This window comes from Morus notabilis, unplaced genomic scaffold (assembly GCF_000414095.1).
Source record: "Morus notabilis unplaced genomic scaffold, ASM41409v2 Scaffold191, whole genome shotgun sequence".
Classification (NCBI taxonomy): domain Eukaryota; kingdom Viridiplantae; phylum Streptophyta; class Magnoliopsida; order Rosales; family Moraceae; genus Morus; species Morus notabilis.
The window spans coordinates 281,925-351,993 of record NW_010366216.1 but is presented as its reverse complement, the minus strand read 5'-3'; the positions used below and the strand labels follow the sequence as shown (position 1 = coordinate 351,993).

General features: G+C 36.9%; 9 protein-coding genes and 1 non-coding gene across 12 annotated transcripts in view; 5 read left to right on the top strand and 5 right to left on the bottom strand.

Annotated features, from left to right (window-relative positions):
* The window catches only part of LOC21397659 (protein LOL2), a 3,615-nt gene extending 2,054 nt beyond the window's left edge, over positions 1–1,561 (bottom strand). Inside the window, exons 1-2 of the mRNA XM_010109896.2 lie at positions 1,138–1,561; positions 589–696 (exon numbers count right to left, since the gene is read on the bottom strand). Of these exons, the coding sequence (XP_010108198.1) occupies positions 589–696; positions 1,138–1,393 (364 nt within the window). The 5' untranslated portion in view covers positions 1,394–1,561. The remainder of the gene's footprint in view (positions 1–588; positions 697–1,137) is intronic.
* Positions 1,562–3,878: 2,317 nt separating this feature from the next.
* Positions 3,879–11,758, bottom strand: LOC21397658 (DNA-directed RNA polymerase II subunit RPB2). Its single transcript, XM_010109895.2, has 24 exons — positions 11,271–11,758; positions 10,658–11,170; positions 10,345–10,542; positions 10,154–10,218; positions 9,975–10,061; positions 9,761–9,881; positions 9,614–9,658; positions 9,386–9,523; positions 9,058–9,130; positions 8,822–8,898; positions 8,622–8,729; positions 8,407–8,523; positions 7,307–7,462; positions 7,108–7,212; positions 6,875–7,000; positions 6,710–6,787; positions 6,498–6,593; positions 6,302–6,417; positions 6,136–6,205; positions 6,000–6,053; positions 5,726–5,872; positions 5,176–5,475; positions 4,288–4,710; positions 3,879–4,207 (listed from the first exon to the last, which is right to left on the bottom strand). Exons 1-24 carry the CDS (start codon positions 11,517–11,519, stop codon positions 4,088–4,090), a joined length of 3,582 nt encoding a protein of 1,193 aa, XP_010108197.1. The 5' UTR covers positions 11,520–11,758; the 3' UTR covers positions 3,879–4,087.
* Positions 11,759–31,577: 19,819 nt separating this feature from the next.
* Positions 31,578–34,734, top strand: LOC112093882. The gene is made up of 4 exons (XM_024173355.1): positions 31,578–31,914; positions 33,255–33,798; positions 33,879–34,110; positions 34,226–34,734. Exons 2-4 carry the CDS (start codon positions 33,274–33,276, stop codon positions 34,732–34,734), a joined length of 1,266 nt encoding a protein of 421 aa, XP_024029123.1. The 5' UTR covers positions 31,578–31,914; positions 33,255–33,273.
* A 2,228-nt stretch (positions 34,735–36,962) lies between these two features.
* On the top strand, positions 36,963–40,746 carry LOC21397653 (probable 2-carboxy-D-arabinitol-1-phosphatase). The gene is made up of 7 exons (XM_010109890.2): positions 36,963–37,364; positions 38,439–38,590; positions 39,230–39,349; positions 39,465–39,564; positions 39,731–39,870; positions 40,004–40,083; positions 40,340–40,746. Exons 1-7 carry the CDS (start codon positions 37,202–37,204, stop codon positions 40,464–40,466), a joined length of 882 nt encoding a protein of 293 aa, XP_010108192.1. The 5' UTR covers positions 36,963–37,201; the 3' UTR covers positions 40,467–40,746.
* Positions 40,747–40,848: 102 nt separating this feature from the next.
* On the bottom strand, positions 40,849–43,971 carry LOC21397652 (3-deoxy-manno-octulosonate cytidylyltransferase, mitochondrial). Its single transcript, XM_024173358.1, has 8 exons — positions 43,730–43,971; positions 42,887–42,932; positions 42,591–42,677; positions 42,368–42,492; positions 42,085–42,224; positions 41,935–41,986; positions 41,748–41,858; positions 40,849–40,982 (listed from the first exon to the last, which is right to left on the bottom strand). The coding sequence occupies exons 1-8, from the start codon at positions 43,967–43,969 to the stop codon at positions 40,890–40,892; spliced, it is 894 nt and encodes a 297-aa protein (XP_024029126.1). The 5' UTR covers positions 43,970–43,971; the 3' UTR covers positions 40,849–40,889.
* Positions 43,972–44,111: 140 nt separating this feature from the next.
* On the top strand, positions 44,112–46,317 carry LOC21397651 (pentatricopeptide repeat-containing protein At2g33760). The gene has a single exon (XM_010109888.2). The coding sequence runs from the start codon at positions 44,112–44,114 to the stop codon at positions 45,870–45,872; it is 1,761 nt and encodes a 586-aa protein (XP_010108190.1). The 3' UTR covers positions 45,873–46,317.
* A 5,879-nt stretch (positions 46,318–52,196) lies between these two features.
* On the top strand, positions 52,197–58,607 carry LOC21397649 (callose synthase 11). The gene is made up of 2 exons (XM_024173361.1): positions 52,197–57,824; positions 58,034–58,607. The coding sequence occupies exon 1, from the start codon at positions 52,457–52,459 to the stop codon at positions 57,809–57,811; it is 5,355 nt and encodes a 1,784-aa protein (XP_024029129.1). The 5' UTR covers positions 52,197–52,456; the 3' UTR covers positions 57,812–57,824; positions 58,034–58,607.
* LOC112093886 lies at positions 55,464–55,544 on the top strand. Its single transcript, XR_002903256.1, has one exon. It is a non-coding gene; the product is annotated as a small nucleolar RNA J33 (small nucleolar RNA).
* A 3,473-nt stretch (positions 58,608–62,080) lies between the features above and the next one.
* LOC21397648 lies at positions 62,081–65,302 on the bottom strand. Its single transcript, XM_010109885.2, has one exon. It carries the CDS (start codon positions 65,125–65,127, stop codon positions 62,263–62,265), a length of 2,865 nt encoding a protein of 954 aa, XP_010108187.1. The 5' UTR covers positions 65,128–65,302; the 3' UTR covers positions 62,081–62,262.
* A 3,455-nt stretch (positions 65,303–68,757) lies between these two features.
* The window catches only part of LOC21397647 (probable ubiquitin-conjugating enzyme E2 24), a 7,526-nt gene continuing 6,214 nt past the window's right edge, over positions 68,758–70,069 (bottom strand). For all 3 annotated transcript variants that reach the window (XM_024173342.1, XM_024173343.1, XM_010109884.2), the window contains 2 exons: positions 69,776–70,069; positions 68,758–69,371 (listed from right to left, as the gene is read on the bottom strand). The exon at positions 69,776–70,069 is cut by the window's right edge and continues 18 nt beyond it. In XM_024173342.1, coding sequence (XP_024029110.1) covers positions 69,117–69,371; positions 69,776–70,069 — 549 coding nt within the window. In that variant the 3' untranslated portion in view covers positions 68,758–69,116. The remainder of the gene's footprint in view (positions 69,372–69,775) is intronic.

The window sequence follows — 70,069 nt, the reverse complement described above, 5'->3', positions numbered from 1 at the left end:
AGTGTGAGCTTAAGTGTTTTACTTGTCAAATATCTTGTAATCCTTATTTAAATCTTCTATTACTTTGGGAATTGGGAATTGTTTGGTTGGTCTATCTCTGTGAAAAATTGACGTCTTGTAAGAGGTACGATAAGCCTCGGGTAGGAAGATTCGTCATTTTGTAAGAGGAGTGATTGGAGCTGAAAAGTCGATCGAATAATAGAAGAGGTCGGGAGGCGGTATATCTCAGTAACAGTGGATATAGGCATATTAATTTGTCGAACCACTATAAAATTTCGTTTGCATTCACTTGACCCTAACTCTTTAATTTTCTTAATTTAATTTTTGGGATTGATATATCTTGGTTAATTTGACTCTTGATATTTGATTTGTTGAGCTTGTTGTGTTCCATTAACACGTATCTTTTTGTGCATACTAAGTGTTCGACAAAATTACCGTGTTAAGTTAACTTTCATTATTTGCTCTAATTTCTCAATAATTGTCAAAATTTTCAAAAATATTTTGAAACCCAATTCACCTCCCTCTTGTAGTTTTACTTGGTACAACAAACACAACCCATGAGTTACTAGGAAAGCAAGAGAGGAGAACCTTCTAGCACAAAGTTCACAGTCTGACAGCATGAACACTGAACCTGCTGAGACCCCGGCGGATACTTGAGCAGACGGCGGCAAGAACCGCACACAATTTGAGCTATTTCTGCATTACAATCACAAAGCTCACTTGATGAATACATGTTCCAGCATATTTTGCAGCAATATCGTGCATTCTTGGTATGTAATGATTCATCCAATTCCAAATCTTCACAGAAACACATAAAATCGACCGTGTGTATGCCTAAATGCCTATCTTATACTACAAAAAGCTCCCTTTTTGATCAATCCACTTATTAATGTTTATGTAGTTAGCCGTGATTGAGAGTCCTGCATTTTGCTTTTTTGGGTAAACTCAAAAGTATTTTCAATTCCTTTTCTTTTCTTTTATGAAACTAAGAACTTTCCTTAGAAAAGGCCATGGAAAAAGAGGAAACAACAAATTCGAGAAAACCCAAAAGGCATATAATTTTGAAAATTTAGGAGAAGCCATAGCGGCTAACCAACTCATCAGGACTGTTGAGAATAGAGAAAAAGGGGGACCCACCGGAAAGAGTTGATTTTGGTGTTGGTGTGGGTGTATGCGTTGGTGTTAACGTTGGAGTTGAATCTGTCGATGGTGTTAGCATTGGCTCTGGAGCTTCTTTCGGCGGAGACGATGATGGTTGTGGTGGTGGTGGTGATGGTGGTTGCAGCGGAGGAAGAATGGTTTGGTAGCCAGGCGGTGGCCCTTCGTCTTCTTCAACTTCTTCCACTTTCACTTCCACTTCCACTTCTTCCTTGGCCTTGCTTTCCAGTTCCATTCTCTCTCTCTCTCTCGGCGAGATTCTGTAGTTGCAGGATGCAAGCGATCAAACATGGGACATGTTATTAAACGATGTCGTATTACGTGTGTGGAGTGTGGACTGACCCTGAACTAGACAGGCGTCCTGGACTTGTTCCGTGTTAAGAAACATGAAGATTGGGTTCCGATAGATCCAAATCCTAGCCGTGTGAGGAAAGAAAGGGAAAAAAACTAAAAATGTGATTGTAAAAAATATTATTTATATACCACTCAATTAAAAAATAAACAATTATAATTTAATTAATAAAAAAATAAAAGGTAATTATGACGCTCAATTATTTAAGATGACATAAATACTATGTCTATACAAAATTATGATAAATTATATACTAAACCGGTAATCCCCAAATATATTTATCGGAGTGAAATAATCGGTAAATATTATGTTGACAATGTTTATAAACAATGTGTTTACTAGGTAAATAAATTGATAATCTAGGGAAATAAGGTATCTACAAGATATAAAAATTAATAATATAGGGAAATAAATTGGTAAGAGTCCAGGTTTCTTCTTAAAGGCCTTTGTGGTTTTGGCTTGTGTTGTGCTTGTGTTTTATATAAAAAAAAAGTAAATAATGAATTTTCTAAATTTATTTCTTAGTAAATATTAGAAAAATGATGTAGGGAGTGAAATAATTGGTAAATATTGTGTTTACTAGGAAAATAAATTGGTAATCTATGGAAATAAGGTATCTACAAGATATAAAAATTGATAATACTAGGAAAAATAAATTGGTAACAGTCAAGGTTTCTTCTTGAAGGCCTTTGTGTGGTTTTTTGGCTTATGCTCTGTTTCTGTGTTTTATAAAAAAAAAATTTTAATAATTTAATTTTTAAAATTTATTTCTCAGTAAATATTAGAAAAATGATGTATTTACTATGTATCAAAATTGACAAATAATTCATTTACTAAGTAAATAAATTAGTAAAAAGAAAATTTATTTAACAAGTAAATAGTAAATTTGTAAATAATGTATTCATTTATTCAAGGGTGGTTCTATTCACACACATTTTTTTTTCTCTCTGCACCCCTTTTTACCTAAACTTTCTTATGACAAAAAGATTCTCACATACAATGACAAAAAGACCAATTATGACATATTTAATTATGAACTTAAATTTAATTTAAAAAAATTAATTTTATAGTTTTTATCTTTCTCTACACACCCCACATGTTATATTCTAAATTATAAACTATTGCTATTTTAAAATTTATAAATCACCTCTAATTTTCACCTTTCAATGACTATTTTGAAAAGTTACATTGGTATAATGTTAAAATTGGTTGTAGGGCGATTTTTATTTTGTCTTTCTTTTTTCATTACATGTTTATAATTTTTCTGATTTTTTTTAAAAGACTAATCATTTTATTTGTTTTTTATTTCGTTTTTTATAAAGCTGCTTTGATTTTTTTTTTTTTTCACGTTTCATCCTCAATTTGTTTTTGTTTTTTTGTTTTTTTGTTTTTTTTGTGAAAAAAGGCTTCACACCCAAAACTTCAACAAAAAGAACAAAAAAATATATGAAGGGATAGAGAAATAATACTATTTAAATAAAAAACTAAAAAAAATGGTAGGTGTGAAGAAAATTGAAGTGGATAAGAATTAGTTCTTTTATAAAAATTGTTAAGGGTAATCTTGGAATGATGGGGTGTATAAAAAATATATTTTGTTCTTTTAAAATTATGTGGAGTATGTATTTAGAATAAGGGTGTGGAGAGCAAAAAAAAGGGGTGTGAATAGAACTACCCTTCAAGTAAATAGTATTATGTTGTTTATTTCTTTGAAAAATTCTTTCTAATTAAAGTTAGCGTGGGTCTTTTTTTTATTTCTTTTAAAAAGAATATTATTTCTGTTTATAATTGATGTAGGGATATATTAGTAAGTTTCAATGTAATTCAATAGAGGATAACTAAAAATAAACATAAACTATAGTTTGATGGGCACATTAATGAATTTAATGAGTGTAAATATAATCATTCTTTACAAATTATTAACATGAATCTAATTCTGATTTGGGACCCAAGTGGATCTCCAGGCCGAAACTATAGTCAAAATAGATATTTGGACCGCGGTTGGGGCCGCAAAATATTGGGAGGAAAATAAGTTAAAAAAAAACGTGTAAAATTTCTTAAATTGAAATTTAAAAGGTCATTTTTGGCATCGTGTTCTCCGTAATTGTTGTGAACATATCACTCGTTTGTATTATTAAAAAAAAAAAAATTGCTCACTTGTAAAAGATTTTCTAAAATATAAAATGTCGTTTATACTCCTCTGTTTTAAAATTTAGAAAAATAAAACCAAAAATACTAATCACAAATATTTGAACACAAGAAATATAATTTCTATTATTTTTTTCCTAAAAAGGCAAAAATACATCTATTTAAAGGAAAACAGGAATCAAACAAAATTTCAAACAGTCGGGGGGGGGTTTTTTTTTTTTTTTTTTTTTTTTTTTTTTTAAAAGAGCGGAATAGGGAAGTGGGTCGCGGCAGTTTTTGCCAATGCTCCGCTCCATGGGGGAATTCCTGCCCTCCCCGGTCCACTTTACATCCCTAATTTCCGTTATCTGATAAACGAGGTATTGTTCCCGAATTAGCTGCAGCTTTTCACAACGATGAAAGGAAAATAAAGCTGAGTCAAGCCGGTTATTCTTAGGCTCCTTTCTTCTTTTGGTCATTCAATGGTTTGACATCCTTGGTCAGCATTCTTGGTGCTATAGCCATGGCCATAAGCTCCTGGAAGAGCAGCTTACAGGCATATGGTATGTGAACCTGCATGTGGAAGTACTATCGTAAAATGCTCACAGGAGAGGAGGCAAATTAAGGAAAAATAAAATGAAACAAAGTTTCACCTGTACAATGTCGGTTTTGTTCTTGCAACCTCGGCACTCGAAAGAATTCTTCTTAAGATTTGCAATCGCTATCAGTCCACAACGCTCACAGACGTGAACTCTATACGCATCACTCTGATCAAACAATCTCTCTTTCAGAAAGTGAGCAGCACCGTGAGCAATCATACAATCGCGTTCCATTTCTCCAAAGCGAAGACCTCCATCACGAGACCGTCCCTCGGCTGGCTGCCTTGTCAGGATCTGCACAGGACCTCTCCCACGTGAATGGATCTTGTCGTCCACCATGTGCTTCAATCTTTGGTAATAAGTTGGTCCAAGGAATATCATAGCAGTAAGCCGCCGGCCAGTATGGCCATTGTACATGGTCTCAAATCCACGCATTTGATAGCCACATTTATGAAGTGCTTTGCTAATATTATCCACCTGTGAGAGAGAGAGAGAGAGAGAGTTCAGACTCATATAAGTGAACTAAAAAAAAGAAAAAAAGAAAACATAATTCAGTATCACGTCATAAATAAAAGAAAAGAGAAACTTAAATCCTATTAGGCTCTGTATGCCACGGGAAAGATGAGCAACAATAACTTACCATTGAAAAAAAAAATGTACAATTCAAATTGCATTTACCACTTTCTATATGATTTAAGACCCAGAAAAGAAGGTTAATGCTGCTCTAATAGACCAGATTGTCATTTCAAAACATTTTAAATAAATTTGATCAATATATGTTGTTTGGCAGTTGAAAAAACGTTTAATCAGGTGGCATGCGTATATAAGCAAGCTTCTTTGTTTTTCCTTCAGAATCAATAAGTATATAAATCTAGCAAAACGTAATTGGAATCTCGAAAACAATGCTTCAGCATACAAGTTTTAAAGAGAACATTAACTCACAGTAACATCCGTGAAAGGAGTTGCATCTCCTTCCTTTCCCATATGAGCAGCAACTTTGCCCATGATACACTCAATAAGCTGACCGATTGTCATTCGAGAAGGAATAGCATGTGGGTTGACGATAATATCAGGAGTAATTCCTTCTACAGTCCATGGCATGTCTTCTTGAGTGTAAGTCATCCCAACTGTTCCCTTCTGACCATGTCGACTACTGAACTTATCCCCAATTTGAGGTATTCTAATGGATCTCACTCGCACTTTTACAAACCTCAACCCATCAGCATTTGTTGTCAGCAGAACCTAAAAGGAATCTGAGATTATCAGAAGAACAATACACAGGTGCACAACAATTAAGTTTTAAGCATGGGGAGAGGTTTCAATAAATTAATAAAGAACCAAATTTTGCAATTACAAGGAAAAATCCATTGACATAATTTAATGACTACAACTCTACAAGAACAGATCATACAAGCATTTAGCGCTTCACTGCTCGACATAAATCAAGACAAATCCAAAAACATAACGTAGAATTATTTTGATTAAAGCTTACTTGATCCACAATCCCATTTTCACTGTGGCGTAAGCTTATGCTATGATCACGTCGGGTGTAACGTGAAGCAGCTTGCCCTTGAGCTTCGTCCTGAGCAATGGGAGTAGTCTTTCCAATGATAACATCCTCCCCTGAAACCCTAGTTCCCTGTCATACAATTTAATAAAAAAAACAGGTCAGACTGACAATTCTTTTAAGACTGGTAATACAAGGAAAAAAAAGGAAAAAAAGAAAAGAAAAGGAAAAAGAAGTTCCAGAGATCAGGAATACTTACAGGAGGTGCAAGACCATCGTCGTCCAATTTATCATAAGAACCATGCCGCATACCCTGTGGTATAAGACTTACATAAAGGCTTTCAACGCACTTGAAAACTGCAAAATGCATACAAAATATAAATCACAGTCCTCACCATAGTGTTTGATCTATCTGGACGACCAAAGTCCTCTTTGACAAGTGTCCCCATCTTTTTCTCCTCATCTCTGTCACAAAAGAGTAATTAATGATACATCTACGAGTGTAAGCTCAACAGAACAACAAAAGGAAAAATATGCAGAAGACTTTAAATATAAGCTTACCTATAGGAGCGGAAGAAAAGTGATCGGAAAAATCCACGGTCTATAGCAGACTGATTCATAATGACAGAATCTTCCTGATTATACCCAGAATAGCAGGCAATTGCAACAATGGCATTCTAAAGCAGGAGAAAAAAAAAAGTTTATTAAGAATCATTATCAAAGAGGAGAAATACGAAAGAAAAAACAAAGTACTTACAATGCCTGCAGGAAGCTGTCTGAAGTGGAGATGTTCCATGGCACGTGTAGTAACAAGAGGCTTTTGAGGGTAGTAGAGAACATAGGCCAATGTATCCTGAGATAAGCAAATAGCAACCATAAATGCAAGACACGCATTATTAATTAAGATGGCGGGGAATCACATATTCGTCAATCCAATTTAGCAAAAGAAAAAGGCATGCATAAACATACCATTCTAAACTGGTAGTTGGTAACATAAATTCCCATGGCTTGCTTACCCATAGCAGATTGATATGTATTTCTTGGAGACTAATCAAAAGAACAGCAACTTTATTAGACTAACAATCGTCAAAACAGTTTGAACAGGAAAGTTGAACACCTAATGCATCAACTTACTTGATTATGATCCGGAAATGGTATAATAGAAGCACAGACACCCAGAATTAATGATGGATGAATTTCACAGTGAGTGTACGTTTCAGAATATGCTTCCTCTGGGTTGAGCCTTGCTTGTACAAGATCCTGGTTTAAGAAATTAGCATTCGAAATATTATAACATTGGCATCTTAATGAGTGAATTATTTAATTTATCATTGTGAATTTTGATTAAGTAGAACCGTTCAACTCACATTAATAGTCATAGAAATCATAGTGGTCTCCTCTTCTTCCGTGTCAATATATTCTATGAACCCGTTGGATACAAGATCATGCCAACCAGCCTCTTCCGGAGTCTCCTGCAATACAGAAGAAAGTATGACAGTGTAAAGAACAATAACTACTAGTCAAAACTTGAGAGACAACTATATACAGAAACTTTAGTTAGCTGACCCTCTGTTGTAGTGCACGAATATCTCTTTTCTTTATGAGAAGCCTTTGTTTCTCCACAATGAACAATGGACGACTACATCTGCCATAATCAGTATATATCCGTAGTTCTTTCAAACGGATATCTCTAACCACCCCAACCTCAGTATTAACATCAACCTGTGCCAAGGAAAGACACATTATCATCTATCTAAAATGTATGATAACAATATTTTAAGCAACTGCATATTGAACAAATATATGACCAATCATGTGGGAAAATGATGTAGGATAACTTCTACAAACAATCATGCCAACAGGAATTAATTCAGCACATATCAGCTGATAAGTTATCAGGAAGTGTAACAAGAATGTAAGAACTTAAACAAGCATTCCAATGTCAATCTAAATTTGTCAAAAGAAGGCCAACGCAGTGTCACCGTACTTGCTTCTGTTGAAAATAATATATATCCAGAAATCAATCCATCTACTTAATTTACTTCCTAATCTTCTACTTGAGGCGGTACTTGGAACTTATAAAAAGAGACTTAGGGAAAGTCTACTAAGGGCTATTTCTAGCTAAGCTCTCTTCTTTTAAAACAGTATCTACCATCAACAATAATATTATTATATGCTAGACAATTTTTCTTTTGGATAAGAAACATAGACGATTTTACTAGAAAGAGGTTTAAAAAAAAAATCAGGATGACCAGAGATCCCGAAAGAAGAAAAGATACAACATACCACATTTAAACAACCTCCATGATTCATCTACAAGAAACTGATCTAATAGCAAGTAAAAGCAAAGTTTAAAATGTAAAATGTCACTGGCCAAATTTTTCTAAACAAAGCACTTAGGAGACACGAGTCAAAATGAAAATTCAAGAAAGAAGCATAAGGACTACCTTATATAGTATTGATGAAAGAAACAGACATCATGCAGTACAATAAATCTCCAGTATACAATTACTCCATCTAATAACTTGTCATGGTTGTTAGTACTTATTACAGCACCAAAGAAGAAAAAAGGAGAAAAAAACTTGTCATGATTCTTATAAAAAGTACATTGCATGATATGCTTTTGGCGCAATGTTTATTTATACAAACAAATGAATCAGACTCACCCGTCGTCTCAGCCGCCGTAATGTTTTCACCAACATATCAGGATCACGATGTATACCAACCCAACAACCATTAACAAAAATTTTTGTGGCTTGGGGAATAACGGCAGGGGAAATTTCCTACAATCAACATGAAAAATAAAAATAATAAAAATTAGAAGAAAAGCACGAGTCAAGACTCAAGACAACATCTTTCAAACATAACTGAAAAAACAAACCTCAAAATTTTCTGTTCCCCATTCTTCCAAAAATTCCAGAATAGGATACGCGGCGGATCCAACTGTTATGTATACCATTAATGCAAGATTCTTCACCAGTCCACATGCCTGGAACAATGAAATCAAATTTAGAGGTGCCGCCTAAAAGAGATGGTTCCAAAAGGCCACTAAGATTATCGGTCAGTTCGCAGTATACTCACTTGTCCTTCAGGTGTTTCAGCTGGACACATCATTCCCCATTGGGAATTGTGTAATTGTCGTGGTTTGGCCAATTTTCCTGAAAATGGCAACTTCAATTGTCAAGTATAGCAATGACACGCAAAAGTAGTAGCATGAAAATTATAAGAAATTAAGGATGACCAAAAGGAATTTAATTACAAGTTTTCAGAATATTAAATTAACAACAAATACATAATTACATATACAAGTAATTCACCTTCACGGCCAATGGGAGAATTTAGCCTCCGCAAATGTGACAAGGTAGAGGCATATGTTAAGCGATTTAACACCTGTGGAAAAAATAAATGAATACACGATGGAAAAAATAAATATACAAGTAGCGTATCACTATCTCATTATATGCAAACTTGAAGTTTCAACTACAGGATTTTTTTTTTAAAATTTTTTTAAACTAAACTAATGTCTGCAGACAAATCTAAAGGCACCTATCCAAAGCCACGAGGGCACTTGGACATAAAATTGCAGAATCAAGAAATGAAAAGCTTCATACTATCAAGAGAAAAACAAATTATGACTACACGAACCTGTGACACTCCAGCTCTTGTACCAGCTGCATTTGCTTGCCCCCAATTTCCAGTAGCAAGTGAATACTTGAGACCACTGGTAATGGTTTTTGCTTTAATGGCAAATTGAAGATTAACATCCTTCCCGTTATCCACGCACTGGATCATGCATAAAATATGTAGGTAGGTAAAAGCACTATAGCAACTTAACCGGGGGAAGAAAAAGAATAAAGATTTTCAATTAGCAACCTTCTGCACATAACCTCTGACATCCCTTGTTAACTTCCTGAAAAGCTGCAATAAAAAAAATTAACAATCACATCATTCAACAACTTCAGCTTCACGTCACCTTTGGATTCCACAAAAAGGACGAAGAAAAAATAAATAAAAACAAACCATTCTAAACAAGCCCCCAAGTAAAGGACCAGCAAGGTCCAGCCTCTTGTTGCCGTAATGATCTCTATCATCTTCGGCTCTCCGACCAAGTGCACATAGTAAAAGCCGATGAATGATATATCTAGCATAAGCACCAACAAATTTATTAAACATTTCAGAAGTCGCCAAAAATGCGTATCAAGCAGGGGAAGAAGGAAGGGGAAAAAACACCTACCCAAAATAGTAAGCCTTTTTTGTCTCACAAAATTCTCCCGTACCAACGTGAGGAAGCATTTCCTTTTGAAGTATTTCTTTGGCATACCTGTTATGAGGTTGCACAAATAATTTCTATCAGCACCACATAAGTTCAGCTAAAATCTTGAGACTTAAAAGAAGTCCCAAGACAGTACGTACTTAATCCTCTTTTCCTTAGTTACACCAACAGTAGCTCCTCTTTTCCCAATGTAATCCAGCGCAACCTGTAGAGTATGAGACAATATCAAACCATGTCACAAGAATTTGCGGCCAAATACTTCAAAACGAAACTGGAAAAGGAAGTAAAGAAAAATAAAGGAAGAGGGGAAAAAAAGAAGAAGAAGCAATACCTGCTGATTTTGAATCACAAATGCTTCTTCAAGTGAAGGTCGTAGCAACTCCATCATTTGAGTATCAGAGAAGTCATAACATATGTGCTCTAATATATCTTTATCAGCAACAAAACCCAATGCACGGAAGACAATAATAATAGGTATTTCAGCCCGAATATATGGAAGAGTGGCACGGATATACTGCCCAGAAGAACCCTGCAAAAGGGTAAACAAGACTTATAACGAGAATTCTAGACATGGTTAATAACAAAGAAATGAAATGAATTCTCACGGAAAATCAACCCCAAAATGGCACTCATAATCCTATTACCCCTTTGGAACTAGTCCTTGATAACATCCGCACAAACATGGTGCTCGGCGGCCTGTTTTGGGACTCGGCCATGGACCGAACTTCCGCCACATAGGCGTACTTGTTAGGCTGCCTCTTCTTGAACACATACACGTGATTGGTACTCATCTTCTCTTGAGCGATTAGAACCTTTTCACTTCCATTGATAATGAAATATCCACCTTGATCGTACGGACACTCCCCAAGCTCCGTCAAATCCTTCTCCGAATTCTGGTACAGCGTGCAGTAACTCGACCGAAGCATTATAGGAACCTTTCCAATGAAAACTTTGGTGAAGTCCTGAGTCTCGGTCACTTCCTCACCGTCATGCCCTTTCTTTATGACTCTCTTCGTGACATCAACGTACAAAGGGGCCGAGTACGTAAGGTTCCTCAACCGCGCAGCCTTGGGGAACAGTGTCGCCGTTTCTCCGTCGGACTCCGTCATCATCGGCTTACTCAGGTAAATCTGACCAAAGCTAATTTTATAGATTGTCTGCAAAATCGAGTCAATTTCTAAACACGGTTTAGAAATGAAAAATCAATACAACCCTAAAGTCTGCGGCAATTTGAATTTTCTCGACAAACAAACAGACCTCGACGAAATCCGACTGGTGGCCGGGGTTGTGCTGGGACTCAGGGCGAATCTCGATGTCGGCGGACTCGTCGACGATCTCCTGCATAGTGTTCTGAATGAACTCGTCGAAGGAGTCAAGCTGTTGGCGGACCAGGCCCTTCTCTTCGAAGTAGGCGGAGATGACGGCCCAGGCGTCTTCCTGAGTGATTTCCTCGTCGTCGTCGTCGTCGTCATTGTACTGCTGATCATATTCGTGGTCGTCCTCCATATCTGCCGGAAGGGGAATTCCGAAACCCTAGGTCCGGCGAAGGCGTCAGAAAAAGGTTCTGTGGGTGATCGGAGACGAAACCCTAGCAGAGGATTTTTCCTTCTTTCATTTTCGTGGGGGGAGTCCGCGGAGTGTGGGAGATTCAAATGTCGGATAAATGAGGCGTGAGCGTGCCTTGTATTGAGATTTAGCCGCTAAGCTCTCGCTAGTTAAAAGAGACCCGAGCAAAACACAAATTGAGAAAGTAGATCAGTTTTTTTTTATAACAAAAAAAATCATAACGTGTATCTTCCGTGGTAAAAAATGAGTCCTATTAGTTTAAGCGTGTCTTGTATTGATTTTTGGAGGTCAAAAACAATTATTTAGCCATCTAAAGCAGTTAACTGTGTTTCCGTAAACTTCATAAAAATAGATTTTTAGAAGAATTTTTGAAGAATTTGAAGTTAAAATTAGAATCAGTTAAAAAAAAACTTTAGATTTTAACTTATGCCGGAATCACTTGCTGCCCATTAATGAAAATTTCCTATTACCCAATATATTCCTGGTGAAATCTGAAATTCACCATCTTACCCATCATTTTTCAGACTTATCAATATCTCTCTCTCACCCGTTCTCTTATGTGCTCTCCGAAACCCTAGAATCCCCAATCCCAACCACTCCGACATCAAGCACCTCTTGCACTCTCTTCTTCGCCACTCCGATTCCTCTTATCTCTCCGTCGACCTCTCCTTTGACCGCCTTCTCGACTCCTCTGCTTCCGACTCCGATCAGGCACTCCTTATCGATCGCGTCCTCAAATTAGGTTCCGCTCTTCTCAAGGCTGCCAAGCGCTCCGCCAGGAAGCGCGCCTCCAAGCACAATTCCCTTGCCTGAGTTCTCCCTATTGACATCACTATCAAAGTACGTTTTTGGGCCTTTTGATTTTTTTTTCCGGAAAGTTCGATTTTAGGGTAAATCAAGCCACTTAAGTTGATTGATTGAGTTCGATTTATTCCGTTGCTTGAGTTTGATTTATTCTGTTGTACGTTTTGAAAGATTAACATACTTCATTTATATTTATTCGATTATCAACACTGAATTTTGCTCATATTCTCTCTTGACAACTGCATTGAATTGAATTTGCTGGAAGTTGAAGTAATGGAAGTTGAGTAAAGGTTGAAACTCAAGAAAGTCGAAAGTGGGAATTTGTTTGATTGTTCAAAATTGCTATTGTGATTTTTGGTTGATATTTATGAAAATTGCTTTTGAGCATCGCAGTCCTCCAACTGAGCGTGTTTTCAAGCTTGTTGATGAAATATCAGGACTTACACTAACTGAAGTTGCTGAGCTAGGTGCCATTTTGATGCTATTGTGATTTTTGGTTGATATTTATGAAAATTTCTTTTGAGCCTTCTGAGCATCGCAGTTCTCTAATTGAGCGTGTTTTCAGGCTTGTTGATGAAATATCAGGACTTACACTAGCTGAAGTTGGAAAAAGGGAGCATGACGGAACCACTAGGTGTCGGAGTTATGAAACTAGGAGATGTTGGCTTAGCTGGAATGGCGTTGGCAACGAAAGCAACAACTGCAACCAAGGAGGAGAAGAAACTTGAAAAGACCGTCTTCGAATTGAAATTGGAATCATACGAGGTAGCTTCGAAAATCAAACTTATCAAGGAGGTCAGGAGTGTAATGACTGAGAAAACCCTAGAATTAAATAATGTAAATTTATTTATTTAAGTCAATGAATTTTCTCTGAGAATTTCAGGTCATATTTTGTGCATGAAGGATTTATGGAATTAATATAAGTATTCCTAAATTCTGTAGCAAATTTTATGATTAATTCATAAAATTACGAGCAAGTAAATTCAGTCGATAAGTTCTTACCGCAATTAAGGTGAAAGAATTCTCAGTGCATATATAGTTTGAGAATTTAATCTCATTAATCTCCCAGTACAGTACAATGTTAGCAGCGTATAGAGAAGCGCTCTGACATTCAAAGAGAAAACCCTTAATTTCTAAACATATAAGGAAAATTATAAAGGTAAAGCTTTTAGTAGAAAGATAAAGATACAGTATGGGCTCAGGAGTTGATATTGTTAAAAATGATGTCATTCCTAGGATATAGTGCAGAAAAAGTTAAGATTAAAATTTATGCAGTCTATAAATGTTTTCAAAACTAGAACAATCTAAAATATTACAGTATTAAGAGCTTAGTTCGATCTTGAATTATTCGGGGATTAGTATCATACTATAAATAAACAACAGAAAAGGAACTGTCGGAAACAAAAATTTCCTATCAGCTAAGCTAATTCCCTACAATCGATATAAATCTTGACTACTTTATAGAGAACCTTAAGAGATAAGCTTAAGGAAGTAATGATGAGCTTGTATTTATGAGGGGGACAAATGTTGATCAACAACCATTGTAGATAAGAAATTTGGGAATCTTCTCTTTTTCTTCTCCAATTACGGCCGGACACGTAAATGGCCAAATGACGATTAACGATTGGATAAGTGTAGCCGGCCAATGAGATAAGAGCACCTAACGGATAAAATCAAATCATCTATCATCCTTTACTTATGTCAGCAAGATGACATCAAGTAAGTAATTAAGAGTTTGAGTGAAGTATGATACAGTTGCCGATTTTCAGACTGCAATAAGAAAAGAAGTGCAGAATGTTGTGTTGAACCGACAAATGGGCCAACACATGAATATTAAGGTTAAGAAGTGAAAAAGAATTGAAAGACATCAATTCTAGGGTTTTAGAAACAATAAGAAGAATGAAAAACAGACAAAAAATGGGTCCAGAATGTCGAACCGAGAAAATTAGGATTTTCGACTAAATGGGGTTGACCGAGTTGAAATATTATTGACCAAAGAGTCAACTAATAGATCATACTTGAAAAGTTAGTCAATGTTGAATAAAGTTGACCAACTGTCCAGAAAACGCAGATAAAATGCGTACCGGTTAAGAATTAAGCTGAACTGGAAAATAGATAACTATTAAATATGGATGGTTGAGATTTAAAGTGACTTTTTGGATGGAGGGCTGAGATCATGTCATTTGCTTAGTGAGGTGGCCGGCAAAGCTTGCACAAGAAGCCAATAAGAGATATTTTTAGTAGCTTTTTACAAAAATGACCCTAAAAGTTGGAAAATTGCTCTTAATCGCCTCCTTTTCTTCCTCCAACGTGTTTTAAGTGTAAAAACATGATAAAACACTCTCTTTTTCATGCCAAAAACCAGTGAGTGTTCATCCAAGAGAGAGGAGAAAAAAATTTACCAAAAGTGAAGAAAAGTGAGTTTTTAGCAGAAATCGATTGAACTACCGATGATTAGTGACTCCAGAGTTTGTTATTCATTCCTTTAAGGTGAGATTTTAGTTTTTCCTCTCCTTTTTCTTACCTTGGCCGAATGGTTTGGATGTGGAAAAGAGTATGGAGAAAGTTTGCTAAGTTGATGATTGAATTTCAGTTGATAAAGGAATTGAAAACTTAGTGATTAGAGGTTGAATTTTTGGTTGTTAGATTATGTTTCTAGCAACTTTTGGATATGAAAATCCTTATGAGAATTTGGATGAAACCCTAGAGTATGGTTTTTAAGATGATAAGATTATATGATAAAGATTGTGGGTTATGTCTAAGAGTTGGATTAATGGATAAAACGAGTTAAGAATAGCTCAGAAAACACAGAAAAATAAGGCAAAACTCTGCCGGATTTTAGTTTGAGAATTTGAAGTTAAAACTTAGTTTTAGTTCTAAATAGAAGCTTTAAACTAGTTTTTTAGAAAACACCGCAAAACTAATAAAACAGTTTCAGTGTTAAATAGAAAGTTCATTAAGGAACTCGAAGTATAATCTCAAGAATGTATTTTGAGTTTGGACCTTGTTTAATGGAAAAATATCCAATAAACCTAATCTTTAAGTTTGAAACAAGGTTTTTCAATCCTCTAAGGTAGGAAAGAGAAAGAAAGCCATAAGTAGAGAAATCAGATTTTCTTATATGCTTGCTAAAATAGAATAGCAAGTGATAGTTAATCTCACACTCTTAGTGGGTGTTCATTCTCATAAATAAGAAAGAAAGAGAACATACTCTTTGGCGAATAGAGGATTCAACTTCCTAAAACATGTAAGTAGGAATCTCGCCTATAGTATGAATAGATTTTAAAATAAACAGTACACATGAATTATATATGTTTGAGTATATTTCATATTATAGTATGCTATATTATGTCATACTGCATACATCTTAATAAGTCAAGAGGAACTTATAAGCATAATCTTAGTTGAGTGTCGTACCAACCTTTTAGTTGAGAGGTAATCCAGTTTCAGAGCCTCTTAGATGAGAGGTATTACAGTTTCAAAACCTCCTAGATGAGAGGTAATTCAAAGCCTCCAAGATTAGAGGTACTCTGGCCCAAGTGAGGCATTCAGTTCAGTTTTACTAAGAGAATCGATGGGGCCTTATGAACCATCACGTCCCGTATATCGCACATAATGGTACGAGCACTCGGGCCCATCAGTGAGTAAGATAAGATCATATAATAAAATTATGATAAAACATCATAATTAAGCATAATTAGTTCATGCATATGTATTCATGTGAACTTACAGTTGTTTTGCGAGAGATAGTTCCTGCTTGCTGAGCGAAAGCTCATTCAGATATATTCATACTGTAGGTAAAAAGTCTATCAGTAATTCTTGACGGGCAGTGGCAAGCGGCAGACGAGTGGAGATTAGGGAATGGATACCACACACAGTTATTTTCGCATCAGTTTAAAGTGTTAAATAATTTTGTTAAGTGAGACTTTGACATTATATGTAGCAAGTTTGTACTATGTTTATTAAGTTTATATAAGTAAGCAGGATTTAAGAAGTAAATATATACATATGTATATATTTATGCTTTAGAAAAAGGAATTGTTTTAAGAATAACATTTTAATATTTTTAAAAAGGAAAGTCAGAATTTTATGTTATTATGATATAGCATTTTGGGAGAAAGAAACTTATATTCAGAATGTTACAACATTTGTTATAGCATTTTATTTTTTAAAAAAATACTACAACATTCTATATAGAATTTTAAAAAAAAATTCCTCAAGTTTCTTAGAGGTTTCATAAAGGATAAGAATACTAAAGTTAATTACAGTGATGACCACCTAATAGGGTCGTTTCAGTTGATATCAAAGTACAATTATAGTTAAGTAACAGTCACGTAATCAGGGTCGTCTACAAAGAGCTCCACTGACTTAGGCCTTAAGGAAGCAAAAGACTTAGTAGAGAAGACACCATCAATCTTAAAAAAAGGACTGCCAAAGGAGGAATGAGAGCAAATAGTAGAAAAGCGGAAGCGCTCGGGGCCAAAGTTGTTCTAGAATGAGGGCAAAGCAAAGTTTTGCCTTGGATGTCCGAGCCAAAGGTGTTCTAGAATGAGAGCCTTGGATGTTGTTCCCCCTTTTTTTGGTATTTGCCAAAATTTAATTAAGTGTCCTTGTATATTGGCAAGAAATTCATGTGAATAAAGTAATTTTTCAATTTTTATGCTTTGATGATTCTCAAATTCCTATTGTGGCGTTGCTAATGTTAATGTTCCAACTGCTTTCCTATTCATTTATACACTGCATCTTGCCATGATTTTTTTTTTTTAGTTCAGTTGTTTTTTATGTATTTTGGATTAAGTTTGATAATTAATTCAGGCACAAGAAAACAAATAAAAAGGAAATTAGCCTCATTGCGTTCATTGGCGGCAGCTTGTGGTCGTAGCTCTATGGACAAGAGCTTTCATATGTTATGCCAAATTAAAGTGATATTTATTGTTCCTTGTTTGCAGTTATGGTATTATTATTACCTGAAAATTAAGAGAGAGCACTTATGGTCCTCTAGGTCGACCTCCTCCTAAAACTTGTTCTTTGTGCGTTTATTAAAAAAAATAAAAAATAAAGAACAATTGAGAAAGAGATGAAAAGGAAAGTACTATCATTAATATATCTACTAAAAAAAACTCTTAAAAATATATAACATTATTAAATTTAATAATATTATTAAATTTAAATTTTATATCATGTTTATTTTGATCATTTTAACTATCCATAACAATTCAACTTTATAATTTATTAAATATTACTATATTAATTTTAAAATCAACACAATTAATATAATTAAAATTTACTAAACAGTCAATTACTTTTTATAACAGTTACTTTTTTTCTCAATACAATTAAAAATAATTTTTTTAAAATTCACGGCACTATCAAACAGCCAATAACTGTATATCTAGAAGTAGGCATGTTTTCTCCTTCTTGCCGAATACAGATTTTTTTTTTTTCTTTTGAAATGAGGTTCTTTCCTTTCGATAATGGGGCAAGGGCTCGTGAAGAGTTGCCTGAGGGAGGCCCGTATGGGCCCATGGTTGGCTGGATATTGTTTATGGCCCAATATAGATATCCAAAGCCCAATTATTTTTAAGGTGATGAAGAAAGAAATAAAGAGGGAAATAACATAATTACTAAAAAGTATATTTTTAAAAAAATAGTAAATTATAGTATAATTTAATATTTTAAGTTTTAAATATTATTAAATACCTAAAAAGACTCCTAAATTTCTTTTTCCACCTCAAGTATCCTCTCTAAACATCCATTTTTAAAAAATAGTAAATTATAGCGTATTTTTTAAAATAGGTAGATTATAGTCAAGTCCACCATGGCATGGACCAGTGGCCGGAGATCATTTTTCAACAACCTGTGACCGTTTTCTGGTGACTGTTTTCTGGTGACCGTTTAACATTGTATTTATTGATAAATACCGTATTTATCATTTAATAATGTATTTACTAGTAAATATTATATTTACCTGAAAAGTCGACCACCGACTCTGATGATCGTTTAACATTGTATTTATAGGTAAATATCATATTTATCAATAAATACTGTATTTATCAATAAATATCGTATTACTAATAAATATCATATTTACCTGAAAATTTGGCCAGTGACTTCGGTGACCGTTTAACACTGTATTTACTAGTAAATATCGTATTTATTAGTAAATATCATATTTATCAAAAAATTTGAGCACCGATTCCGGTGACCGTTTAACACTTTATTTACTAGTAAATATAGTATTTACCAGTAAATACCGTATTACGGGTAAATATCATATTTATATAAAAATTCGACCACCAACTCCGGCGACCATGTAACACTATATTTACAGGAAAATACCGTATTTACTACTAAATATTATATTTATCTGAAAATCCCGCCACCGACTCCGGCGGTCATTAAACACTGTATTTACCAGTTTATACCATATTTACAAGTTTATACCATATTTACCGACAAATATAACAGATTCTAAATTATAACTACTAAAGTATTTTCATGTAAATACAATATTTACTATTTTTAAAATTGTAGTTAATAAAGTATTTAAAGGTATTATAATATTTACCTGATGCAAAACTGTAATTACTAAAATATTTATTAATAAATACAGTATTTACTACATTTAAAATTGAAATTATTAAAATATTTATTAATAAATATAGTATTTATCAAATTTAAACTTATAACTACTACAATATTTTTAAGTATATATAATATTTAACATATTTAGTTTTCTAAGTGTTGAGTGCTAAAGTATTTATCAGTAAATACAATATTTATCAACTCCAAACACAGACAAATCTAAAATAAAATTATTCTCATATCACAATCACAAACTCGTATCGTAAACTCATATGTAAATTTGAATTACAATTTTATCAGATTCAAACTTGAATTCAGTGAGTATTTACTGGTAAATACTTCAATGAAGACGCACGATCTGGAATGACGATGAGCACCACCTTCGCCCGCGTCTTCCTCTCTCTATACTGATGCAGATCTCAAGCAGAACTCCGTCAACGACATCATCGATTTCGTGGCCAGAGTCGCAAGATCCCGACGATGTTTTGCGAGTAGATCTTCACCACCACGAGCAGATTCAACTGACAAAGACCTCGACGATCCTCGGCCAAAATAGTAAGGCGACGATTAGCTACTCCTCCACGAATCTTCTATTGTTGTGGCGTCGTTGGGATCGCCCAGAAGCTCGACGGCAGGGCAGATGACAGAGGGAGAGAGTAGATCTAAGAAGAGAGAGTTACGGAGTCGGAGTAGCAAAACCAGATCGCAGGAGAAGCTTCGGTCGACAGAGGGAGAGCGAGATTCGCGGAGACGGAGGGAGATGGAGGTGATCACGAAACGAAGAAATGATCACAGTCGACAACCGTGAAAAGAGCTATGAGATTTTGAATGGCGGCGCGACTTTGATTCGACCTGCGGCGGAACCAGTAAGAGAAATACCGTCGAACGACTTGCCGTCGCCGTCGAAATTTTCCCGCACCACACAATCATCATCTGGGGCAGAGATGTTGATGCGAGAGAAAGAAAGTGAGAGGAGAGAGAAAAGAAAAGAAACGTGGATAGGACTGTCTGAGGGGGTCTGTGAGGAAGAGAAGAAACGCTAAAAGAAATGGTATATTGGGAAAGAAGCATTTGTCCCCAGGAACAAGATTTTAAATATGCTGTTACTTACTATAATTTAAAAAATATGCTATAAATGCACCTATAAAATATACTATTTAGTGTATTTTCCCTAGTGGAATTTGGAAATGAGGAATACAACTTCCTGGAGATTTGTTGAGCCGAAAAAGCCGAAGGAAACAAATTTCCTAGAGATTAGGGATTCAAATGTACCACTTTTTAAAGAAAATCTAAGCCTCATTTTTACATTAAAGTAGTATAGTTAAATAATTACACTTCAAAAATAATGTACACTCAAATTTACACTATTTCTTATAGTCATTTAAAGTGAGGGAACATAAAGACTTGTACTATTTTGAAACGTTACAAGATTCACGTCCTTACTTTCACCTTTTAATATTAACTTAAGAGAGACAGAATTATAAGAGGATGATGAAAAACTAACGAGGTTAGCTAACTGGTTTTCTCTTGAAAATATTGGATGAAAAATAAGCCTTCTCAACTCCTTTTCTTATTTTTTCTCTATAGTGTTTTACGAGACATTTTTTGGGTAGCTAATTCTTGTAGTATTAAATATTAATTTAGTTCGATTTTATGTCATTTTCTAAATTTAAATCTTTTTTTTTATATCATTCATCTACTCAACCTTTCCTCATCTTTTTTTTTTTTTTTTTTTCCAAAGACGTATTATCATTATCGTATTTTGTGTGATTGTTAAGTGAGCACCCCTATTTATCTATCGGGGTTAAAACCACGCTACTCACATAAGACGAACCCCATTAGATGAGTAGATGGAACCTTGTGAGTATGAGGTATTATTCTAATCAAGATAAATATCATTTTTATTGTCAAATAAGTTTTTTATTATTATTACAATTGTCAAATAGGTTACTAAGGCCTCGTTCATTTTACAAATTCGAGTTTTCAGTTTTAAGTTTCTATAGTTAAAAGCTCTAAACAAATATCACATCTAACTTTTTTTGCTACAGTGAAAAGCTCTCAGAAAATGTCACATCTCAGCTCGAATTGAAAACTCGAATCCGCGAAATAAACGAGGCCTAAGCTTTGATATAGACCCCTCCTTTGTCAAATAGGTTACTATGCACAATAGCAGTGGTGCTCCGAGATATAAGACCGAGTAATACATAAACCATTACACAATTTACACATTCTGGCTGGTAGTTGAACAGATCATGGGGAATTTTAGCCATTAAAACTGTCCAACAAGGGCATTCACATATTATACGCAGGTGACATAACTTCACATAAGTGCAATAAAACCTACTCTCAAGAGCTCAAGAAAAATCCCCTCAAAAAGAGGGGGGGAAAAAAAGAGCTCAAGAAAAAAGTTAGCTTCTTATTTCTTTTTATTAATTTATAATTTTTAACATATTTTGGGCCTGTTTAGTTCATTGATTCAAATTTTTAATTCGAGTTGAAATGTGACTTTATGTGAGAGCTTTTTACTGTAGTAAAAAAGTTAAATGTGATTGTTTCTGAGACTATCTTACTGTAGCAAAACTCAAGTTCTAAATTTAAATCGATAAAATAAACAGAATCTATCTTAATTTTACACGTGCTTGGTTTTAAGATGCATGGAATGTTGATGCTCTTATAGGTCACCAAACACAAACAAGTGACTAGTATAAGTTCGCCATGTGTATGTTCACCACATTTCCATTCTCCTTGGTGAGCATAAATTCTCCAAATTTTCCCATTTAAAACTTCCCCATAACACACATTTCCTTTACAAGATCACTAATTGAGAGCTTGCTAGTTTTATAATCTCCATGACCAAGTACAGCAAGATCTTCACCCTTCTACTGCGGCTCCTCGCCTTCGCCGCCACCGCCTCAGCGGCCGTAGTTATGGCCCCCAGCCATGACTCTGCCAAGGTCTTGAACTTAACATTCGAGGCCAAATACAGCAACACCCCAGCATTCACGTAAGTCTAGACTCTAGTCCATTTCTAAAACCCCTTTTTCCTCATTTTCATGATATAATTGTCAATAATGTCACTTCATTTATTTCTAATGTTAAAAAATGGGTACTTTGTTATAATGGAAGCAATTGCAAGCGGATACAGCCTGATAACTCTCCTCCTTTCTTCCAAGATCAACTCGCTTTGCCGCTTGGTTATCATCCTTGATTCGGTATGTAAATTACAAAGCATTTTTTGTACTCTTTGAAAATAAATGAAAAATAAAATAATAATAATTGGTAGCAGTTGACAATATTTTTGGTTCTATAGTTAAATATCAAATGGGGTAGTACTGATTTTTCTGATTTGTCACATCTAAATATATACACATATATATATATATATATATATTATAGGTCATAGTAGTGGTTCTAAGTTCGAGCATTTCAGCAGCTTTGGCCATAGCCGATGTGGGGAAGAAAGGCAACAGTCACGCTGGTTGGTTGCCAATCGTGGACAAGTGCCTTAGTTCTGCGGCCATGTCACCGGATCTCTTGTTGCTGGTTTTATTGCTGCTATTTTGTACTTGGTTCTTCTTCTTTACTCCCTGTATTTAGTTCTTGATCCTCTCTTGCTGTGAAAACTTATGGACAATATTGCATGGGATTTGGGAACTAGGAAGTTTCCTGAAGTTTCTTATTAAAAACTATATCACTGTCTTTATGTATGGAGTCCCACCTTCGACGATCAAGACAAACTATCTCTGTTAGGAAGTAGACAACATAACAATTTTAATATGAATAAAACATCCAATTTATTCCCTCAATTATGAATAATATGATTTAGACTATCATCTTTAAATTCATGTCTTTTACATGTTCTTCACATTACATGCATGACCTAAAAATTTAGAATGACAGTCTCAGACTTTCAGTTTGTTTATCATGCATTCAACTAATATGAATATAACGAGAACAATACATAGATATATGAAATAAATAAATCTTTATTAATAGTCAAAATGTCTCAAAGAATATTATTACATTTAAAAAACTGTATTGTGATAACAGTGCGGCAATAACTAACATCAAATAATTAAGATATTAGAAAATGAATAAATACATAAACATAAAGTATCATGTGATAACAAATTTTATTGAAGAAAGACATAAAAATATGTAAGATTGCGTGGGAAGACTTTCATAGTACGTCCGGAACAAAATGACAAAGTAATTGTCCAGCAAAAAAAAATATATATATATATATATATATATATATATATATTTAATGCTCGAAGTATTACCGATATTAGGCACCATTACTCATAAAATGTTACTCCACTCGTGAGACTCATGTTATAAACATTGCTCGGTTAATCGGTTTTTTAAGTTCATAAATATTCTTCTCGATGTTCTAGCGTTTTCTCCGAAAGGGTTATTGTCAAAGGAAACTATAAGGGTGCGTTTAGAATTGGTTTCAAAACGTTTTTATTTTTTTTTCTATAAAAATGAAAATGAAAATTTTTTTATTTTCATTTTAGAATCATTTCTGAAAATACGTTTGGTAATTTTATTCTGATATTATTTTTAATTTAAAAAAAACTGAAATTGTGTTTGGTAGTTTAATTTTTAAAAATATGTAATAATATTTAAATTAATAAAATATTAAATAAATAATAATATTAAATAAATTAAATAATAATATATTAAATAAATTTATTTCTTTTACTTTTCCCTTTTCTTCTCTCCCCCACAGATCACCCTCTCCCTCTATCTCTCGTCACTCTCCCCAGCTCTCTCTCTCCTTCACTCATCTCTTTCTCCTTCTCTCTTTCTCCCAAATTTGTCACTCTTTCTCTAAGGGAGTTTTCAACCAAGAGTTGAACCAAAGAGGATTTTCACGAGTTTTCATCACCAAAGGAAAAATTGAGGTAAAATTCTTTAAGAAACCAACTCTTGATTTTCGGATTATGCTTTGGTGAAATTGTTCTTGGTTTGCAGCCGGTGTGGATGGCGGTGTGCACGTGGGCGTAGTGGCGGCGGCGTCCGACGACTGACGATAGCCACCGAGCGACCGCATCTCCGGCGACGTCTCTCTCTATCATCCTTCATCTCCGGCATCCTTCATCTCCTTCAGTCGGTGTTGATGTCGGAGTGGGGGAGGAGGCTGTCGGGGGTGGTGGGCAGTGGAGAAGGGAGAGAAGAAAATGAAAAATAGATGAAATCCGTTTTAAAAAAAATAAATTTTTTAGAAAAATTTTAAAAACATTTTTATTTTTAATTTTAGTATAAATTCTTTCCAAACACATTTCTATTTCCCATTTTAACTTTTTTTTTTTTCCGAAAACCGTGAAAAAGAAAAATAAAAATAGAAACAAACCGGCTCAAGGTCTTTTTGAATATATATATATTTTTGGGTATAATTACAAATGTTGAATTTGTGTCAGTGCTAATTAATTGTACTTGTCCACCTGATTGTTTGGTAGAGCCAGTTGCAATTGCATTTTCCCGAGGCAACTGGGCACCTTGGTTTCTAGCAAATTCCATTAACTGTGAAAAAATAGTACCACAGCTTACAGACCACAGTGATAGGCAGTGAATGTGTGGTGCATTTTATAGTGAGGAAAGTTATTTTACTTTCAACCGTCCGATTTGGAGTGAGGACAATTTCTGTACAGCGCTGTAAATTTATATAACTGAATCAAATGATCGGTTACAACTTACAACCGTGCGATTTTAATTCGTTCATTTAAATTTTTAATTTGAATTTAAATATAATTTTATATGATTTAAATATAATTATTTATAAAAAAAAATTTATTATAGTAAAATTTAAAATTTAAATTTAAATCAATAAAATAAACGAGAAAATTTATCTCCCTATATAACTAAAGAAACCAAAAAAATATAAAAAATAAAAAATAAAACAATGTCTCCCTTAAACTATAAGGAAGGTATCAATTTGACTCTCAATTTCGATAAATAGCACTTGACAATTTGGAATTGAAAGGTTTGGACACCTTTTTTTTAAACAAAGTAAAATGTAGGGCTGTATATGAGTTGAATTAGTACGGGATATAGTTTTTTCTTGCTCCGCCTTAAAGGGTGCAAGTTGTTCATATTTAACCCCAATGATGTTAGAAAAATTTCACAACCCAATGATGTTTGGGTTGGGTTAGGGCGGAGCGGAGTTGGTTGGGTGGTCGGGTTCAACATTCAAAGAATCAAAGTTCAACTCAATATTCAAAGTTCATCATCAAATAGAAATAATAACTCCAACATTCAAAGTTCATCATCAAATAATACTGATCATCAAATAGAAATAATATTTATCATAAAACATAACGCAAACATTCAAAGTTTATCATTAAATAGAAATAATACTGATCAATCCATCATCAAATAGATAGCAATTGAAAGTTCAATGTAACATCAAACATGAAGCAAAGTAGTCCATCCAACATGAAGTAAGGGTTAGAACTTAGAGGACATGGCCCAAGCATGTTTGTGCGGGTTGGGTTGGGGTTTGCGGGCTATTATAGGCCCAACCCACAAACCACCACAAACACCTCGGGCCAGACATTTAGTGGGCCAAAAAATAAAAAATAATGCTACAAATTACCTTTTTCGGGTTGAGTTAGGGTGGGGTGGATTGTGTTTGCGGGTTCGAGTTTATGAACAACCCTAGTAAAATGTATTGCACAAGTAAAGAAGTACACAGACTACACCGACTCTTATGACCTCGACCACATATTAGTTCCACTAGTAAATTCTATGAACATACTAAGGGTGCGTTCGTTTGGCACACAAAACTCGAGTTAGCCTAATTCAGATTGAATTTTGAGCCTAATATCACGTTCGGTAATTCAAACTCAGACTCAAAACTCGAGTTTGAACTCGAGTAATAAAACATCAACTACCCCCTGATATTCCTTTAACTCGAGTCTGTCTTCTACAGTGCAGATTCTCTGCGCATACCTGCTTTTCACATGCCTTGTGACCGTTGCTTGCCATTCATTGTCGTTTCCAAGGTTTGCTGCTTGGCTCACGAGAAAGGGCCCCTCTCCGGTTCTCGCCCTTCGCTTCCCTCATCTCCTATCTGCTACAGTTGCGCCTCCGTGAACCCCAAGGCCGCGTGCAGTCTGCGATGCTATTTTGATCCAGTGGGTTTGTGCAAATCGATGGCCGCGTGAGTTCCTCCTTCCTCGTGCACCCATAAATCCCTCAATACTCTCCCATTTCCTGATTGTGCGCCCAACACGAAACCCTATTTCCCATCTTCTTCAATTTTCAAATCGGACAAAATTGGTCCGCCGAGCGTGAAGTCCTACAGTCCACTGGCAGTATTGTTGAGTCGATGTAGTGTGCAACGTCGTTTCCGAGTGCGTAGGAGTTGTCTCCGGTACCGGTCTTCCCGTCTTCGTTACCGTCGGCGAACTTGGCTGCCAGAACCGTCGGACTCACGGTTGGGGGTTATCGAAGCAGAGCATCAGCACTCCTCTGTCGGCTCAAACACGGTAAAATGTCCCCCCTTGATTTTTTTACATTATCACGAAAACTGGTCTGTGTGTGTGCAATGCAATGCTTTGCATTAATGTTGATTCCACCATTATTTGCGGTGATTAGGATGTGCGGCTAATGATGCTGCCGATTCACAACAACCCAAAATAGCTTAGAAAAACTAGAGCACAATAAGCAAAACAATGGCAAAAAAGACAGATTTTTTGCCATTGTTTACAGAACATAAGAACAGCCAAACGACCCTAAACTCAAGTTTTGTGTGCCAAACGATCGCCCCAACTAGTATGTCGTTACATATGAGATCTGTCATTTTTGGCTGTCCACGCAGAGCATCAGAATTTGTTCCTTTTTCTGAGTTGAGCATGCATCCCTTGAACACGTTTAGTTGATTTCGATTCAATATTCATGTGGTTTTTGGTAATGTAATTTTGTAGAAGTACTGTACCATAATTTCGATTCAAGATAAAGAATCATTTCTTGTAATGCCAAGACATTCAATTCAGTCCTAAATTTTGCTATCCCGTTTTATAGGCTATTCTTTTGTCTAAAGTATTCCTCCGTAAATTAGTTGGCTATGCAAAAATTTAAATTCTACTAAAGGTACGCAGTCGACTAAGTCGAGATAAGATCTTAGTGGTTTGGAGGTTTAAAGAGCTACTGAGCATCATTTCTGGGCTGAACTTGATATACATGGCAAAAGAAATTTATACTATTGCAGCCAATAAATAAACTAGGATGGAATAAAATCACCCTGACTCACTTTTGTTAGCATCCTTTTTGCAAGTATGTGATAATGCCGTTGTCAAATTCGTTGTCCGACCATTGTAGCCACCAAGACACTATAAAATATTCCAATTAAAGTAAAAAGTCCCAGCACAATCAATGCCATTATAAACAGCAATGGTAGCCCTGCTTCACCAGCACCTCCTAGGCAACCACATTCACCTGCCATACTTGCACAGCTCTCAAAGCATGTGGTGCAGTCGGTCCACATACAAAGAGTGCCGGGTAAATGACAGTCCGCACAGACACTACAAGAATTACAAACAAGCCGGTTACCATGTTAGGTACTGAGTATTATAGGGCCATTTACAAGGTTCAGTTAGTACTACATAGTACATACATCAAAGATAGCAATAAAAAAATAATAAATTAAAATAAAATAAAATAAAAAACTCGCTTCGTTGTGGCACACTCATGACAGCCTATAATCACCATTATATCACCGGAGGAAGTACATTTGCTAGATCCAGTAACCAAGCCAACAACCCCATTGCTTTATTTACTAATAAGTTAAATAGCCACAAAATTCGGACTTGGTTGTTCACAGTTTAGTCCCAAATCGTGTTGTCCTTGGCTTTGGTCCATTGTCTGTTTTGTTTTCTTTTACTTCCCTTGTGTATATATATATATATATATGTTTATAGTTATATACAATTGTGCGTACGTGTTTTTGTTTGTGGCTTCTTATTTGTGCGGGATGATGCTTTTGGTGTGTGGTGGTAGATGCCAAGAGGGGGCAATGATGAGGACACGACTCTTCATTGGAATCAAAAGCAGAAGGAGGAGTTGTTGCAACTCCTAGCAGAGTATAACCGTAACTACCATGGTCGGAAACCGGTCCAGAAAAATTGGGAAGATTGGGCTACTAAGCTACAAAAACATTTTAAGGATCCAGTTACGGCGGCCAAGGTTCAACAGATGCGAGTGCGTCTAAAAGGCAAGTTTGATAAGGAGGTTATACTACGTACAACCACAGGCCTTGGTTGGGATCCTGTGACAGGCGCAGTGACTTGTACGGACGAGTATTGGGAAGATTTTGCTAAGGTAATCACCAGTTGTTTGTTTTCCTTTCCCAAATTATTTATCATCAGTTAGAACATGTGTTCAACGTGCGTTAGCTTATGTGGATGTTATTTTTCACACAGAACAAGAAGTGGGCTAATGCTGCGAAGAAGCATCCCCTTAAAAATTTTGACTTGTACTACGAGGCCTTTGGTAGTACCCGTGCATGTGGTGAATTTGCGGTGGGATTGGAAAATCCCACCACCGCGCACGTAGACACAACTCCAATCCCGGCTGAAGAAGGTGAAGGGGGGGCGACGTCGCATTCGTTAGGCAGCGATGACATTTTTGTGACCACGATGTGAGCTGGGTTGAACAGTGCTAGGAAGGGCTTGAATGTTGCATCCACCTCTAAGGCAATTGGTAAGAAATCTGGACGCAGTCAGAAACGTCCGGTTGGCGATCCAGAAGCAAGGGCACTACTTGGACGACTTGTAGCCTCTATAGAAAGTAAGAATAGTAGCAGGGCTACCAGTTCCAGCGCTTCTCAGAACCCTGCGACCCCTACCACTCTGCGGCAGTGTACAGCGATTGTGAAGGAAATGGATCTTGAAGATGAACATGTCATAATATTCTTAGAGGCCATTGGGTGGTTTCCACACATGCAGCAACTCTTTTTGGATATGACAGAGACGCAAAGGGTTGGTTTCGTGATGAGAACCGTTACCTCTAAAACGAGTCAATCTACCCAATCTTGCACCATGCCCCCTCCATCCATGGCTTCCAACTTCATGCAGCCCCCTATATATCAAAACTTCATGCCGACACCCAACTTTTACCAACAACCGCCAATCTATGGCCAACAACCTCCTACCTTTGGCCAACCACAAGTACCCAGTTTCTCTCAACCCCCTCACCACGTGCAACCACAACACCCACCAATCCAAAACATGACCCCAAATGTTACTCCCCATCCCCCTAACTTTCAATGTCCACCACCCTATTACATGCCTAGTTTTCCACCTAACTCTGGTCATTTTGGTGGAGGAAACAATGAGGAGTAGCTACTTGTTAGGCTTTTTAATTATGAGGCTCTTTGTCTACGAGACTTTTTATTTATGAGGTTTCTTATTTATGAGGCTTAGACAGTGTCGGACAATTTTCTTAATTATGAGGCGTTTAACTATGTTGTAATCATTTATTGAGTTGTGTTGTACTTCGAAACTATTACTTCGTTTGCTTTCTCTTTCAATTAGTGTTCTGATGACATGATGCAATTTGCATTAATGACTTTACTTGGTAGTGACTCTTATACTTTGCCATTACATTATTGCACAATTTCAACATTAACTATGTTGTACTTGTGACTTCTACTATAGCAGATTTGGCGAACAGGTTGTAATGTGGAACGGAGGGCCTTCGAACGCGTCGCCTGACAACACAATAGACGATGACTCAGATGATGACTATGAGACAGTAGGTGTCGCGGCTATGCTCTGGTATTACCAAACCTACGTTGAGAGACCCCCACCTCAACCTAAACACACCTCCGCGTTCACAAGTATTATGCGTGTTGATTACTTGCTTGATGTTCATGAGGACGTAATTCGGAATAAGATTAGGATGGGCAGTGACTGTTTTAAGCGACTGAGTTCACTCTTAGAACTTAAGGGATATCTGAGACCCACTAGGAATATGAACGTGGACGCAGCTTTTTAGTGTTGATTACTTGCTTGATGGTCATGAGGACGTAATTCGGAATAAGATTAGGATGGGCAGTGACTGTTTTAAGCGACTGAGTTCACTCTTAGAACTTAAGGGATATCTGAGACCCACTAGGAATATGAACGTGGACGAGCAGCTTTTTATCTTTCTATACATTGTGTCCCAAAGCCAAAGCAATAGGGAATCGCAAGATCAATGGCAGCATTCTGGATCCACAATTTCCAAATAATTCGAGGCTGTATTGGCGGCAATATATAACCTGTGGCATGATTTCATAACACCCCCGAATTTTAACATTATTGATCCAGTCATTACTGCGAGTGGAAGCAAGTATTTGCCATGGTTTAAGGTATAAACTCAAGTTTTGTGTGCCAAACGATCGCCCCAACTAGTATGTCGTTACATATGAGATCTGTCATTTTTGGCTGTCCACGCAGAGCATCAGAATTTGTTCCTTTTTCTGAGTTGAGCATGCATCCCTTGAACACGTTTAGTTGATTTCGATTCAATATTCATGTGGTTTTTGGTAATGTAATTTTGTAGAAGTACTGTACCATAATTTCGATTCAAGATAAAGAATCATTTCTTGTAATGCCAAGACATTCAATTCAGTCCTAAATTTTGCTATCCCGTTTTATAGGCTATTCTTTTGTCTAAAGTATTCCTCCGTAAATTAGTTGGCTATGCAAAAATTTAAATTCTACTAAAGGTACGCAGTCGACTAAGTCGAGATAAGATCTTAGTGGTTTGGAGGTTTAAAGAGCTACTGAGCATCATTTCTGGGCTGAACTTGATATACATGGCAAAAGAAATTTATACTATTGCAGCCAATAAATAAACTAGGATGGAATAAAATCACCCTGACTCACTTTTGTTAGCATCCTTTTTGCAAGTATGTGATAATGCCGTTGTCAAATTCGTTGTCCGACCATTGTAGCCACCAAGACACTATAAAATATTCCAATTAAAGTAAAAAGTCCCAGCACAATCAATGCCATTATAAACAGCAATGGTAGCCCTGCTTCACCAGCACCTCCTAGGCAACCACATTCACCTGCCATACTTGCACAGCTCTCAAAGCATGTGGTGCAGTCGGTCCACATACAAAGAGTGCCGGGTAAATGACAGTCCGCACAGACACTACAAGAATTACAAACAAGCCGGTTACCATGTTAGGTACTGAGTATTATAGGGCCATTTACAAGGTTCAGTTAGTACTACATAGTACATACATCAAAGATAGCAATAAAAAAATAATAAATTAAAATAAAATAAAATAAAAAACTCGCTTCGTTGTGGCACACTCATGACAGCCTATAATCACCATTATATCACCGGAGGAAGTACATTTGCTAGATCCAGTAACCAAGCCAACAACCCCATTGCTTTATTTACTAATAAGTTAAATAGCCACAAAATTCGGACTTGGTTGTTCACAGTTTAGTCCCAAATCGTGTTGTCCTTGGCTTTGGTCCATTGTCTGTTTTGTTTTCTTTTACTTCCCTTGTGTATATATATATATATATATGTTTATAGTTATATACAATTGTGCGTACGTGTTTTTGTTTGTGGCTTCTTATTTGTGCGGGATGATGCTTTTGGTGTGTGGTGGTAGATGCCAAGAGGGGGCAATGATGAGGACACGACTCTTCATTGGAATCAAAAGCAGAAGGAGGAGTTGTTGCAACTCCTAGCAGAGTATAACCGTAACTACCATGGTCGGAAACCGGTCCAGAAAAATTGGGAAGATTGGGCTACTAAGCTACAAAAACATTTTAAGGATCCAGTTACGGCGGCCAAGGTTCAACAGATGCGAGTGCGTCTAAAAGGCAAGTTTGATAAGGAGGTTATACTACGTACAACCACAGGCCTTGGTTGGGATCCTGTGACAGGCGCAGTGACTTGTACGGACGAGTATTGGGAAGATTTTGCTAAGGTAATCACCAGTTGTTTGTTTTCCTTTCCCAAATTATTTATCATCAGTTAGAACATGTGTTCAACGTGCGTTAGCTTATGTGGATGTTATTTTTCACACAGAACAAGAAGTGGGCTAATGCTGCGAAGAAGCATCCCCTTAAAAATTTTGACTTGTACTACGAGGCCTTTGGTAGTACCCGTGCATGTGGTGAATTTGCGGTGGGATTGGAAAATCCCACCACCGCGCACGTAGACACAACTCCAATCCCGGCTGAAGAAGGTGAAGGGGGGGCGACGTCGCATTCGTTAGGCAGCGATGACATTTTTGTGACCACGATGTGAGCTGGGTTGAACAGTGCTAGGAAGGGCTTGAATGTTGCATCCACCTCTAAGGCAATTGGTAAGAAATCTGGACGCAGTCAGAAACGTCCGGTTGGCGATCCAGAAGCAAGGGCACTACTTGGACGACTTGTAGCCTCTATAGAAAGTAAGAATAGTAGCAGGGCTACCAGTTCCAGCGCTTCTCAGAACCCTGCGACCCCTACCACTCTGCGGCAGTGTACAGCGATTGTGAAGGAAATGGATCTTGAAGATGACACTGTCATAATATTCTTAGAGGCCATTGGGTGGTTTCCACACATGCAGCAACTCTTTTTGGATATGACAGAGACGCAAAGGGTTGGTTTCGTGATGAGAACCGTTACCTCTAAAACGAGTCAATCTACCCAATCTTGCACCATGCCCCCTCCATCCATGGCTTCCAACTTCATGCAGCCCCCTATATATCAAAACTTCATGCCGACACCCAACTTTTACCAACAACCGCCAATCTATGGCCAACAACCTCCTACCTTTGGCCAACCACAAGTACCCAGTTTCTCTCAACCCTCTCACCACATGCAACCACAACACCCACCAATCCAAAACATGACCCCAAATGTTACTCCCCATCCCCCTAACTTTCAATGTCCACCACCCTATTACATGCCTAGTTTTCCACCTAACTCTGGTCATTTTGGTGGAGGAAACAATGAGGAGTAGCTACTTGTTAGGCTTTTTAATTATGAGGCTCTTTGTTTACGAGACTTTTTATTTATGAGGTTTCTTATTTATGAGGCTTAGACAGTGTCGGACAATTTTCTTAATTATGAGGCGTTTAACTATGTTGTAATCATTTATTGAGTTGTGTTGTACTTCGAAACTATTACTTCGTTTGCTTTCTCTTTCAATTAGTGTTCTGATGACATGATGCAATTTGCATTAATGACTTTACTTGGTAGTGACTCTTATACTTTGCCATTACATTATTGCACAATTTCAACATTAACTATGTTGTACTTGTGACTTCTACTATAGCAGATTTGGCGAACAGGTTGTAATGTGGAACGGAGGGCCTTCGAACGCGTCGCCTGACAACACAATAGACGATGACTCAGATGATGACTATGAGACAGCAGGTGTCGCGGCTATGCTCTGGTATTACCAAACCTACGTTGAGAGACCCCCGCCTCAACCTAAGCACACCTCCGCGTTCACAGGTATTATGCGTGTTGATTACTTGCTTGATGGTCATGAGGACGTAATTCGGAATAAGATTAGGATGGGCAGTGACTGTTTTAAGCGACTGAGTTCACTCTTAGAACTTAAGGGATATCTGAGACCCACTAGGAATATGAACGTGGACGAGCAGCTTTTTATCTTTCTATACATTGTGTCCCAAAGCCAAAGCAATAGGGAATCGCAGGATCAATGGCAGCATTCTGGATCCACAATTTCCAAATACTTCGAGGCTGTATTGGCGGCAATATATAACCTGCGGCATGATTTCATAACACCCCCGAATTTTAACATTATTGATCCAATCATTGCTGCGAGTGGAAGCAAGTATTTGCCATGGTTTAAGGTATGTCATTACTCATATATCATATCGTCAGCGACTAACATTATAAGATTGGTAACCTCGTTGTTCTTAATTGATTACAGAATTGTGTTGGAGCTCTCGACGGGACTCACGTCCCTTGTGTTCCACCATCAGGTAACCCCGAAGTATGGAGGAATAGGAAGGGTTTTTACTCCCAAAATGTGTTAGGGGTATGTTCATTTGACATGAAGTTTACCTACATATTAGCTGGATGGGAGGGATCGGCACATGATGCGCGCGTTCTTTCATCCGTAGTGGGGGTACGAGAAAAAAAGTTCCCAACTCCACCGCCCGGTATGTCAATCCCAATCCTTGCTATATATGTTGATAAACAAGCATCATCGTTGGTTGCTTGACTTCACTAAAGAGTTGGCCGTACTTAATTATTGCTTTGTAATGGCGAATGCAGGTAAATACTACCTTGTAGACTCTGGCTACGCGAACAACGATTGTTTCTTGGCGCCGTACCGAGAGAGCACATATCACCTTCAAGAGTATAGGGCAAGACGTGGGCGTCCTCGAACTCAGCGTGAGTTGTTCAATTACACGCATTCGTCCCTAAGAAATGCTATTGAGCGCACTTTTGGTGTTTGGAAAGCAAGGTTCCGCATACTCAAGTGCATAAATAATTACCCAATAGAGAAACAGATACAAATTCCTATTGCTTGTGCTGTGCTTCACAATTTCATACATATGTACAACAATAACGATGAGCTACTGAACCAGTACACACGAGACGGAGTTCCAGTTTTTGAAATTGATCCAGAGAATGCAGATCAAGATGTTAATCAAAATCACAATCCTGATCGCGGAACGGAACAAAATCAGAACTCCGCAAATCGTAGACAAATGAATATTTTGAGGGACGAGATGGCAGCTAGCATGTGGGCGGCATTGGAAGCATATCGCAATCGGTAGTTACATATTTGTTCCGCAATTTCGACTACCGTATTTATTTTACAATACGTTGTAATGAACTTATGGACGTTTCTGTTATTTATGTATATAGGTGTATTAATGTGTAGTAAAAAAATCCATGTCAATACTTGCAAAATTTTGGAGTTATGTTTTTGTCAAAGTGAACATAAAACTCAAGTTCACATCTCACAAATCATCCAAGTGAACACACAATTCAAGTTTCAAACACAATTCCATTTAAACTCACTTTTTTAACTCTAATCTTGAATTTGGAGTTATTGAAAAGAACGCAACCTAAGGCCCCGTTTACTTCACTGATTCGAGTTTAGAATTCGAGTTGAGATGTGATTTTATGTGAGAGCTTTTTACTGTAGTAAAAAAGTTAGATGTGATTGTTTGTGAGAGCTTTTTACTGTAGAAAAACTTAAATTCTAAACTCGAATCAGCGAAGTGAACGGGGCCTAAAAATACCATATGCATCCAAGTTTCGATAAAGGAAAACATATAGGGCACACTAACAATCGAGCACATAAAATGCTCTCTCAATAACATCGCCATTATTAAACTAAGAAAACTAAACCAAAAACTAGAAAACAACACCCACACTGGACCTTCCATGGGTGACACACCGGATGCCGCGACCACCAAAGCTAGGAGTAACAAAACAGTACGAGTAATGAAAAGCCACAGGAGATACCCATCCTTGGCAACACAAAACCACACGCCATCGCTGCCATCTACCAAAGAGGGTGCGTAGTTATCAATAAAAATTATGAATTTTTTGTGGTATGGTATAAAAAAATATCCTGCCAGTTAGGTTGTGTTTTAAATATAGAGTTATCTCAATTTTGTATACTGATCTTAACTAATTCCAACATTCATAAATATGTACTACAATAGTATATGACATAATGTACAAGTCTCTTAAGAATCTTGTTATAATGCAATGTTATTTTTTTTTTATTTTATAAAATTGAGGTGAGGGATTTGAACTATGCACTTTAATATTAAAAGTAATAGTAATTTATTATTAGGCTAAACTTGCAACCATTACAATATGATGAGCTTGGTTAACAAAATTCAAAATCATCCAATGAATCAACGATGAAATACTCTCAAAAGTCCAAGAAGATTATCATATCAAAACTTTTAGGGCTTATTCATTTATACTTAAACTCAAAAAAAGTTTGAATTCAAGTTACAACTTTATTTAAGTTCATGTTCTTTTGTAAAATTTGAGTTTGAACTTGAGTTTGAACTTGAGTTTGAGGCTAAAATCTGAGTTCAAGTTCCCCCTTCAACTCAAGTTCCTAAACTCAAACTCAAGTTAATGAACAATATTTTTTCTATTCTTAAAAACGTAATAATTTTTTCGTATTAATTCCGATTGAGATGATTTTTTTCTATGCGTTCATAACGAATAGATGAATAAAACCCTATCCATATACCCTATTAAAATTTTCTATCACCATTGAGTTTTTATTAAAATACTATCTAAATACAAATTTAAGTTCTGACCCACCTAAACACAAACTCAAATAGATTCTCAATTCAAACCATAACTCAAAATGTGCACATCCAAACACAAACTCAAATTAGAGTCCTAACTCAAACACACATTAACTCAAATCAATATCTGAACTCAAGTCACCTTAACTCAAAAAATGTAAATGAACAAGCCCTTACTCTCAACGTAGTAATGGCCTCCAAGGCATTTGACCTGCCCATGCCCTTTTATCATGTTTATAGATTTTTCATTTAATTATATAATAAGAGAAATATTAGCATCATTTTTTTGTCACGCTCTGCGTTTACCGTTTGACATGTGAACTCCACTAATATGAAATATTATTATTTAAATAAAAAAATAAAATATTAGAGCTCATGATATATTATCATGCTTATGGATTTTTCCTTTAATTATATAATCATAGTTCTCAAAACTACTATAATAATGTACATTTCTATTTACGTTTTCTTTTATGAAATCTAGTTCTATTATAACCTTCACTAACCGAATCTTATCGTGTATTCGAAAGAAAAATTCATGTTATAATTTAAATTATAATTTGTAACTCATTATAATATTTTTTTTATAAAAAATATATATAAAATAAAAATAATTTTAAATTCATGAATTAAAAATTTTTAACCTTTAATCTTCTGCGTGAACTTTTTATAAGCGTATCCAGGATTGGATATGTGTCAGTGTGAGGGCCAAGGATCACCACCCACTAAAAAGAGCCAACCATGTATTATAAACACCTCCCATCACTCACACACACACACCACAATATATAAACCATGGAATGTAATTTCTTTTGCAAAATCTCAGCAGTGGGCTTTGAGATCTCACACCGCCAAAAGTATTAGCTGAGTAAAAGACTGACCAGAAACGGCAGGAAAAAGAAGAAGAAGAAGAAGAAGAAGAAGGGGAAAAAAAAACAAAAAAAAGCTCTCAAAGAAGATGGTTTCTGGGATTCTAACTCTAGCCCAAATCTCATATTTATGTAGTTCAACTTCCACAATCGGCTCTGGGAGGCCTCCTAAGCTCCATGGCCAGGCTCTTTCATTTGGTGCACCTCGAATTCTGTGCTCATATTCCAGCCCAGATATGCCTTTAACCTCTGGTAAGTTCACATCTTCATTACTGTTCTCTCACCACTTATATTGTTACTATAAGAGAAAATCATGAAGTAAAAGAGGGAGGACGCGCTTGCTTGAATCCAGAACTGGAATTATTATGTTAAGAAAAGTGATGAGTTTATATGTTAAATTGCAATGTTTCCTAATAGACGGTAATGTCTTTGTCCTTTACTATGAGTGCAAGTTTTTTATTATTATTTTTTGTTACGTAACTAGTTGCGATTTGTCCCTTAACTTATGGTAGCCTAGGGGCATTCGTGTTACTCTCAAGTGGTTTGCTAGATGGCAGGTTGCACATTCGAGTAACAGGAGAAGGGACTGAAACTATTTTCATAATGTTTGTTCAATGTTTAGTAGTTTTTTTGCACTGATATTTAAATTTTTAATTAAAAGTTATATTTATTTTTTTATTATAATAAAAAAATTTTACATAAAATTACATCTTAATTTAAATTTGTGAAATTAAAGAGGTCATCGAAGATGACATGTCTAGCTAGCTACGGTTCAATGTAGACACTCCGTGTGTTGTCATGTCCTAAGAGAGTAGTTACGGCTGGTTGCCTTTTGTCATGCTATTTTACACCAATAGTAACTTGTCCCTTAACTTTTGAAATGTGTCAACAATCCATTGAACTTGACAAAGTGACAACGCTAGTCATTCTGTTTCATTTTTGCCCACAAAAACAGACATGTTTTTCCATGAAAGAACAGACAGGAGTACCAAAGTTGTCGCCGTTTTTAAGTTTAAGGGGGTGTCATTGATACATTTAAAAAGTCTGGGCGAATTTGATCAGAGTGACAGTTTGAGGAGGGAATTTTGTAACTTATCCTTTATTATTTTACTATTATTATTATTATTTTTTTTTTGGGTGTGTGGGAGTCAAAAACCCACTTGCCATTCTTGGCGGTGAGAAGTTTTCCTTGATGGGTTTTGCCATCCCATGTGTTTGTGCAATGCATGTCCACCATTTTTAGTCATTTATCCAATTTATATTGAATAGCTACTTGTATGATTGGTTCCTTTTTGAAGTCAGTTTTAAGAATCCTTTTGGTAACAGATAAACTTGAGAACAGTGCACCCATGACGGGTGGTGCATTTGATTTCAAAAAGGCTACAATATCTCTTACTGATGAACTGATCTCTTCACCAAAGAAGGTGACGCTTCTACGGCATGGACTTAGCTCTTGGAATGAAGAAAGTAGAATTCAGGTATTTTGCCTTCTGCTTTAGTCAAATAATTCGTTTTGTCTTTTACTTCAGGTGGGGCATGTTTCATTATTTCTTCCCAATTATCTCTGTGTGCGCGCGCGCATGCGTGCATGTATGTATGTATGCTTGTATGTATCTATATATCTATATATCTATATATCTATATATTGATTCATTATTAGCTATTCTTGTCTGTTCTTCGAATTTGAGCCTGGGTCTCCCCCTCAACCCATCCCGCCCTTACTAACTGGGCTAGCACCAGTTTGGAGATCTATATTTTCATTTATTTTAGTTATCAACTACAATGTGTATTTTCTTTGGTCGCAAGCATAACCTAGCGATAAATCTACACATCCGAACTTCAAGTGCCCACCCCCCCTATGAAAAAAACGTGTATTTTCTAGGTTCTATAAAAAGGTTAAGACATTTGATAAAGAAAGCTATGGCTACTTTTACAAAACAAGATCATAGTTCAAACATTAGGCCCGTTCATTTCACTGATTTGAGTTTAAAATTCGAATTTTGTTACAGTAAAAAGCTCTCAGAAACAGTTACATTTAACTTTTTTACTACAGTAAAAAGTTCTACTAAACAGGAACTTGAACCTTGAACCAATACTAACCAGTTATGCATTCACAGGGAAGCTCGAACCTGTCTGTCCTAACAGAAACCGGGATAAGACAAGCTGAGAGATGTAAAAGGGCATTGGCAAATATACATTTTGATCAGTGTTTTTCAAGCCCGATATCTCGTGCAAAGGTTGGAAAAAAAAAAAAAATACTATTGTTGTTGTTGCTGAAAGTTGGAAAAAGGATACTCAACTTGCTATTACTGAATGCTTTTTAAGGTTTCAATTCTGAATTGTCTGATGCAGTCCACCGCTGAAATCGTATGGCAAGGGAGAGAAGAGCCACTGGTTTTTATCGATTCACTGAAGGAGACGCATTTGTTTCACCTTGAAGGCATGAAAAATGGTCTGTCTCCTTGTGTTTTACTAGTTAGTCGTAGTTTTACAAGTACTCTTCCCTATCCCATTGAGTTTTGATTGAATAGATGGAAACCCTTTTTTTCTTAAGAATTACATTTTTTAGTCATATTGTTATCGTATCCTACTAAATCACACTCAGAATTTGGAGGCAGTGGATGCCAAGCAGATATACCCAAAAGAGTACACAACATGGAGAGAAGATCCGGCTAGTTTTGAAGTGAATGGCGTTTACCCGCTACAAAAAGTGTGGGGCACGGCAAAAGAGGCTTGGAAGGAAATCCTGCTCACGCCTGTGAGATCTTTCTTCCCTTTCAATTTCCATCATATTTTGTAGGAAAATATATTTATACTAAGAAAATTTAAATCCTTTAGAATATCGTATCTCCATCTTGAATGACATGCCAAGTATCGTCGTTTCTTGTTAGGGGGAGCATTTTTTACTTGTCACTCATAAATCAATTTTGAGGGCATTGATCTGCACAGCTTTAGGGCTTGGCCCAGAGAGGTACTGATATTGCTGCTAAATATCTGACTCCGATTTTCTGTCAAATTTTTCTTTTAGTTTAAGCTGAAGAGGTCGAGTATTTGTGAAGAACGAGAAGTTTTGGCCAATAACTTGAGAACTCTATATTTTCATGCATAGTATTTTCAATTTCACTTTTCGAAGAACACAATTTTTGTAATGGATTTGGCGTACTAGATAAATACTCATGTAGACTTGACAGTTCTGAATTTATTTGAAAATGTTCTTCGTGGTTCAGGTTTCGTGCGACTGATGTGAATAATGGCGGAATAACTGTGTTCAACTTCAACAAAAGAGGAGAAGCAATGCTTCAATCTTTGAATATGACTTCCCACATGTACAGTGATCATGTTTATATGTACTGACACGACAAAATGTGGATGTACCATGTGGCGACGGAGAAAAGGCAACCTTGCCGGAATCTAGCGGAGTTGATCATTGAGCATTATGAGGTTCAACTGCAAATTTTTAACCTTTGAGTTGAGAATATTTGTGGTTTTTTCTTTTCTTTTCGAAGTGAGCTATGAGATTCCAGTTACAGCATGCTAACATTGTGGCATATAAAACCCAGATAAGCAAGAACTTTGTCATGACATTCTTTTTGTTATCTCATTATTCATACCACATTTGGGAAACAATAGTGATCCAACGTACAACAAAACTGAATTTTCAGTGAGAAAAACAAATTATGATGATTCTAAATTTAGTGAAAGGAAGAGCAAAAAAACCATTATAAGAATAAACTTGAGCATAACTTTGATGGTATAATTGAACCGCAGATAGTTGTACTAAGATAAATTCTTTTGCCGCATCAAAGATTCTATCTTGTCCACATCTTCTGGAGTATCAACTCCATGAGCTTCATGATCAACCTTGATCACCTGTGAGATACATGTGAAAAAGTATCAACTGTAAACTATCTGGTTGAGATTTGCTCAAGGAAGAGAAGGTTTAGAGGAACCAGAATATCATGTGCAATAACGCAAATAGAGGAACTCTTTTTGTCATTGATATTATGGATAAATGGGGGGATAACAAGTAAACATGCTGCGCAGATAGTTTTAGACACAAGTGCAAACAGAAAGTTGTCAAGAGCCCACTATGTTGTCAAGAAATGTCGTGATTGAATTAGTAGTTTTGACTCTCAGGATTGCTAATGTTAAATTTGACACCAAAAAAGTATAAAAATTGATATGTTGTTCTATTCTTTACTCCAATTCGATGTTACTTTAAATATTACATCTACTTTTGTAATAAACTTTTAAGTTTAGAAACTTATAAATGGAAATTTTGAATATTTAATTTAAATAATTGAAAACAATACTATAGTCATTACTCATTAAGTGAAAAAGTAATACACCAATCAATTAGCAAGAAATGCCAAAATTTTCCATTATGCTATACCTGGTGTCAAAATTAGCAGATAGCATGTATTAAATTTGACATTAAGTATACCGTTGCTTTGAGGGATGGTTTTTCTTTATTATTATTATAATGCTAAATTTTTTGACATTCGCACAAAAATTTGGCAATGATTGGAGATGCCCTTATGTCATATTTACTTGGATAACAATAGGGGAAAATAGTTTTCAATCTATTGATATAAAAGCAGGTCAACCCACGTACAAAACATGTTTACATAGTACCTTCATCTTGTACCCATGCTCAAGGATTTTAAGCTGCTCCAAATCTTCTTCTTCTTGTAAAGGAGTGGAAGAAAGCTCCGGGTATTTTCTCAAGAATTTTGCATCATAGCTCTAGCAAACACGAATATCAGTGGCAACAGTTGACACAGACAGAAGTGAAATAACGTAGTTGGTCATGAGTTAGTACCTGGATGCCAAGATGAAGCAAATACGGAAAGTTTAGATTGACCTTGCCAGACCTGCAAGAATTTATCTCACAGTTATTAGCAATAGCTACCCAGATGTACGAGTTTCATGTTATGTTGTAAACTATGGTGAGACTTGCGAGAAAACTGACTTGTTATATGGGATCAAACCCCTGGAGAAATAGATTGCGTAGCCTCGAGTGTCGACCACACATTTTACTCGATTCGGGTCGAGTGCATCTTCAGGTTTCAAGGAGGTAACTGCAGTGCTAAATACAGCATCAGGGGCTGCCTGTAATGCCATGAAAATTCTGACATAAGACGTGCTTTTCTGTTGCTCCTTTGGGAAGAACCGAAACGAAATGAGCAGAAAAAACGGGGTAAAGCTTTATTATATCTGGATGAAGAAACGAAATTCGAGGAAGAACTACTTGCCTGCAGGGCTTTAACAACCCCATCTATTATCTCAGGCTCTATTAGAGGCTCATCACCTTGTATGTTGACAACAATGTCAAATTTCCTCTGGAGCCTTTGGAGTGCTTCATTGCAGCGTTCAGTTCCTTCAAAGAAAATAATGAAACAAACCTGTTAGATAGTTGAAGTTATAGCAGAAAGTTAGAACTGTGAATGTAAGGTCCAACTAATCATGAATTTTTACCGTTTTTGCAAGATTCAGATGTCATTAACACATCAGCTCCAAATGCTGAACAACATTCAGCTATTTTCTGATCATCTGTAGCTACAACTAGTGCAAGAGGAAAATCACAATGGTAAAGATTCAAATAACACAGAGAGAGAGAGAGAGTGATGCATGCTTAATATGCTCACTATGTCATCTAGATTATTGAGTCCTAGTGCTCCATCTACTTTCCATACCACAAGTTAGAATAGTCACAGAAATTTGGCCAATCCAAGTGGCCAAAATGTTTCATAAAGCTGACTTGTTGGACATACCAAGTTTGTTTAGTGTGGCTGCAAGTTTTGCTCTTTCCCATGTTCTCTGAAAATCACAAGCGGATAGCCAAGTCAAATTGTGAAACCTAATCAAATCTGTTGTGTTGAAATAACTTTATGCATGTCCTTTAGTGAGCTTCTCCAATGCAATGCTATAATTGACATGATAATTTTAAATTTAACATTTGCTTGTAAAAAACACTCTTCAATGCAATATTATTTGTTGTGCTAAATAATAATAATACATTGAGCACATACTATACAAGCTCGAGACATTAGTTAAGCCAAAAAAAAAAAGTTACTACATGCTATAAACGCATGTCTCCTTGAAAGAAAAGGCATGTCGTGTAATAGATAAGGTAAAACGACAAGGATGAAGGATCCCTTAAACGACCATATCATGTTAAAGTACATGTCGTTTGTCCATATGAGGACAATGATCATGTCGTTTTGTCACGGCAATATGATTCCCCACGGAAGGTATTTCCCAACCCTTTTCCCCTCTGTCTTTTTGTTTCCCGGATTTAAATAATTTTATTTCAGAAATTTAAATTTTTAATTTAAGTTAAAATATAATATTTTTTAAAAATTTTTAAGTAATAAAAAAAATTATATATGATACTTTTAAAAAAATTTTATAGTGGATATTTAATTTATAGATTTAAAATTATGATTTAAAATTATTTTTAATTTATATGTATTTTTAAAAAAAATACTATAATAAATTATAAATTATGATCTGAATTATAACACAAATTTATTAATTAAATGGATTCTTAACAATTAAAAATTTAAATCAGTAAAATAAACGAGGAATTGTATCAAGGTTAATTGAAGAATCACCTGAATCATGGGCTTGCCAAGGATTGGAACGAGAGGTTTTCCTGGAAATCTAGACGAAGCAAAACGAGCTGGTATGATTCCCAGCACTTGCCTCCGAAACCGCCATGATTGGCGCGTCGATATCACCGCATAAGCCGCCGCCGCCGCCGCTGCCGAGGATCCGGCGAGAACGCCCGGAGCGAGCCACGGCTCGGAGTCATGGTCAGAGCTAGAAGACGAAGATTTCGATTTTTGATTCATAGTTTTTTTTTTCCTTTATTTTTTTTCCCTTTTACTTTGTATATATGACGGCGGGAAATTGCGAAGCTGGGTTTTCAACTAGTCCCAAAACGTTGTCGTATCGACGTTTTTAACAAAAGGACTCAATTTCTTCTCAAGTTTCATGGAAGCCAAACGACAATTTACAGAGCCGTTCGCTCACTCTCCAGCTCACGAAGCCCTTCTCCGAGCCGGCTCGCGCATTCGGCCGCTCCAGCAAGCCCACGCGCACATTGTTGTCTCTGGCTCACACCGCAGCCGAGCTCTCCTCACCAAGCTCCTGACGCTGGCGTGCAAAGCCGGCTCAATCGGCTACGCTCACCGGCTTCTATACTCCGTCCGAAATCCTGACGCTTTCCTCTTCAATTCTCTCGTGAAAGCCTCGTCCTCCTCGGGCTTCGCCATTGACACGGTCGTCTTTTACCTCCGGATGCTTCAGAGCCGCGTTTCGCCGTCGAGTTACACCTTCACTTCTGTGATCAAAGCTTGCGCCGATCTTTCGTCATTGAGGCTCGGGAAATGTGTCCATTCGCACGCGTTGGTTTCTGGGCACGGCTCGGATCGGTTTGTGGAGGCCGCTCTCGTTAATTTCTACGCGAAATCCGGTGATTTGGGTGTTGCGCGGAAGGTGTTCGACGAAATGTCTGAGAGAACTGTTGTGGCGTGGAATTCGATGATATCGGCATACGAGCAGAACGGGTGCGCGAGAGAAGCAATCGAAGTGTTTTGTCGAATGCGGGAACGGGGTGTTCGACCGGATTCGACAACATTTGTTAGTGTGTTGTCGGCTTGTTCTCAGTTGGGGGCTTTGGGATTAGGCTGTTGGGTGCATGATTACATTGTTGGGAATGGATTAGATTTGACTGTAGTTCTTGGCACTTCGTTGATCAATATGTATGCAAGATGTGGGAACGTGAGCAAAGCGCGGGAAGTTTTCGATTCGATGAGTGAGCGGAATGTTGTTACTTGGACGGCTGTAATTTCTGCCTATGGAATGCATGGCTATGGCAGTCAAGCAATGGAGCTTTTTCATCGAATGAAAGCTCATGGTTCGTGTCCTAACAATGTGACATTTGTTGCAGTTTTGTCAGCCTGCGCTCACTCGGGGCTAGTTCACGAGGGGCGTGGGGAGTATGCAAGTATGAGCCAAGAGTACGGCCTGGTTCCGGGAGTGGAGCACCACGTTTGCATGGTCGATATGTTGGGGCGAGCAGGGCTTCTTGACGAGGCTTATAAATTCACCAAAGAACTCGACCGCGGTGAACAAGCTCCAGCAGTTTGGACCGCCATGCTCGGGGCTTGCAAGATGCATAAGAATTTCGATCTTGGAGTAGAAGTTGCCGAGCATCTTTTAGCGGCTGAACCGAATAATCCCAGCCATTATGTGATGCTCTCCAACATATATGCTTTGGCGGGTCGGATGGATAGAGTGGAAATGGTTAGGAACAAGATGATTAGGAGACGGTTGAAGAAACAAGTTGGTTACAGCACAATAGAAGTCGATCAAGAAACACATTTGTTTAGCATGGGTGATCAATCTCACATTGAAACAGATAAGATCTATCAGTATCTGGATGAACTGATGCGGCGGTGTAAGGAAGCGGGTTATGTACCAACACCTGATTCGGTGTTGCATGAATTGGAAGAAGAAGAGAGGGAGTATGCTCTTAGGTACCATAGTGAGAAGCTTGCGGTTACATTTGGTCTACTGAAAACCTGCCATGGAACAACCATCAGGATTGTGAAGAATCTTCGAATCTGCGAGGATTGCCATTTAGCAATGAAGTACATATCAAGTGTCGCTAACAGGGAAATCGTTGTTCGGGATAGGCTTCGGTTTCATCACTTCAAAGATGGCCATTGCTCGTGTCTGGATTACTGGTGATGGACTTTCTTTGCTTGTTGAGGCCATAGCATATGGCAAGTTACTATGGCGAAATGTTTCCGTTTTCTATTAGAAAACGCTACCGAACGTTATTCTTAAGAACATTTCCTACTGAAATGCGAGAAAACAATTTCAAACCATTAACAAACAGGCTCTATGGTTCTTGTTTTCATTTATTTCCATACCTTGGAGGAGATCATTCCTCTGTTGCCGAACTTAAAGGTTGCTTACTTACTCATCCCAAATTGTGGCCGGCAGAGTGTTTTTCTTGCAAGTGGTGGTGGCTCGGTTTCTGCTGCTTTCTTTCCAGCAGCATCCTCTTTGGATGGACCTCAAGTCTTGTGCCAGTCTACTTCAGGATAGTGTCATGTCGATGTTAAGAATTAGACGGCCTAATTTTATATTACCGAGAAAAATGAAAATTGTGGAATAAAATTAAACATATAAGTACACATAAGATATCTAGTGGTTCACACTCAATACGTGTTTGAGGGTTGGTTACGTCCACTTTCAGCTGCCGTGGGTTTTTTGTACTATGATGAATAATAAGTTTATAAAAGAAAATTACACATGTACAACTCTGTATTTTCTCTAACTTCTTTAATTTAACCCTAAAATTGGCACCCACTTTATATAAGAGAAACTAGGGTGGTGGAACCAGTGCCTACGTGATGATAAAACATTTTTAGAAAAGACAGTTATTTTTGCATCAAGGACGTCTTACTAATATTGTGACTTTTTATATGGAGAGATCGGTGGTCATGACAGAAGAAGTTGTAATTAAGGGTCCGTTTGGTTTAAGAATTCGTGACATGGTTCGAATCATGATTTGTGGCTCGTTACAGTATTTTCTCTCACAAAAAAACACACGTAAATCAAGAATAGTTCTGAATCATGATTCTGAATCTATCAACTAAACGTCCTCTAAAATTTCAAATTCGATCAACGTGTTATCCCTGTACAAGACAATAAGGGTAACAGTTAGGCTCCATAATTTAATGAGACCCTTCTTTTGTCATATAATTCATCATGTGAATGTAACGGATAGTATTAATAAGTCACATGTGAGTAAATCACACAACACTTGCCATACAAAATGGCAGTAGCAAAAGAGGACCCCAAATAATTGCAGCACAGATCCTTTGTCGCAACATGTCACAACATGTACATGTCACCGCATTGCCCATTCATTTTACCAAGCGTTTTTTTATTTTATTTAATTTTAGTTTTTGGCCTTAAAAAATTCTCTGAGGGGATAAAATTATAATCTTATACTTTTTAATTTTAAATTTTTTTTTGCTATTATACCTTTTTAATTAACTTTCACGTCTAAATGGTTCATGTGGCAATCCTGTTAAAAAATTATTTACTTAATATTTATTCAATATTTACCTCATAAATATATTATTTATCAGTTTGATTATCTTTTTAAATACCAATTAATTCACTTAAAAAGTAATTTACAAAATATTTATTAGTTTTTAATTTACTACATGTGATAAGCATGTTGCCGGACTACGATGAAGATTGGATGTGACTATGAGCACTGCTCGTGACGATTTCTCATGAACGTTATCGCAACGACCACCTGTGATTTTGTGGGCCGAGCTTTGCTCACTACGAGCTCGTGGCAAGTCGATGGCTTGCAAGAAAATTTTGTGAGATAAAAGGAGATGAGGATATTTTCCGTAATTAGGATGTAAAATTTATAAATTTCCCCCTCTTAAAATCCTGCCAATTGTGTTTATTCCCACTAAACATGTTATTTTCCTTCCTTACCATTGCGTTTTAGCTTAACAGACAGGTAAAAATTATACTACAAATCTACGTAGCATGTCCGTGAGAATGAAATTGAAACATAACAAATTTTAGTTCAAAATATTTTAACAATAATAAAATTACATAATTATTGTTATATGATTTTATCTTTTACCATCTGTAAAATATTCTGAATCTGTTATATCTCAACATTACTATTTTGATAATGTTATGTCTATGAAAAAACAATATGCATTGGACCTGGCTACCTAGTGTCTGGTACGGAATATAAATGGATTCGCCGTGGAAAGTGGAAACGCACTAATAATAATTAATTAAAGAATGATTTGATTAAACAAAGCACGTGCAATAACAGAGATTCTCTCTGTCTTTTTAATTTTTACATTTTTTAATTAATGTACGAACAATTCGCTCTAGCTCCTCTCAATATTTTGACTTTTTTTACATGAGACCCCCTGAACTTTTCATATTTGGTGGATTGGTCCTTAAATTAAAAATTTTTACAATCAACTACCTGTATTTTAAATCGTTCCATTACTGGTCCTTTTGCTAACGTATGGTAAATTTTAGACAGATTTGGGTGTCTTTTTGCACATGACTTGCATGTGATCTTTCAATGAGGGCATTGACGATCTTTTTAAAAAAAAAACCTAGATCCGACCAGACATTCTCTTCACGTTTTCTCTCTCTCTCTCTTTGCTCACCCCTTCTCCTTCCACCTTCTACCGCCGGCAGAGAGGAGTTGTCATCGAATTTTGTCTAGCATCGACCATGGTTTCGAATCCTCTTCTGACTCCAGCAACACAAAGGCTCTTCGCTCATCGTCCTCCGACGAATGGAATTACTGCTCTTGATGGATCATTGGATTACTTTTCCCCGACAACGAGAGAACCAACAAACAGGACGCCGATCTATGGATCGATCTCCCTCTCCCTTTCTTCCTCTCTCTCTTTGAGACATGCGAGGTGGGCAACAACCTAGTGAAGGGGTGGTGTGGATCTGGGTTTTTTTTCGGGTCGTTCGGTTGGGTGGCGGCGACAGCGGGCAGGGAGATGACATTTCAACAGTGGCGAATGGTGATTTCCTCCGGCAGCTGCAATTAGAGAGATAAAGCTAGTTGTGCTCTAGTTCTCCAGCACTTGTTCAAAAATAAAGTTATATTTAATAGGTTATAGTCTCCCAAGCCCAAGCAAATCAGACACGTAATGTTGGATTTTAGGAAAAGAAACATATGATTGGGGGTTTATGGATTGAAAATTTGAAATTTGGAATTGTATTGAGAAAGTATGAATACGAATTAGATGGACGAATGGGTTGTGCCGAGAAGAGGAAAGATTTTTTGGGCTTTTTTTTCCTTTTCAATTTTACCTTCCAATAATGAGGAATTGTCTTGAGGATCTTATGAAGCATTTGAGAGGAAGACGTATGATGTTTTTGTTCTGGATTTTGGTATTTCACTGAGCTATGGTGCATTTGAGAGGACAAGAGATGAGCAAAGAGAGAGCGTGAAGAAGAAGGTCTGGTTGGGGGCTAAGGATTTTTTTTCCTTTTATTTTATTATTATTTTTTCTTTTTGAAAAAAGACCATCAATGCCCTCATTAAAAGATCACATGCAAGTCACGTGCAAAAAATCATCCAAAGTTGTTCAGAATTTAACAGACCTTAGCAAAAGGACCAGTAATGCAATAATTTTAAAGTTTAAAGAGTTGATTGTAAAAATTTTTAGATTAAGGACCAATTGATCAAACACAAAAAGTTTAGAGGGATCCCATACAAAAAAAAAACCTATTATCTAATTTATCTGCCAAAGTTAAACATTCCAAAAGGCATCAAAACTGTTTTTTCTTTAGCCAATACTTTTTTTAAGTGTTCTTTCGTGTTTTTTACTTATCAGTGTTAAATTTTTATTAAATTTGATTAAAAATTAAATTAAATTAAAAATAATCTAAATTTAATAATTAATAAATAAAAAATACCAATTTTTTTTTTTTAAAGAGAACACCAAAAAACATTCTTGTCAAATTATGAGGATCTTTGATAGAGGGATTCATTCTCTGATTCGAATCATGATTCGTGGTTCGTTATAGTATTTTCTCTCATAAAAAATTCACATAAATTAAAAATAATTTGAATCACATAATTTAAATCCTCCAACCAAACGTCTTCTATATCTAATTCTATTATCAAAATTGCGCTCATTGAACTCGTGATTATCAAAATTGCACGCATTGAACTCGTGATAGAGACACGTCTAAACTTGTCTTGTAGCTATATGCCTTGCCTCTTTTTCAGCTTTTGGCACATGCAAATTGTCTACGGGTCCGCATAACAATTTCTTTTTTTAAAAAGAAACTTTAAATATAAAAGTGCACTGGAATATTACAGTATAACGTCAATATCAGTTAATTTATTGTCCATTTGGCATATACATATATATAACTCGAGCATTGCATTGTATTGAAGGCATTTGAATGTGAGCAACAGTAAAAGGGTGTTCAAACTCAAAATCATGATTTATAAAGCTCTCATAAAAAAATTTTAATTTTAAATATTAAAATTAAAAATTATGAGTTTAAATATACATTCTAAATGGGCCCAAAATGACGTTTAGACAAACGGTAAAATCTCATGCCGTAATTCTTTAAATTTTTTCTTTTTTCTCAAGAAAACTGGCGAACTCATACTTAAATATATTATTCTAAAATTTTTATCATTTACTATTTATTAATACCCTATTAATTAATACAGTTATTTAATTAAGAGTAATGAGTAAAAATCTAAGATTTATACATTTTAAAGGGTATTTATCTTTTTATTATTATTTTTAAGGGACTTTTTCCGGTACGCTAATATATCGGTAGGTTAAGTTTTTTGTCTATTAAATCTGCATAAAATTCCGTAAAAATAAAAAAAAATATGTAAATTTAACAGTTAAAAAAATTTGACCTACTAATACGTATCGAAACATATTTTTTTTAAAGAACTCCTTAAACTTTATATATATGTGTTTGTAAACATATAATTTTTTAGAGATTTTCATGGTGACGTAATTATTTACTTGGATCGTTGTTTGTAGCAAAGTTCTCTTATCCCACTTTAGATAAAAAAAGAAAACCTTTTGCTTTATCCATACATGGAATGATTGATCAAAAACCATCTTTTATCTCCCAATTCATTGATTTTCACCGTAAATATTCAGTTTAAGTCCTGCCTTAAAAGCTCTTTTTTTTTTTCTCACTTTAATCCTTTATGATATAAACAAAACTTATAAAGGCTAGCCAAACCAATAGTTCAAAGCCAACAAAGTAAAAGACGCGTCGCATAAAATCAATCTTGCATAATGAGTACTTGAAATCCACCTTTTGATAAGTGATAGATTCTATTCCAGTAGGATGAAAACCATTTTTGTTATAATTGTTTTTTTATATATTTATTTAGATAGTAAATGTTAATGTTAATTGTATATTTAACATTACAAAAGTGATTCTCATTTTTACTCCAATATAAAATGCTATTTAAAATGTTAAATTTATTTTTTTTATAATTATTAAGTTTTAAAAGTTGTAAAAGTAAATTTTTTTTAAAATAATTAAAAAATGTAAAAATTACAATAATTACATAAAAAGGTAAACATTTCATCTAACAGTAATTAAACGTTAAATTTCTTATATGTTATGTTTTGTGAGAAATTTGTCACAAAATAAAGTATATGAAAAATTTATTATAATAAATAATATTATATTAGATAGTATTTTTTTATATTTAAATGTTAAATTTGTAATCAACACATTAATTATAACATTAGATCAGAAATATTGCATTATAATTGTGCGATATTCCTCAGACTGCCTAGGCTCCACCACTCTCCAAACCAGCACGAATCCCGCACGCGCGTAGCCCAACATCGCCAACATTCTTACATCACTAATAGGTAGGGGTGACAATTCGTGTCACATGTCGTATTTTGATCATTTTTTTTAAATTTACAGTTAACCCGAACATGATTCGTGACACGAAATTTTTTAAAAATTGTAACACGAACACGACACGACACGACCACCTTATGGGTTAATATGACACGAAAATGACACGTGACACGAAAATTGTAAACTTTTATTTAGTTTTTTATATATTAGAAATAACTTAAAATTCATAACATACTAAAATACAATAACATCCATTAAAATTAAGTAAATAATAATATAAGATTTTGAGTATATCTATCATGACATCACAAGTTCATAATAAAATAAAAAATATATAATGAAAAAATATTTTTTAATTTTTTACGAGTTTCATATCGTGTTTGTGTTAAGTGAGTCTAACTTCAAATTGACTCGTATTTTTCATATTAATTTTAAATCAACTTAATTTTAATCAAAATCTCTTTTTTTTTAACTTTATCATATAAAATTTATATTATTTTTAAATTATATTATCGTGTCCGCCCTAATAGTAGCAGCGTAACTGATACGCCAATTATTTATCTGGAAAACAGAATTTAGATTCAACAAGACAAGTTCATTTTAAAAGAATAAAAAACCAAAAATAAAAGAGATTTTTCCAAATTTGCGTGCTCAAGTCTCTAAGCCCACGGGCCCACAATTTACTCTCCACGTCAAGTCATCGCCCTTTCAGTTTCTGAGCAACATAACAGTTGCAGCAGTAATACCAGCAGCCAGTAAGCAAAGCAAAGCAACAGACAGAAAATGGAAATGAGAAAGCAACTCAAAACGACACCGTAAAAGAAAACCACAACAAGAAGAATTCGAAGAAGAAGAAGAAGAATTCGAAGAAGAAGAAGATGATGATGAGGAACAACAACAAAGTCGTCAACAACGTGAGGCGAAGTCCTCTGGCCACGCGCGGGGGAAGTAGTGTGCCGCACGCGCCGCCGCCGCCGCAGCCGCCAATGGGAGATGTGTACAATATAATCCCAATCCATGACCTCCTGACGGACCACCCGTCGCTGCGGTACCCGGAGGTACGCGCTGCCTCCGCCGCTTTGCGGACCGTCGGCGACCTCCGGAAGCCGCCGTTCGTGGAGTGGAGGCATGGCTACGACCTCCTGGACTGGCTCGGCCTCTTATTCGGCTTCCAAAACGACAACGTTCGCAACCAGAGGGAGCATCTCGTCCTCCACCTCGCCAACTCCCAAATGCGCCTCCAGCCCTCGCCGGCGACCCCCGACGAACTCCAGCCCTCCGTCCTCCGCCGATTCCGCCGCAAAATCCTCCAAAACTACACTCTTTGGTGCTCCTACCTCGGCCGGAAGTCCAATGTCCGCCTCTCCAGTCGCCGCGACAGCGGTGATGTCCGGCGCGAGCTGCTCTACGTCGCGCTCTACCTTCTAATTTGGGGCGAGGCCGGGAATCTGAGGTTCGTTCCTGAATGTATTTGCTATATCTACCACCATATGGCGATGGAGCTCAACTACGTCCTCGACGAGCAGTACATCGACCGGGACACGGGCAGGCCCTTCCTGCCTTCGATTTCCGGCGAGTGCGCGTTCCTGAAGAGCGTGGTGATGCCGATTTACCAGACGATTAGCATGGAGGTCGAGAGCAGCCGGAACGGCAAGGCGCCTCACTCGGCGTGGCGGAACTACGACGATATTAACGAGTATTTCTGGAGTCGGAGGTGCTTCTCCAGGCTGAAATGGCCGTTGGATTTTACCAGCAACTTCTTCGCCACCACCCCGAAGAACAGGCGGGTCGGGAAGACCGGGTTCGTGGAGCAGAGATCGTTTTGGAATGTGTTCAGGAATTTTGATAAGCTTTGGACTATGTTGTTACTGTTTTTGCAGGCTATGATCATCGTTGCTTGGCCGGAAAAGGAGTTTCCATGGAAGGCATTGGAGAGCAGGGACGTGCAGGTGGAGCTGCTCACGGTGTTCATCACCTGGAGCGGCCTCCGGCTTCTCCAATCGGTGCTCGACGCAGGGACTCAGTACAGCTTGGTTTCGAGGGAGACAATGTGGCTTGGTGTTAGGATGGTGCTGAAAAGCTTGGTTGCCTTGACATGGACTATTGTGTTTTCGGTGTTCTACGGGAGGATTTGGACTCAGAAGAATTCCGATTCGGGGTGGTCTGATGAAGCCAATAAGAGGATAATCACTTTTCTTGAGGTTGCTTTTGTTTTTGTAACTCCAGAATTGCTTGCATTGGTTCTCTTTGTGGTTCCTTGGATTAGAAACTTGATTGAAGAGTTGAATTGGAGGATAGTTTCATGGTTGACATGGTGGTTCTATACCCGGATTTTCGTCGGGCGTGGCTTGAGGGAAGGGCTTGTTGATAACATCAAGTACACGGTTTTCTGGATAATGGTGTTGGCTTCAAAGTTTACATTTAGTTATTTCCTGCAAATCAAGCCTCTTGTTGCCCCAACAAAGGATCTTGTGAAGCTTAAAGGCCGATACAATTGGCACGAGTTCTTTGGTACTACTAACGAGATAGCGATTGTGTTGCTGTGGCTTCCTGTTGTGTTGATTTATCTGATGGATTTGCAAATATGGTATGCCATATTCTCTTCCATGGCTGGTGGGATAATTGGGCTTTTTTCCCATCTGGGTGAGATTCGAAATATCGGACAGCTTAGGCTCAGGTTTCAGTTCTTTGCTAGTGCTATGCAATTCAATCTCATGCCTGAAGAGCAGGTACAGCGTTCCGACATGTCAATGGTGAAGAAGCTCCGTGATGCCATCCATAGATTGAAGCTGAGATATGGACTTGGCCAAGCCCACAAAAAGATCGAGTCGAGCCAAGTTGAAGCCACCAGGTTTGCATTGATATGGAATGAGATTGTGATAACTTTTAGGGAAGAAGATTTAATTAGTGATAGGGAACAGGAGCTGTTGGAATTGCCGCCGAATGATTGGGGTATTAGAGTTATTCGTTGGCCTATTTTCCTGCTATGCAATGAGTTATTGCTTGCTCTTAGTCAGGCAAAGGAGCTGGCAGATGAGCCTGACTGGTCGCTTTGGTTTAAGATATGCAAGAATGAATATCGGCGCTGCACCGTCATTGAAGCTTATGATAGCATCAAGGCTTTGCTATTCAAGGTTGTTAGGTATGGCAGTGAAGAGTACTTGATCATTACGAATTTTTTCAAAGAGATAGATGACTGCATTCAGAGAGGAAAGATCACGGCGGAGTACAAGATGTCTTCACTTGAAAAAATTCATGCCAAGTTGATTTCACTTATTGAGCTGTTGCTGCAACCAAAGAGAGATATAAATAGGGCAGTGAATTTGTGGCAAGCCTTGTATGAGCTTTCGGTTCGAGAATTACCAAAGGTGAAGAGGTCCATTGAACAGTTGAGGCGGGAAGGGTTGGCTAGTGTCGCTACGGAAAATGATGCAGGTTTGCTGTTTGAAAATGCTGTTGAGTTTCCTGCGGCTGATGATGCAGATTTCTACAAGCAGCTACGGCGCGTCCATACAATACTCACTTCCAGAGACTCCATGTACAATGTCCCAAGTAACATTGAAGCAAGAAGGCGCATTGCTTTCTTCAGCAATTCTCTTTTCATGAACATGCCCCGCGCTCCGGTTGTTGAGAAAATGATGGCTTTCAGCATTCTGACGCCTTACTATGATGAGGATGTAATATTCAAACTAGAAGCGCTTCGGACAGACAATGAAGACGGCGTTTCCACGTTGTTTTATCTGCAGAAGATTTATGAAGATGAGTGGAAGAACTTCATGGAGCGAATGCGCAGAGAGGGCCTGGAGGATGACAATGATATATGGGATGCAAAGCCAAGAGAGCTCCGACTCTGGGCATCGTATAGAGGCCAGACGCTTTCTCGCACTGTTAGAGGAATGATGTACTATTATAGGGCCCTTAAGATGCTTGCCTTTCTTGATGATGCGTCTGAGATGGACGTAAGAGATGGGTCGCATCAAATTGCCTCTCATGGTTCATCAAAGCAAAATAGAGGTTTGGATGGTCTACAGCCACCTTCACGGAAACTCAGCAGAGCCGTTACTGGTGTAAGTCTTTTGTTTAAGGGGCATGAGTATGGGAGGGCTCTAATGAAATTCACATATGTGGTTACATGCCAACAGTATGGCCAACACAAGGCAAAGAGAGATTCCCGGGCTGAGGAGATCTCATACTTGATGAAAACCAACGAGGCTCTTCGAGTTGCTTATGTTGATCAGGTTAACTTGGGTAGGGATGAAGTTGAGTATTACTCTGTTCTCGTGAAGTATGATCAGCAGCTGGGAAGGGAAGTAGAGATTTATCGGATCAGGTTGCCTGGTCCCTTGAAGGTTGGTGAAGGCAAACCAGAAAATCAGAACCATGCTCTAATCTTCACTCGGGGTGATGCACTCCAAACCATTGACATGAACCAAGACAACTATTTTGAGGAGGCGCTCAAGATGCGGAACTTGTTGGAGGAATTTAAGGCCAATTATGGTCTTAGAAAGCCAACCATTTTGGGTGTCCGTGAGAACGTCTTCACAGGTTCTGTGTCCTCACTTGCGTGGTTCATGTCTGCCCAGGAAATGAGTTTTGTGACCTTGGGCCAGCGTGTTCTGGCAAACCCTTTAAAGGTGAGAATGCATTATGGTCATCCAGACGTGTTTGATAGATTCTGGTTCTTGCCTCGTGGTGGTATTAGCAAAGCTTCTAGAGTAATCAATATCAGCGAGGATATATATGCCGGCTTCAATTGCACCCTTCGAAGGGGCAATGTGACACACCATGAATATATACAGGTGGGCAAGGGGAGAGATGTTGGGATGAATCAGATCTCAATGTTTGAAGCTAAGGTTGCAAGTGGGAACGGCGAGCAGGTCTTGAGCAGAGATGTGTACCGGTTGGGTCATAGACTAGATTTCTTTCGAATGCTTTCATTTTTCTACGCTACTGTAGGGTTCTATTTCAACACAATGATGGTGATACTGACTGTGTATACTTTTTTGTGGGGCCGCCTTTATCTTGCTCTTAGCGGGGTCGAGAATGTAGCTAGTCAGAATTCCAGCAACAATAAAGCCCTTGGCTCAGTCTTGAACCAGCAGTTTATTATACAGATCGGTCTATTCACTGCCCTCCCAATGATTGTTGAGAACTCCCTTGAACATGGCTTCCTTCCAGCAGTTTGGGATTTCCTGACAATGCAGGCACAGCTTGCATCGCTTTTCTACACATTTTCCATGGGAACTCGCACCCATTTCTTTGGCCGGACTATTCTTCACGGGGGTGCAAAATACCGGGCAACTGGACGTGGTTTTGTGGTGCAGCACAGGAGTTTCGCGGAGAACTATCGACTTTATGCTCGAAGCCATTTTGTCAAGGCCATCGAGCTTGGGGTTATTTTGACCGTGTATGCCTCGCATAGCCCCAAGGCTCGCAATACTTTTGTTTACATTCTCCTGAATATCTCCAGCTGGTTCCTTGTAGTGTCTTGGGTACTGGCTCCTTTCGTGTTCAACCCTTCTGGATTTGATTGGCTGAAAACAGTAGACGACTTTGAAAATTTCATGAATTGGCTATGGTATACTGGCGGGGGGTTTACAACCGCTGATCAGAGCTGGGAAAAATGGTGGTATGAAGAGCAAGATCACCTGAGAACAACTGGTCTTTGGGGAAAACTTTTGGAGATTATCTTAGATCTTCGTTTCTTCTTCTTCCAGTATGGTGTTGTGTATCAGCTAGGCATTGCTGATAGTAACACCAGTATAGTTGTTTATTTGCTGTCTTGGATATTCATGGTTGTGGCTGTTGGAATTTATATGATCGTATCATTTGCCCGTGACAAATATGGTGTAAGGGAGCATATAAAGTACCGGCTTGTTCAGCTTCTTGTCATTATGGTTTTAGTACTTGTGGTGGTTCTGTTTCTGAAGTTCACTAAGTTCAAATTTCTTGATATCGCCACGAGTATGTTGGCGTTCATCCCCACAGGGTGGGGCATCATATTAATAGCGCAAGTTCTTAGACCATTTTTGCAGTCTACGATGGTGTGGGAGACGGTGGTTTCGGTGGCTCGGTTGTATGACATGCTGTTTGGAATTATTGTCATGGCTCCTATGGCATTGCTTTCATGGTTACCTGGATTTCAGGCAATGCAGACCAGGATCTTATTTAATGAAGCATTTAGCAGGGGACTTCAGATTTCACGTATTATTACGGGCAAAAAGTCCAACTGAGATGCAAGTAGAGGTATATTCTTATCCTTAAACGTCTCTTAAATTCTGGATTTCTCCACGCATACAGCTATACAACATGGGCTGGTGAAACCTGAAAACGAAAATTCACTGGGTGCATTTAGGCTTGCTCAGTTACACGGATCTTATTATTGCTTCCATTTCTTACAAACACAAACATCACTGGGTTTGCTATTTACAACCTGACGTCTTGCTATTTTTCAGGGAGTGGAATTCATTTTAGAAGACTTAGTAGATGGGCCAAATTCCAATGACCAAAGAAGCATTTTGTATGTAATTGCTGTTGCAGCTGAAGTTTGATATCTGGTTTTCACTTCATCATCAATTTCATTGCCCTTATTTGGCTGTTCATACTTCAATTCCCTCTAGAGATATTGTTGTACAACTGGGTACTGACATTGACAGAAATAGGCATGAGGTGTGGAGCATGTTGTTTTTGATAGCCGTCTTCTGGTCGTGTAAATATTGTCCATATCTCAAGGTAGCTTCTAGGCTTCTCAAAATCATTTATTGACTACTATAATCTCTTGTTGTTCTCTTCATTCGTTGTAAGCTGTTAGCTAGTTACTACTGATACACAATCAGATAGCACAGATGTTTATTCTGTGCAGTTTTATGAAGAGAAAATTTTGTTGTTCCCTTTCACAGATTTAAGATTCCATTTCAGTTTGTGCCTCAAAATTCTCATGTTCCACAACCATTTGCACTAATTTTGTGAAAAAGAATATTGTAATGAAGATCATAATGATGTTGGTAAGATTCAAGTATCATATTATAGAGGCCAAAAGCATAGTCTCGGAATGAAATGACTTTTTGTCGTACTACGTCGACATTGTTCGAAAAAGTTTGTGCAAGTAATGGTATAACGTATAACAATCTACCATTCTATAATCTTACCATGAAAAAAAATTTGTTGTGCTTTTATAACATATTTGGTAGCTTGTATTGTATTGTATTGTATAAAATGTATTGTATTGTGTTGTATTATCATAATACAATACAGTATTTGGTGGCATGATATATTGTATAAACAACAAGTCTTAATCCCAACTTAATTGGGGTCGGTTATATGAATTTTACTTTTTCACGTAGTTCTGTTCGAAATTAGACTTTCTTGAAAGCCTAGATTTAGAATGTCTTTACTGTATAAGCAGTTAAAATGTAAAATTTTAATAATTTTAGGGTCAAAATGTAATTTTTTAAAAGTTTTGGGGGGCTGAAATATATATTTTTTTTAAGTTTGAGTCAAAATGAAATTTCATAAAAATTTTGGGGTCAAAATGTAATTTTGAAAAAGTTTTGGGGTCAAATGTAATTTTATAAAAGTTTTAGGGTCAACATATAATTTTTTAAAAATATAAATTTGTACTGTCCCCTCAAATTTGCAAAAATTTTAGGCTACACCATTACCGTTTGTCGACTAAACTCCGATCTCTAGTCGTGTCCGATCACGACATGAATCATTGATCTACTATAAAATAATATAATACAATATGCCACAAATAAATCTTATTCAGTAATATAACATAGACCGTATTAATTTATCATTCGTATTAATTTATACAATACGATGGTCACGCTAAACATTATATTATTTTATTATTATATAATATGGTGTTTTAATACGGTCAAATAAACATCACTTTAATATATATTTCTAAAGCATGCCATTGTGTACCATTGTACATCTTGTTGAGATTTAATTTTGAAACAAATTTTTTTTTCTTGCTGGTCGATCGTAAAGGAACAATGTAAATTTATTATACTTTTATTCCAAAGTCATATACTGCTCCGGCAAAAGGAAAAAAAAATGTCACATATACCGTGAGACCATGGTATTATTATTCAACTGTGTATTTGGGTTCGTTTAGTTCGCCGATTTGAGTTTTTAATTCGAGTTGAAATGTAATTTTATGTGAGTTTTTTACTGTAGTAAAAAAGTTAGATGTGACTGTTTCTGAGAGTTTTTTTACTGTAGCAAAACTCAAATTTTAAACTCGAATCGATGAAATAAACGGGACTTAAATAAATCTATTCCATTTCACGCGTCCAGTTTTGATTAAAAACAAATATAGTTATGTATTTGTTATATATATGTTGACGGTGTTTTTCTGACAACTCGTGATTACCTCTCTGGAAACACACGGTTGCACTAACCACAGAGTCAAGTAATAAGCAGTAAAGTAATGTAGAAGGGACAAGGATTTTATAGTGGTTCGACAATAATTTTGTGCCTAATCCACTTGTGCATGCACTATTTTTTCAGATGTTTACAAGTTCTCTCTGTAATATCAATAGTGTCTAACCCCTTTATGGGTTTCGTTCCTTCTATTTATAGGCCTCTATCTTCGATTACATATTCCCGGCTCCCAAGGTGGAAGCCATCTTCTGTTCCCGATCCTCGTGAGGGTAGGTGGGTTTTTCATGATGACTTTTCTGGGAAATACGGCTGATCCTCTCAACCTGCCGCCTGACTTCTGCAGTAGCAGTCGGATCAGTACTTTCCTCCTCGGGTTGACATGACTCCTGGCAAAAAGGACCGACAATGTTCCCTCGACGCCGCGGTCCCAGTATGTAGAGCCCTCGCCCGGCGCCTCTCCTCTTGCGCTATCTCTCGACGTATAGGGCACGTGCCTTACCCTCGATGCCAACAGCTGGTCCTCCGCGCGGGAGTCTTCGGCGTCGGTCATTCGAAGGAATGGACGATGTCTGACTATGGTGTAACAATATATATATATATATATATATATATATATATATATATATATAGGGATGTTTTTCCGCCTCTCGGTTCATAAAGGAGGGTTTGTCCCTCGGTTTTAATTTTATCCGTGGTGAAGGGAATTTGATTGAGTAAACATTTGTTTTATTCATTATGACTTCCACAACCGGTCAATGAGATTATTAATTGCAGTAAAAACGACAATGCGTTTTGCATGTCTGAAAACTTTGCTGAAATAGTAGCTCGAGAATGCCCTGTTCTCTTACTCTTGAAAAAAAAAAAAAAAAAAAAAAGACCAATCCAGAGTAAGAATCAACTGCAAAGAGAAAGAATCAACCTTTGATTTAGAACGGAAGGGATTATGACGAAAGGTCAGTAAGTTTCCATGAACGATGTACTCAGTGGCGTTGGGGTTATAGATTTTTGATGCATGTTTAATATTTTTTAGCATTTAAGTAATTTTGCGCAGACAAAAAGCAGGGGTTATATGCATATTATTGACTTTTTTTTTCCTTTTTTCCGAATTACTTTGTTCCTCATATTGTATGTTACGTTTTTGGTGCCTAGTTGTTGCGTCTTTTAACATCCCGTACTAGGATGTTATATTCTGTCCATAGAAGCATTAATTTTACTTGGAAAAAATTAAGACAGGCATCGAAAATTGACTTCAGAGTCCAACCGGTTAATTGCAAGCTCAAAGCTTAAACAACTTCCATAATAGTTGCCCACGTTCCTTTTTCATCCTTTAAGTAGAGTGACTTTCCAATATAATATATCTAAAATAGACCATGGGACGCTAGAAGGAGCCTATATATATACACCCTTCGTTTCAATAAAAAAAAGTTCTTATATCACAATTAGAAACATTTTACATGTAAAACATTCAGAGGGCAGAGTGGCATCGCAAGTTGGCTACAATTTATTCCCTCGTCAGAAAAAGGCCTATACAAGCATGGGGAAGAGTTCAGAGAGCATAAATTTGAAGCTTGTGAAGCTTGCCTTTTGGTGGTCGTTTTCAGTTTTGCAACAAACCAACAGGCAACAGCACACCCTGCCGGAGCTCCTTTCCATGCATACCTTGCAGCTTCATTAGAATATGCTGCTGAGCGTCGACTGTAAGTGTTCCTCATAAAATGCAGCAAAGTAATATGTCTACTCAATTCAATGGACAAATTAAAGGAACGGAAATAATCTCTAAAAACTCAAAATAGTAGGATAGGTCATGTGTACTGCCCATTTTCCGATAAATAATACTTGAGGCTAGTAGCCTACTGTCATTGGAGCGTGTTTTTGAGACGAAAATGATAAAACGACGCCGCTTTAAGACTCTTGAAAGCGACATCAGAATTTGCATAGCTCTTGCATAGGGGAGCTTCTTCATTTTAACACCTCCAGGAACTGGTTATCAGTGCTCAAAAGTCAAAATCATCTGCGCTTCGGTAAGTCAAAATTATAGAAACAGTGGTGATTCATTTGCTATACCAGTTAGTTACATACAATGAAACAATTCTGAGTAAAACAAATATATATGTCTATATATATATATATATATATATATATTTTCTATGTGTCTTCCCCAATCTTTGCAAATGCCATGACATTTTATCTCATTTGTTATGACTCCAGTTCAAGATACCCAACCAATGCTGCTCTGATTTCAAACGTTGGTACAAATGCAGATGCCTCTTAAAGTTCTAAGAAACTTCTTCTGTTATAAATCCTCGTTGCTTATTACAGGGACTTTCTCATATGCAGAGTTCCGTCTAAACCTTCTAGGCAAAATGCAATGGGCACCAAATCTTTGCTGCAAGAAAATTAGGACAGCAAACAGCAGACCACAACAAGGGATGACTATATCCCACGCGGTGGAATAGAAGTCCATTTTATGGCTTGCATAAATGTAGGATAAATCCAGGTACGAAGCATAAGCATGAGCCCTATAAAGATCATACGCGTGAGGCAGAAGACGAACCACGGTAGTTCCGGCGTAAAACAGAGGAGCCAAAGCCTTTTCTCCTGAATTGAAGAACAAGTTGAAGAGTATTTGTGGGAGCAGAAAACCATCCATGACTAAACCGGCATAAGATTTCAGGTCATTCCAAAGAGAATGCCGCTGGAAAGAATGCCGCTGAAACGCTCCTTTTGGAGTCCCGGAATTGTTCTTCAAGTAGTTTACAAACCAAGCAATCAATGCCCCGCTTACATACAGAGGTAAAGTAAGATAAACGACCTTCCTCTCAGAATTCCACAGGCTCTTTTCATTTCCATTACCTTGTCTCGATGACCAGGTCAGCTGGAGAAGGCGTAACTGCAAAAGGAAGGCTACCATCGTCACTACTCTGACAATTACTTCGTTTACCTCAAGCCATCCAGCATTTCCAAGAAAAAGATTCTGCCTGCTACGATTTGGGACGAACAAGGCCTCAAAGTTCAACAGAAGAGGAATCATGTGGCCCATGGTAAGAACAATAAGCATCGTAATGGAAATGGATGGAAGTACATCTGGATGTGATTTTACATAGAAGAGCTGCAAGCCCACAAACACACATGTTAGGGTATTGGAAATGAGAACCATCGTTATCTCCAGGTCTATTCTCCAAATGGATGCTGCAGCTTGGCCAGTGTAGATTGAACTAGACGACAACTCGAGACGGCCAAAGTAAAGTGGGTCAGATGTTTTCCTTGTGCTTTCAATAGTGCCTTTGATGCCTCTTCCCGTATTTGCATTTAGAGGAGAAAACTGGATACTAACCATAACCTCACAGTCTAATGTCTCATTTGGAGCCAAGTTTTGAGCTTTTGATCCAAGATGACGGCATCCCGTCATGCATAACACACCAGTATCTCTAGCATAAGTTCCTTCAGCAGAAATTTCCACTGCGCTGGACAGAGAACTATCACGACTGAACTTGAAATCAGGTGGAGGTGTGAAGCTAATTTTGTAGCTAATATTCACTACGCTGCTGTTTGATGTAACTGAAAACTCTGTCTGCGATACTTGCGGAGAGGAAGTCTGGTACCCGAAGAACTGGTATCTATAAAGCTGATTACCCACATAAAATGGTGCTGAGTAGCCGCTTGCAACTTGTCCTTTGCTGTTTCTCACTGACATGTCAAATCTCATGTCCAATGAATACTCATTTGGATACGTCTTTCCCTTGCCTCTAGCAGCATTCTTTTTCACACAAGTTTCTCTGAGGGTGTCAATCACAGTATATTCATACTTAACACCTAACAAACCCAATAACTCTTCATTGAAACTCCGGAACCCAATTTTATCAAAGTGGCCCGAACTATTTGCGGCACTTGTGCTCCAAATTTTTCCAACAATATTACTCGCATTTCGTAAAGACAAACTCGCCGGAAATCTCAAGCTGAACCCAATGGAGCAATCTCCAAAATAAGCATTATCAAAAGACTCGGTGAAGTTCAAAATCCGGCACGCAATGGCACAGAATTGATCCTCCTTCTCATTCCACCCTCCTTCAGCAATGAAACTAGTGCTTGGTTCAAAAGGAAAACTGTTACCACTATAGCTAGAGTTGGGAAAACCCAGCAGCATTTTCCATTTATTCCCTTCATCACACCTAATCCTGTGATAAAACATGTAATTAGGCACGTAGCCAAAACTTCCATCAAGAGGATTGCAATTACCACCATTACAATCACCACCATACTCCAAATCAAACCTCTCTATACCTCTAAGAACAGAGCATCTCTCAAAGTTCGGCAAAGCCAAAAAACTCTCCCCTCTATTTTCTCCATTCAAGCATCCAATACCATTCTCTTTTCCTATCAATGTATATTCATAATTCGAATCCTGAGACGACAAAGCCAAAATTGAAATCGGCGAAAAGTAGCTCGAACTACCATTACCATCCAAACTCTCTAAACTCCCACTAATTAAACTTGAGTTTATACCAGAATTACGCGGGTAATTAAGCTTAAGAACAACGCGAAGAGAGTTCACCGTACCGCTATGAAGAACCGCGCCCGATCCAACCATGCAAAGCTTCCGAGAAGTCTCCGACCAAAACCCCTGGAGCGTGAAGCTCAGACGCCCGCTCCGCATCGGAAACCTCGGTCCCCGGAACCGAACCAGACGCAGATTCCGGCGACCGGAGTACGGCAACGAGTCGCCAAGATTCAGCGCTGCTCGGTATCTGTAGACGCCGTCGGCGAAAGTCGTCCCGGTGAAGTAGGGATGGAAGAACACCAATTGCGGCTTCGCGGCGCCTCCGGCGATCGGAGTTCGATTGAAGAGTGGGTTTCCACCTCTGAAAGAGCCAATCTGGAAATCGGCGGCGCCGGAACCGGAGGGGAGGAAACGGCCGGAACGCAAGGGAGATTGCGGGACGATGTGATTGCAATGTCGGTTGTACGAGGCGTGGAAACCCGAGGTCAAGATTGGCGGTTCCTCGGAGGAGATGTTGGGGAATAAGCTGGCGCAGAGGATGAAGAAGAAGATGAGAAGGAAGGGTGTGGATGAAGGATTTTGGGTTGGTGAAGGGCTTATTTGAAAAAATCTTTGTTTAGATTTGTGCAAGGAAGGAGAAGAAGAAGAAGTAGCCGCCATTGTTGTGCTTGTGGTAGAGAAAGCAGATCAAGGGTGAAGATTGTTATTGTTATTTCTGAGTTCGCTCTGTTTGCTTTTCTGTTTTTGTTTTTGCTCAAAACACACTTTTGGAGACACTCTCAAAACGGCGGCTGCTTTTCTTTTTCTGGAAAAGTGGCTGCATCATCAACGTTAAGACCGCAGATTTGTAAAGAAAAATTAATTTTGGACACAAAACAAATCAAGTGAGGTGGCATATTAGGGAGTCGATCTTTGCCCATTTTCTCTTATAAAAATCACAACTCAAATTCTTTTTTTTTAATAATATTTTTTTATAAAAATTTAAATTTAATTTTTTTATTATAATATTTTTTTTTCACGTAAAAGATTTAAATTATAAATAAAAAAAACACATTTTATATGTCAACAGGACCCGCACTCATAAAAAGATAGGTGTAATTAGATGAGTGTCTCACCTATATATTTAATGAGACCCATTTTACGTGAGGCCGGTTGAAACTCTTTTTCAAATCAGAAATGAAATGAATTGAGGCACAAGGAAGGAACGCTACAGGACAGGCAATTTCTCAAAAAAAAAAAAAAAAAAAACTTGAGAACATCCTCAACGTCGCATATTAACATAAGAGAATTTTTTTGGTAGGCCCTTCTAAAAAAAATAAATTATTAATAATTTTTTTATTTTCAATCGTTAAAATCTCTATCATAAATTACTGTTTTGTATATTTTTTAAATTTAATATAATTTAATTAAATTTAACTGTTAAAAAATTAATTCTACTGATAAGATAAACCTATTAGAGATACTCGTGTGAACCTCATCTTTAGAATATGTTTGGTAGGAAGAAAAGAAAATATGATAGAAAGGAAATATGGAAGTGATGGAAAATAACAATGATGGAAAGAAAATTAATTTTCTTTTATGTTGTTTGGTATGAAAAGATTGAAAGAAAATGAACTTACATTCAATTGTTTGGTATTGAAAGTTAAATTGGGAGGAAAGAGAAAATTTTACTCGTAAATTACTTTTATACCCTTAAATTTTTTGCTTGGATGTTGACGGAGAAAATGGTAGTTTAGTAACTTTACTCACTTTAATGAGTTTTTCCCATTTTCTGCCCATTTGTGGAAAGAAGAAAAATGGTGGGACCTACATGTACTATTTTCCACTCAATTTTCTCTTCATTTTTCTTTTCCCTCCTACCAAACAACCTACATTTCTATTTTCCCTCTCATAATCTCTTCACCTTCTTCATTCCTTCTACTTTTCTTTCCTACCAAACATACTCTTAAAGTTCGTGTGACTCATTTTTTATTGGGATGCGGTATTGAATACTAATGTCTACAACTATAGCATTGTTCTTTCACCGTGTAGTCAATTTTGTAAGCATTATTTGAGGGACATTAAAACACATTTTGCTTGATAAAAAACAACTCAAGTTTCAGTATTTCACGTGAATTTGACTATCATTCAACCTAAAGAAATAAAGAAAGAAAGAAAGAAAAAAAGAAAAAAAGAAAGAAGAAAAAGATAACTGCTCAGTCCACCAAAAAAATGACTGATCATAAGGTAGTTCTATTTTTTTTTTTTTTTATATTAAAGAACAAAGGAGATATATATGTAGTTACATTGTTTGAAACTCATAAATACATCAAAAAGTTCTCATCTGAGGCCTTCATCTTTTCACTTTTGGCTTTAGGACAGGGTCCACTTCTCATTTTGTTCTTTATCCTTTCCTCTTTTACCCTGCTTTGTCTTGCTTTTTAGCTTTTCATTTAAAAGGACCTTCAAAAATGATTCCAAAGGAGGCTAAAACAAGTTGCTGGAAAAAAAAAAAAAAGAAAAAGAAAAAAAGAGTGAAGCAAATGTTTCGGGGAAAAGTGGCTGCATCATCAACGTTAAGACCGCAGATTTGTAAAGAAAAATTAATTTTGGACACAAAACAAATCAAGTGAGGTGGCATATTAGGGAGTCGATCTTTGCCCATTTTCTCTTATAAAAATCACAACTCAAATTCTTTTTTTTTAATAATATTTTTTTATAAAAATTTAAATTTAATTTTTTTATTATAATATTTTTTTTTCACGTAAAAGATTTAAATTATAAATAAAAAAAACACATTTTATATGTCAACAGGACCCGCACTCATAAAAAGATAGGTGTAATTAGATGAGTGTCTCACCTATATATTTAATGAGACCCATTTTACGTGAGGCCGGTTGAAACTCTTTTTCAAATCAGAAATGAAATGAATTGAGGCACAAGGAAGGAACGCTACAGGACAGGCAATTTCTCATAAAAAAAAAAAAAAAAAACTTGAGAACATCCTCAACGTCGCATATTAACATAAGAGAATTTTTTTGGTAGGCCCTTCTAAAAAAAATAAATTATTAATAATTTTTTTATTTTCAATCGTTAAAATCTCTATCATAAATTACTGTTTTGTATATTTTTTAAATTTAATATAATTTAATTAAATTTAACTGTTAAAAAATTAATTCTACTGATAAGATAAACCTATTAGAGATACTCGTGTGAACCTCATCTTTAGAATATGTTTGGTAGGAAGAAAAGAAAATATGATAGAAAGGAAATATGGAAGTGATGGAAAATAACAATGATGGAAAGAAAATTAATTTTCTTTTATGTTGTTTGGTATGAAAAGATTGAAAGAAAATGAACTTACATTCAATTGTTTGGTATTGAAAGTTAAATTGGGAGGAAAGAGAAAATTTTACTCGTAAATTACTTTTATACCCTTAAATTTTTTGCTTGGATGTTGACGGAGAAAATGGTAGTTTAGTAACTTTACTCACTTTAATGAGTTTTTCCCATTTTCTGCCCATTTGTGGAAAGAAGAAAAATGGTGGGACCTACATGTACTATTTTCCACTCAATTTTCTCTTCATTTTTCTTTTCCCTCCTACCAAACAACCTACATTTCTATTTTCCCTCTCATAATCTCTTCACCTTCTTCATTCCTTCTACTTTTCTTTCCTACCAAACATACTCTTAAAGTTCGTGTGACTCATTTTTTATTGGGATGCGGTATTGAATACTAATGTCTACAACTATAGCATTGTTCTTTCACCGTGTAGTCAATTTTGTAAGCATTATTTGAGGGACATTAAAACACATTTTGCTTGATAAAAAACAACTCAAGTTTCAGTATTTCACGTGAATTTGACTATCATTCAACCTAAAGAAATAAAGAAAGAAAGAAAGAAAAAAAGAAAAAAAGAAAGAAGAAAAAGATAACTGCTCAGTCCACCAAAAAAATGACTGATCATAAGGTAGTTCTATTTTTTTTTTTTTTTATATTAAAGAACAAAGGAGATATATATGTAGTTACATTGTTTGAAACTCATAAATACATCAAAAAGTTCTCATCTGAGGCCTTCATCTTTTCACTTTTGGCTTTAGGACAGGGTCCACTTCTCATTTTGTTCTTTATCCTTTCCTCTTTTACCCTGCTTTGTCTTGCTTTTTAGCTTTTCATTTAAAAGGACCTTCAAAAATGATTCCAAAGGAGGCTAAAACAAGTTGCTGGAAAAAAAAAAAAAAGAAAAAGAAAAAAAGAGTGAAGCAAATGTTTCGGAGGAAATGACGCGTCAAAGAAAATGAAAATTAAAAGAAGATTAAATCATATGCAAATTACTCCATTTATGCATCCTTGAGGCAACCTTGATATGAGATCATAGACTTACAAGCACACAAATCCAACTTATTGCCATTACTTGAGTTTTCTTCACAACACCAATACATCTATTATAATTACACCTTATGTGGACTTCTTTCCACTGCATCTATAATCACCATTCACAACATGTTGGAAACACAGCAAGCCCCAAAACAAAAGGCACACTTTTTAATCTTGTGCTCTTGTTTTGATTTATTCACTCCACTTCTAAAACTTTTTAATTTTTGTTGAATAAGTTTCAAGCAACCCACTGTCAAATATACATATTATACACGAGAACTTTATGCAGCAATCAGCCTGTTTGTTTTTCTGGCACTGCAAGCTGGCTGCAATCGATTCCCTTATCGAAAAATGCCTCTACAAGCTTGGGGAAGAGTTTAGAGAGCATGATTTTGAAGCCTGTGGAGCTTCCCCTTTGATGGTCGTTTTCGGTTTTGCCACAACCAACAGCACACCCCACTGAAGCTCCTTCCATGTATGCCTTGCAGGCCATTAGAATATGTTGCGAGCGTAGACTGAAATGTTCCTCTACAAGTGCCTCAAAATGCTGCAAAGTAGTAAAGTTTAGTCAAATCATGAAAGACAAATTGAAGGAACAAAACTAATTTTTCTCTGTCGAACACGGTAGGGTCTTGGTTTGGTCTATTGCCCATTTTCATATAAATGACACTAAAGAAGATGAAAATGATAAAGGACATTTGTAGCACCCAACACCACAACTCACAATGGAATAGGTACCACACGCGAGCCTCACATGCGGGGTCCCTCCCTACAGTGAGTTATGATGCTGAGCACCGGTAATGCCCAATAGCACTGCTCTTTTGAGACAATTTCAGTTAGACTGTACAATTTACTACATTCATAGATTATCCGACAATAGTCACATACTAAGTTGTTACTCTAATGGCCATTTACTATCCAGTAAAACCCATATTAGATTAAGCATTGTACCTTTGGTGGCTTTCGGAGCAGGTACAACATGGACTTGCAGGTCATGAGAAACGCGTTCTCATTATAGCTTACTGAATTCTTCTCTCCTTCAGCTTTTCCCATCTGCTGATCATATCCAGCTTCATTGAAGTAAGGCTTCTCATTAAGCACAAGAGCCTGAAGAGAGAGAAGAACTTGCAAAATACTGGAGCTCCCTGGATTCCACACTTCAGTGTCTGTTCCAGCCCACGTATTCAGCAGACTGAGACAGACCTTGCCAGACTCGTACAGGTTCGGGTTAACACGAAGCCCACC

Excerpts from the sequence above, each read along its gene's own strand:
- LOC21397658 (XM_010109895.2), bottom strand. The coding sequence starts at position 11,519 with ATGGAGGACGACCACGAATATGATCAGCAGTACAATGACGACGACGAC. Across the intron at positions 6,206-6,301 it reads CTTTTCTTCCGCTCCTATAG|AGATGAGGAGAAAAAGATGG; the intron begins GTAAGCTTATAT and ends CTTTTGTGACAG. Across the intron at positions 5,873-5,999 it reads ACGATGGTCTTGCACCTCCT|GGAACTAGGGTTTCAGGGGA; the intron begins GTAAGTATTCCT and ends ATTGTATGACAG.
- LOC112093882 (XM_024173355.1), top strand. The coding sequence starts at position 33,274 with ATGTGGAACGGAGGGCCTTCGAACGCGTCGCCTGACAACACAATAGAC. Across the intron at positions 33,799-33,878 it reads AGTATTTGCCATGGTTTAAG|AATTGTGTTGGAGCTCTCGA; the intron begins GTATGTCATTAC and ends AATTGATTACAG. Across the intron at positions 34,111-34,225 it reads GTTCCCAACTCCACCGCCCG|GTAAATACTACCTTGTAGAC; the intron begins GTATGTCAATCC and ends TGGCGAATGCAG.
- LOC21397653 (XM_010109890.2), top strand. The coding sequence starts at position 37,202 with ATGGTTTCTGGGATTCTAACTCTAGCCCAAATCTCATATTTATGTAGT. Across the intron at positions 39,565-39,730 it reads CCTTGAAGGCATGAAAAATG|TGGATGCCAAGCAGATATAC; the intron begins GTCTGTCTCCTT and ends ATTTGGAGGCAG. Across the intron at positions 39,871-40,003 it reads AGGAAATCCTGCTCACGCCT|GGGGAGCATTTTTTACTTGT; the intron begins GTGAGATCTTTC and ends GTTTCTTGTTAG.
- LOC21397652 (XM_024173358.1), bottom strand. The coding sequence starts at position 43,969 with ATGAATCAAAAATCGAAATCTTCGTCTTCTAGCTCTGACCATGACTCC. Across the intron at positions 42,493-42,590 it reads ATCTGAATCTTGCAAAAACG|GAACTGAACGCTGCAATGAA; the intron begins GTAAAAATTCAT and ends TTTTCTTTGAAG. Across the intron at positions 41,859-41,934 it reads TGCTTCATCTTGGCATCCAG|AGCTATGATGCAAAATTCTT; the intron begins GTACTAACTCAT and ends CGTGTTTGCTAG.
- LOC21397651 (XM_010109888.2), top strand. The coding sequence starts at position 44,112 with ATGGAAGCCAAACGACAATTTACAGAGCCGTTCGCTCACTCTCCAGCT.
- LOC21397649 (XM_024173361.1), top strand. The coding sequence starts at position 52,457 with ATGATGATGAGGAACAACAACAAAGTCGTCAACAACGTGAGGCGAAGT.
- LOC21397648 (XM_010109885.2), bottom strand. The coding sequence starts at position 65,127 with ATGGCGGCTACTTCTTCTTCTTCTCCTTCCTTGCACAAATCTAAACAA.